At 41.5% G+C, this 72,089-nt stretch overlaps 2 protein-coding genes across 2 annotated transcripts; one reads left to right on the top strand and one right to left on the bottom strand.

Moving 5' to 3' along the window:
* The first annotated feature begins 41,366 nt into the window (after window positions 1–41,366).
* On the top strand, window positions 41,367–49,201 carry ANKRD1 (ankyrin repeat domain 1 (cardiac muscle)). The gene is given in 10 exon segments (XM_009709100.1): window positions 41,367–41,393; window positions 42,996–43,175; window positions 44,996–45,133; window positions 45,221–45,328; window positions 45,996–46,094; window positions 47,231–47,329; window positions 47,474–47,572; window positions 47,738–47,756; window positions 47,759–47,823; window positions 49,091–49,201. Coding segments are annotated over 10 exon segments (945 nt in total).
* A 3,282-nt stretch (window positions 49,202–52,483) lies between these two features.
* On the bottom strand, window positions 52,484–71,183 carry RPP30 (ribonuclease P/MRP 30kDa subunit; the record flags this gene model as incomplete). The annotated part of the gene is made up of 10 exons (XM_009709102.1): window positions 52,484–52,909; window positions 54,872–54,951; window positions 56,811–56,848; window positions 57,272–57,301; window positions 60,846–60,962; window positions 63,091–63,180; window positions 68,767–68,838; window positions 69,388–69,462; window positions 70,175–70,231; window positions 71,128–71,183. Coding segments are annotated over 10 exons (725 nt in total), but the record flags the coding sequence as incomplete, so codon positions are not given.
* Between the last annotated feature and the right edge of the window lie 906 nt (window positions 71,184–72,089).

The raw sequence follows: 72,089 nt of genomic DNA, 5'->3' as shown, positions 1-72,089 counted from the left end.
ACTGGACTTGGAGTAACCCAGAAATAGCAAGGCATTAATGCAGACAAGAATTTTACTGCTGTCACATACAGGGTATTTGTAACTTTCTTATCACATTTGAATTATTATTTTCTCATCTCTAAGTGGCAGTCTGTCTCTTGAACTGCTCCTTTGTATGCTAGATCCAATACAAGCATCAGCATGCATTAATATTTCTATTTTTGCACTGAGCACCAGCTCATAAAATGACAAATACGATAGCACAAAACCAGAATTTAATAGAGGCTGCTGATCAGAATCACATTTTTCTTGGTGAGAAGTGAAAAGATTTTGATGAGATCTAAAAGGAGTAAAGTTCTTTGTCACATGCACCTTTGGGGATTCAGTTAAGCACTGATTGGAATTTGCCCCCTTTTTTTCTTAATATGAGATATTAAATATCTCTGCTCAGGACTCATCTTGTTTTTCTTGCTAGAAGAGAATACATTCTCCAGAGACTTGCTACATTCTCCACCTCCCCACCCCCTCCCTCGTGGTTTTAGCTCAAGTTCACATACAAATAGTTGTCTACCATTATTCTACAATGAAACATTCAGATTTGGCACTTAGGTCTCCTTCAAGATGGGAGGATACAAATCCACACACCCTTTAAAAACAAAAAAAAGCCTCCTTCATTTATACTTTATAGTTTGAACACTTCATAGTGCAAATGCCTTATTTCTAACTCAAGATCCCACTCTGGAAAATTTTTTCCCCACAGCATTTTCCGGTTTCCACTCAGCCATAAGAAGTCAGGATTCAAATCCTTCCTTTACACATTTTTCTTCCTTCATTATACAGCAGCATAGCTCACAGTATAATCTGCATCAGGTGTTCCTCTTGATTCTGCCTTCATAACAAGAGGCATTTTAAGAGACGTGGAAGAAAGTATAGTTTATATTGCTTACTGTAATGGAGCTAAAAGCATGATAGGCAAGAGAGACAGCAACCATGCAAAGCAAGATTTCTGCAGGAATAGATCTTATAAGTATTTAATAATTGGATCCTTTATTTCATTCTAAGTGATCACTAGTAAGGGTATATCATCAAAACTGTTCAGGTATGCAACTGTATTTTGGGATAGCAGAGCCTAACTTCTAATTGTAAGAAATTAATGTTTCAATCAGTTATTTATTTTATTTTAATTCAGAGTCAGAGTAGGTAAGACGACAATATTGATTCCTTTTTAAAACTGAGATTGTCAGGCAGGGCTGACAAACTCTTTAATTAGCAGCGGGGTTGAATCTCTTCAGGAAGATCCACCCACTGAACAAACTCAAATCTAAAAAAATGCACGTCCAATTTAAAGCCTAAATATAGCCCCAAAAGTTACACGTATATAATTATATACATAAAAATTAGAATAAAAAATACATATATACACATATAAAAGGCTAGTTAAAACAGCCTTGCACTTCCTTCTGCCCTTATTTAGCCATCCTTATCAGAAATACTACAAGGAAACAGCTGGTATTTAGCATTATGAACAGCACAACTTTGGATAGCCTGTGTTTGTCTTTAGTTTGTCAATTGCTAAAGAAATTGCACATGAAAAGGCACTTGTTGTGTAACTTGCTCCCCTATTCAGGGGTAGATAACCCTGAATAATGACATAGCAAGAAGCAGGCTGGATTTTACTGTCCCAAATATCTTGCTCAGATTTGGTTCTCACTCCTCCTCACCTTTCAAACAGCCCTTGCCTGTATCAGAGTTCCTACTTCTCCTTTTGGAGGAGACTTCAGGAAGGGACTGTTTTGGCTGGTGTTAGGCAGGCAGTCATATCATCTACTGCAATTCCTTGGAGTTCTGCTTTAGGACATGTTTCTTCCTACTTCTCCTTTTGGAGGAGACTTCAGGAAGGGACTGTTTTGGCTGGTGTTAGGCAGGCAGTCATACCATCTACTGCAAGTCCTAAAGCAGAACTCCAAGCAAATGTTTCTTACTGCAGCAAGAGCTGTAACTTCACCATTTTTCAGAAGGCAAACAGCAAAACTTTTGGACATGTCCCATGCCCAGGACATATACCACTGCCATCTGCAGGAATATCAAGGTGTGATTCGGCCACAGTGCCAGAACTTCTCTCTAAGTACACAGACAGACAGTCACACTGATGCTCCTTACTAAGATTTCAAGTCTGGCACTGGTGGCCCTAATTTCAAGGTAATGCCAGAAAATGTTGTTACCACTCCAGAGACATGCAGTCACAATTACACTAGAGAAGGGTGACCATGGTCAGTTTTAAGAGTCAGCATTCACAAGGCCATTTGCTTGCTAGGTACCTCAGATAATTTCCCGCTGGGTGAGGAAATATCCTCTCTATGGAACAAGGGTAACTGAAGCACTGGAGTAGTGATGTGTTGATATCACACTAGAAGTCTGCTACGAAAGCAGCTTTTCTGAGTCCCAGGGAGTCACCTTATTCCCCAGTAGGACCATTCTCCTTTTCCATCACAACTGGTCACTATGCTGAGTTTCTTTCATGGTCACTTCATGACTTGAAGCTCCTGCTGACTTCAATGGGAGTTAGGTCAATATCAGATGCTTTTCAAAACTAATGTCTGAAATGCACCTCAAAATTTAAAAAAATGTTTTCAAAATAAGGCAAATGAGAACAAAACCATATTGATGTCTATTCCGTGCAGTTAGAAGGTTCATCCATAGAGCCTTGAAGCATACTTCAGTTATGATCTGGCTTGGTTTTGTAGTCGAACACATCCACTAAGCTGAAGACTAGGCTGAATCTTAGTTCTGCTAGCTTTGGGATTTTAGTTACCTTCCCAGAATCTGAAAGTGTCAGGGAAGAAACCCAAACTTTCAACTTTGAATTTTTTTGGGGAACCAGAAAATATTGAACTTGCTGATCGATATTGTTTAAAAAGCTTTTCACTGTTGTCGTGATGAGTAGGAAACAAACTTTCACTGAGACTTAAAGTAGTGGAAGTAAAGCTTTAAGTAATTTCAGGAGTGCATAGACAGTCAAGTCAGACAATTCTTCCTCAGGTTCAAAAGAGAAGAAACTGAAAAAGGCTTTGACTCATCTGTCATTTATGCTGCCCTAATATACATGGACTACAGAACTCCTTCTGAGAGCAAACTCAGACTAAAGAGGAATTCTCAAAGCTCATTATACAGTACTTGCAAATGAGTCAAAGTGCTAAGTCTTTGATTTCTGGAGTTACCAAACACTGGCTCAAATCCCGACCCCCTAGCACACAGCCTGCATAACTAGGACATACACTGAGGAAATCAACAGGAGAGGGTTTTTTTTCCCCGGCTTAAGAGTTCAGGGCAACAACAGAGACACTTTGCACTTAACCATTCAGTAATTGCATCTCTAATAACTCTCAGACAGGTCTTTTCTCCACTGCAATGGCAAGCATGGTTATATATCCATAGTGTTCTACATGTTTCTTTCCCTGGCACTGAGAAGACCCTGTGAGTTACCCTCTAGAATGTATAGTGTGGGTCTCCCTGTGCAATAGACCCAGTGCCTGCATGGTTCCACCTGGGTGTTCAGAGAGATGGTCAGATTTGGGAAGCCATACAACCTATTGCATCTATCTGAAAAAATATTAACATTTCATTGTCTTATTTTTGTCTCTGACTTAAAGAGTCCCCAAACCTTCAGCTCCCTGCTGCAACACTATGTATCAGCCCAATCCCAATGAGCACTTGTTATAACACTGGCCAGGAGGGCAGGAGCATTTCAACAGGAACATATTCTCTAGCCAGGCTGTGGCATGGGCAAGTGCCAGAGCTATGCATCACAGGGCCAGTTAAAAGGCAGTTCTTGTGCATCTTGAATTCTGGGGGTAAACAAGCCAGCTAGCATTGCCATTCCCTTCTTATTACTGTTTAAAGGTGGTGGGGAGGAGAGGGAGAAAAGAAACACTTTCATCTAAAAATGCTTTTCCAAACTGATGTCATCTGAACATAGAGGAGTAAATCCTCTGCTAACATAGACTGACATAAATCAATTGCCTTAAAGCATTCTAGCTGTATTAGATGTGGCCCAGAGCTTCTTCAGTCTTCTTTTGGTCATCAGATAATGCATCATTAGTTACTTTTGGTATCACTAGGACTCTTTCATTTCATTTCCAGGAGGCAAAAACTGATACAGAGTTACACGATTGAACAGGCATCCTCCATGTGATTTACTTTGTGATCACTGAGCACTCCATTTATGAGCTCTGTCTTTTTATTAGCTTTTTCAGATTGAGCTGCAATAAAACTCAATAGCAGAGTCAAATTTTATAATTATGCAATTGAAATCGGGAGGGAAACCTTCCAGTCTCAACAGGAAACAGTAAGGTAATAGCTTTGGTGTTTTTCTTCAGATGTACCTCAACTACATGGTTCTTGTATTTGGGTTTGATTATTTTTTTGCTAGCTAAATAGACCCATACTGTGTGGACTGTTTACAGAGTGCTGGTAACATCATCAAGGCTGTGTCTGATCACTGTGCTGGGAGCATACTAGATGGAAAGGGGTTTTTGCATCTCAAAACGCCACAGAGGAACTGGCAACTTACAGCCCAAGGGGGCAGAAATCATCCTTTTAGTAAAGCTCTGCAGTGGGTTCTGTAGTCACCACATGGGATATCCCCCACCAGGGGTTTCCAAGAGGAGAGGAAGAAAGAAGGAGAGCACGAGCACCAGCAAGCATATTGTCAGTAGGGTTTAAGAATGCAGTCTCTCCTGCTTTGTGGAGGAAGAATGGTCTAGATTCCTTGTGATCCTTTCTATCTCAGTAGTTTTTTGGGGGGTTTCTTTTTTTGGGGTGAGGGGGTGTTTGTGGGGGTTTTTTGTTTGTTTTTTTTTAGTTTGTTTTGTTTTTCTTTTTAATGGATAAGGCCTAATTTATTCCATTAATCCACAGCTGAGAAACTGCAGGCTCCTCAAAGGTATATCACAATTCATTTTGTGGTGGTTTTCTGGATTAGTAATTACATGTAGAAGAAAAACAAGCCTCATGAATTATACATAGTTATTGGTTTGGTTTCAAAGCTCTTGACATTGAGGGTATAAGTAATCTAATTAGTCTTTTGTACAACAAACCTTTCCTTTCTTCTAAGGAGGACAGTGCATTTTAATTATCATTGTGTTACCAAACAAGGCCACAAATTAAATAAAACCTGATGCAGTTGGTTGGCAATGTTAACACAGTATTTCCATTTAACATAAGCATATTAATGGTTAAGTTTAGGGAACATATTCCGCATGCTCCTTCACAATTTCTTCCTTCTCTTCCACAGCCAGAGCAATGAAACAAAGTGCCTTTCTGTTGAGCAGGGCAGTAAGCTTCCAGGAGACCTTGTGTACTTGCAGGATGTCATTACAAACTTGTCTCCAAAAGACCTTTCTTCTGTAATTCCCTAGAGGGAAAGTAGTCATGATGTGTCAAGCTGATCCTCATGATACTAGTCATCTGTCTCTCCTGCCTGTGAAGAAGGATATATACCACCAGACACTATTGTGGTCACAAAAAGAAGTCGATAACATCTCACTGACCTTCGAGAATAGTTCTTGCATCCTTTTATGAGACAAGTGGTTCACTATAGTAGTTGGTCTCCAGGTTTTTCTTCCTTTAAATATACAGCAGAACAAAAAAATACCCTCCCCTTGTCCTCACAGTTAACACTTTCAGGGCATCTCTTGTTTTTCTCTGAGGTCATACTTATTAATAGTCTAAAAATACACATTTTGTTTCTGCTGCCTACAGCAGAGAATGCATCTTGTGTCATACTCAGCCTTGGAACTCCTTTGTGTCCCACCAGGTACAAAGCAACTTCAATTTTGTTCCCTACTGCTAAGTAGAAAGGAAAATAGATTGGTTGGCAATCATTTATAACACAACTCTCTAATAAGAGGAGCCCAGGGACTATTATTTCATAAAATTAGGGAGCTGTGAAGTTAAGGGCTGGTCTAGCAAGAGATAAGATTTGTATTATGGGTTTACAACTAAGCAATGGGTTTCAAAGCCTCTTGCTCAGAGTCCTGAATTTTAAAAGACTTTATGCAGTTTGGCACAGTTCAGAGTGCTTGGGAAAACTTGCATTTCAGGTGCTTTCAATCTAAATGAGCAAAGGAGACAGAGTCAAAGCTGAAGGAAGGAGCAATGTTTTGGGTTTGGTATATCAGGAAGACTGTGGGGGCAGGACAGACTCCTAGGTGGACAAGGGCAGGCAGGGAAGATCATAGCTTAACATGCAACTGGATATGCTTTGAGCAGGTAACCTAAGGACAGAGCTGATGATATAGTCAGAGTTTAAATTACCCAGAACAGTGGAGTTAAGTTATTTTCTTTGAGTCTATCCATGCTGCTTTGCAACAGTTCCATATGGCAGCTTAGCACTCACCCTCCCTGTAACATCAATGGTAAGCTGCTGCCGAGGGGTATTTCATATAATACTGAGTGTATTTTAGAACTTTGAAAAATAAATCCAAACAAACAGGAAACCGTCATGCAAAGCTTTTCATTTTGGGCTTTTTAGAACAGAAGATCTGTTCAAAAGTTTCCTTTCTGTTTTACCCATTTTTTTAATAAGTGCTAAAATATTCTGATGTGATAATATAATTCATAGTATTCCTGACTAAAATTCTGTGTCAGCCCAACTTGTGATTTTAATCTTCCTCCTGAATAGGCAAGGCTAAAATTTAAGTATTTTAATTAATCTAAGTCAAATACTCCACCATCTACAATTCAACACTGAAAGAAATCTGTAGTTTTCTCACATTATCTTATTTCGCAGTAATTATCAGAATACAGGAAGAATTATTGAATCACTCAGTTTAAAAATTTGGCAGCCACACCACTGGATGCATAAAGCCTTGATGTTAAATAAAAGTTAGTAGTGATTAAAGCAGACAACCCTTTTGCCACTAAAAGCTATGTTTGCATGAACTCTCACACACATACTTTTCTGTTGTCCTAAAAGCACTGTAAGAAGAGTGCTGTAGGAGGCACATAACAAGAGGGCTGGGAGTGCTTTACGGGTTGCACAGATATACAAGCTGGGGACTAAGGCTGTGCACTTCCACGAGATATCAAACACTATTGTGCCACTGTATAAAAACTGGAAGAAACTATGACTTGGATCCCTGTGCATGAAAACTTCAAGGAACCAACATTTGACCTGAACCTGGGCCACATCTCCATCCAGAATCAGAGCAAAAAATCCAGAATAGGGCTTAATATGCTTGATCCCTGCTGTCCACCAGATCCAGAATGGATGCACATTCAAACCACAAAGGAATCTGATTTATTTGACTAGCATGTCTTTGGGCAGTCATCCTAACACACTAGCAGAAAGGAGATGGTTTGCATTTCTGACCTCTCTCATCTTCCAGGGCCCCACAGACATTGGAAAGCTGGTTCTGGACCACAGTCGGCACATCAATGCTGCACGCAACTATTGTGTTTATTTTCCCTCATCTAATCTGCAGCTCTTGTTCAGCTTTCCTACACAACAGAATGGCTTGATCTGCTACAGCAAAGGGCATAAATGGGTATAGAGAGGGCAGGGAGATGTGCTCTCCTGCCCTTAGCAGAACAGTACTGTCGGCCTTCGTTGCCCACTGGAAGTTTCAAACAAGCATTTCTATCCCTGCCATTCTGCCCTGCAGGGTTGAGGAGAGATGGTTTTGCCAGTGTTTACAGGGAGCTCCTCATCCCTGGAATCCTTCCTTCAAGCGTCCCTTTTGCTTTAGCAGCAACACAAAGCTGAAAGCTATTTGGCATCTGGATGTCACTGCCATTGCCCCCATGCAGTGGTTGATGCCCATCATCCTGGGAGGCCTGGCTGCTCATCTCCCCCACCAGCACCTATCTGCATGCCTGGAGAGGCAATTCCACCTCCTTGTAGCAGGGACCAGCTTTATCCTTTGGACCTGGGCAGTACCTGGTGTCACCAGACCCCAGGCAGCAACACCAGCTTCGGGAATGGTAATGCCAGCCCCGAAAGAAATCAGTCTCACATGGACCAGGCTCTTAACATGCAGAAAAAGAGTTATCTAAATCTTTAATCAAGCAGGGGTCACTGGAGGCTGTTTAAATTTGTCATCCTTTGGACAAAGATTTCAATGCCCAACCTGTTCAAAGGCCACAAGACCAAAAGACCAAATTCTGACTGGAGTTCTGCAACTGAAGTTGGAGTTGAAGTTAAGTACACTTCAGTAAATATTTTGTTGAAAAAGTCCTTCCTTGAAGAGGAAATATGTAGAGAAAGCTTTCATGAATTCAGTTCATATTTAGCATGTAATGGTGACCAAAGAGGAAAAAAATGGGAAAGTCAAAACGCTTTGATATTCAGCTGACATTAGTTTAGAAAGTTGCCAAACGGATGCTAAAACAAAGCAAGCTTTCTGCTTTTGAGTCAAGTGAAACAGTCACGGGTAAGGAGATCACTTCCTTATTTTACTGAAAGAAAAAATCCAAAAGAATTTGACTTTGAGTCAACCTAACATTTTACTTCGATATTCCAGCTTAGCCACTGATCCAAAAGCCCCTGCTTATTTAGGTGGCTCTAATTGCAACCCACTCCCTTAGCCTGTTTCTAGAAGCAGAGCTCTGAGTAGGTTTTTGTTGATGCTCAAAGGAGAATGTTTCATAGGCTCAATTATAGGAGAAACTGCATCAGTTAAAGAAAAAAAACCCCACCTCTACGTGCAATTTGAGAATGTAAATTTAAGTTATCCTTTAAGTCATCCTAGTTATAGATCCTATTTCAGCTACACGGGCCTTCAGGAGACCAGGTATTCTTCCACTGCCAATGACATTTGTAGAGTAGAATAACGATTAAATGTTTGAATAATCATTTATCAACAACAGATGAACTTTCCAAGTAGAGTTGGCACCTTTTTTCGCACAAAAGGTTATTTTTCTGTAATTGGTGAAAAGGGAGGTAAATCATTGTTTCCACAACCCAAATTTTATTGGCAGGAACAATATTTTTCAAGGAATTGTACGAAATCCCATATAGTTGAAAGCTGTCCTTTCAGAATTAAGATGCTAATTTAATTAAACTCCAAAATTTATTGGTTTGTCTGAATTTTACCCTGCTACCCTAATGAAGTCTATTTGTATAAACCACATACTTGTTCAAATGTAAGGCTACAAGAACAATTTTGGAGTAGCAAAAGCTACCTAACATTAAAAAGAAGTTTGAAGACCCAGAGAATTTATCAGTCACCATGAGAAGAAATGATGTTGGTGCTGTCATGCATTACTGAGGTTTTTTACTACAAATTAAATTGGGATGAGGGGTAATTATTCTGCCTTCAGAAAACAAAGAAGATGCTTTTTAAAGCATCTGATTCAGATCCTATTCTCACTCCAACTTGTAGGACTAGCAAGCATTTGACAATAACTCAATAATCCTACATAGATGAGACACCTGTTGAATTGGTAATTTTATTGCATCTTCTATGTCTTCTGCCCCTAATCCTGTTGCATTTTTTTGCTGCCAGCAGTAAACAGATACACTAATTAGCACCAATAAAAAAGTTTACCTTTGACTGTTGATCCAACAGCAACTAAGTGTACTGACTACATGACAATTTTCAGACAAATAAATACAACCCTTGGAATGGATAAATTAACTCCATTTCTATTTCTACCTCTTACAAAATATTTTTATTGTGCATCTAGTGCTGGATTGTGTGGATGAATAAAAGAAATCTGACTTTGAAAAAAAGAGGAAATGCTTACAAGGCTCAGATCTAAAAGAAAACTAGAGCAACCATTACTGAAGTTTCCTATCTAAATCTTCCCCCCTCCTACCACAGAAATTCACTGCACACACACTTGTGCCTTGTGGCTCTTGTATTTTCAGCTATATCAGCTGGTACTTGGAAGATCAAACCTGTTATTTTGAGGTGGCAGCCGCCTTGATTTCTGCTGAAGTTAGCATGGTTTGAATCCATTCCCTTTGCCTCTGCAGCCTTTGGCTTTCAGGGGTGAGGAGGAGGAAGGGGATGTTAGTTGGGCTGCTGTAAATTGATTTAAGAAGTTACCTGAAGCATTGCTGTTCTCTCCTTTTCACTTTTTTGCCTCAGGTTCAAACATGATATAAAAGAATAGAAGACACATGACAACACAAGCTATATTTTGTATTAGATACTACCAGCAGATGAACTTGCAGCTGTCACGAACAAGTAACACTTAGCATCATCTTTCCCAATGAAACTACTCATGATTACAGTTTTAGTATTTGTTTTCTGAAATATTTATTTAAGAGTCACTGTTTTGGTGATCATTCCTGGCATTAAGCACAAATGCAAGGATAGCTGCAGAAAAACAAGACCAATGTAGACCTGAATTTACATAGTAGTGAGTTTTAGAAGTGAAATGACTGGTCACAGAACCCTGCTTTGCATCTTCCCTCTCACTTCAGTTTCAGAGGGTGTCAACACAAGCCTGCAATGCCATGATGTAATTTAGAATGAGTTTACAGCCATGTTATTTTTAGGGAATTGCTGTTGGGTATTAAGTGAAGTTCCCCACTCCAGCCAGTACTGGTTGCTTTATTTAAGGGAAGGGGCTGCTGTGAGCTTCAGTGTGCTGTCCCACTTGCACACCTCCAACTGCTATTCTCTGTTTTATGCCCTCCAACTTGTTTATAAATTTGAGATCTACCTAATTTTTCTGAACTGCTCAATAAGAAATTTACATACTGGTCACAATGGGTGCAGGGGAAAGAATCTTGGAATGAAAATACGGAGTGAAACATGGAAGTGCCATTGGAGGACACTAAGCTTTTTTTTTTGTAAGGACAGCATGGGAAAAGCAGCAACTATTTTTTTGCTAGCATAAGGACTGTCTCCTTCAAGTAGATACAGATGCTATGCATGAACTTTTGTCTTACATGGAACTGGAAGAGAGACTCTGCATCTTTACTGTCAGCATGGGCCATGACCCTGCAAACATGTAAGGACTCATACTCCCAGAGCAGCCAGAGCTAAGCAAGCTACAGTCCTTCTGTGACAAACTGGCACTCCTATGGCTCCACTTTCCTGCTTTATCGTTCCATGACTAAGTGCCTGGCACAAATCAGCAGATTTTTTTTTTTTCCTGGCAGCCTTTCTTTATATTACAACCATCATAGGCAAAAGGCAGAGTAAACTCTGCCTTCTCAGCAGCCCAGTAACTAGAATTCAGGGGACACAGTGATAACACAATCCTGTTGCTTGCTTGGAGTCCAATGTTGCCTGCAAGTAGCCGCATTATTATTATTTTGAGACTGTTGCAATGACTGTCCTTTGTGCACTGGAAGACAATTACTTCCCTTGCTGAAGGGTAAGCCCTTTCCTCTCATCCTTTTGCACATTGCCAAACAACTACATAAGAACAGTACGCAACAGAGATCAGCAGCACAAATCCACTAGAACAAGTTTACACCTACAATTTTATGCTTTACTTGTTGTTGACTTACTGGAAGAACTGACTGCTAAGACAATGTACAGATCGCCATAATAAAATGTAGTTATTTATTTGTATTACTTTAATACCTGAAAGCCTCAGCCAAGAATTCCTGTTGCAGTGCCTAAGGCCTTATTTGAGGGACTAACCCAGCTAAGTGTTATTCCTTAGCAAAGGCAGATATGGTCATTATGTGCAGCAGGTTCACGTGAGTGTAAATTCAACAGTCTGGGACTATATATGGCTGTAGATGCGTTAATGGATTGGCGCAACAGAGGATTGTGAGATTGCACAGGAAAAAAGTGTTTACAGGGAAGCAAAGGGCAGAGTCCAGGGAGTCATCACAGCAGTGAAATGAGATTTAATTACTTTGCCAAAGCATGCATTTTAGGTGGTTCCTTAGCTTATGCTCCCATTTCTCCACTAACACATTTAATAAGGAATGAGGTAGATGTATGGTGCAATCATGGCAGGAGATGATGTAAAAAATATTCCATTTTCAGGGCTATGTCAAACTTAATTTTTAGTTGCTTCCATTTTCTTTTCATTTCCCACTGATCACCTTTGTTCTTGCCTGCTCGTGTCTGCAAGTTCTTACAGTATCTTAAAGTGGAACTTCTGCCTATCACTCATTATCTTTCTGTTCATTTATTCAGGGTTCCGATGGAAGAAGGGCTCAAAACAGAAAAAGTCTTTTCAGTTTTAGTTTATGGAAGGAATATGCCCAGCTGGGAATATCTCACTTTCCTAAGAAGGAAACACATTAGAGTACACCACCTCAGCAGACAGCCAAGCGTGCATCAGCAGAATAAACTACCTTCCTCATTATCTGTACTTGCTGGAATCTTGTATCAATGTTTAAACAAAGAATGAATGCCAAATATCACATGTCAATAACATGAAATGCTTTACTTTTCTTGTCTTATCTCTTTAGAATTATTTTTAGTTGATAGAAGTACTTCCAATTGTTCATATTTTTGTATTTTATGTTTATTGCAATACTTTTCCTTGGCAGCAAAGCAACTGTTGTTTGCACAGAAAGACAAAGCTATTAGAAGCAATATATCCACATGAGCATTTGTCTAGGTATTCGTATGGCCCCTGGCTACAGGTATGGGTTGTTATACAATAGGATTTAGTAATCTGCAAAGAGATTTAACAACTGCTAACTAGAAGCTCCCTAAGCAAGCCGCCACACATGACAAATCAAATATACAACTCAAAAATAGAAACTCAGTATAAGGTTAATAGAGTTGTGGGGAGGAGGGGTGGGGTGGGGGCGGAAGATTCCTCTGTTTTGTTATATAAAATCCCTGAACAGCCAAGGGACAGGGGAAACTGCTTGATAAATGGGCATAAAATTTCTACCCTGGAATAATTCAGTGACTCAAGAACTCACCTGAGACATCACATACCCAGGTTCACCACCTTTACCATGTCCTATTCTGAAAAGAGCTTTGAACCTGTTTCTCTTTGGCCAGGGAAAATGTCCTATTCAGTAGCTATTTGCTGCTCAGCTCTCATATTCTGGTAGTGGCAAGAATTTAAGGAAGAGCAAGTTTCCATGAAAAGATGAGGTGAGTCTGTTTTACTGAATCAATATTTTAGTACGGAAGGCCAATGTAAAAAAAAATCCTTATTAATTCTACTCCCAATGACACTACGGGACTTTGGAGCCAGGGTATACAGAGGGAGGCTCTGCTTTCCAGGCATCCTGCAGCAGCCTGAGGCTGGCACTGCAGCCCCCTCTGGCAGGAGGGGGTCTCTGCTTTGCAGAAAGCCCCTGTGAGAGTGTGGCCAAGTGGCTTTGGGGTCCAGCTTAGAGACAGTGTCAGGAGCAAGCCCAAAGAAAACTTCTCAGGAAGATCTAAACAGAAAAACAGTATGAAAACAAGACAAGTAATAAGAATCCATCCTAGTGGATATATAAGATCTGAGAGACTGCAGAAGAAAAAAAGTACTAGTTCTTTATTTCCAGGTAATAGACCCAGGTTATTTGAGATTCTGCGATTTGGATTTAGGTTCGAGAGAAACAGGGATGGAGAGAAGATAACATTAAGACTCTGAATTGTAGCAGAGCAAGGATTGAAAATGGATGAATAGCTGGGTGGCTGGTATACGGAATTTGCTGTAGGCAGAGAGGAAAATGGAAAGCAATCAAAGTGAAATTGCCACATGTGCAACAGTAGAACCTAAAGCATGAGCAACAGAGGCACAAGGAGTAGAATAAGCTTATGTTGGGTGGACTTGGAGTTATTGGAAATTGGAAAACTAGAGTCTTCAGGGAAGGCTTAGCTTCAGGATTTTAAAGTGAGAACAGAAGAAAATAAGAAATTATTTGGAATAGGAGAGAAACTGCAGCACCTTCTCTTTTATATTAAAAAAAAGCAAGGAGTGGGAAAAGCCAAGGAGTAACACTTGTACGTTTACATTAATGATAAAGTTCTCTTAAAGAAGACCATCAAAACAGGATAAGAGCAGCCTGCAGATCATTTTCTGTAAAGATCTTAAGACCTGACATGACCTCTCACTCTGTGCTTTGAGTTAAAGGTGGTTCCCAAGCTATCGCCTGCCTTGAATTGGGCATTTTGATAGCTCCATGTCATTACCATAAAAACTACTTTTCACTTGATCTGAAAACTAACAGGACTGGTTTTTACTGCAACAGGAAAAACTGAGATTGGTTTTGCAGTGCCTCAAATGTTGGCAGCAAGAAGTTTTGTCCCATCTTACTCAGGGGCCAGCAACTTGGGACAAGCATATAAAAGTTTTTATCATCACTCTGATGAGTGTCACAATTTTAATACCACAGCTTATTCACATGATAATAACAAGGGAGCCTTATTACAAGATCACCAGTTACTGTTGGACTCAAAGAGGGGGGGTCCATAATCCACACAGTAGTGCACACTTGAAGCCTGATGTTGGCTGCTGTATACTCAGCAATGATTAAACTCCACTGAGTTGAAGGAGTCAGGCTGTCACATCAGTACAGCCTGCTGCAAAAGCATGGGCTGAAGCTAAAGCAATGAGATTTGTCCAGGTGGATATTGACTATTAAGCTGAGAAAACATAACCTGGAGTCATGAGACATATGTAAACTTAAGCTAATCATTACTGTATTCTCAGTCAGCCACAGAAAGACTGTAGGCATCCAGACCAAAACAATGCCACAAGAAGGATTGCACCATGGCAAAGTGAGCTCTCAGAGCACTAAGTAGCTATGCATCATGCTTGTATTTCCCATCATAACTCTGAACATCTCCTTTTCCATGTTCTTTATATGGCAAGTATAAATGCACAAATTTGGTCCATTACTTTTCTTGTATCAGAGACATCTCGTAATTTAAAAACATGTTCTCCTAGAATAAGTTGCCAGAATGTTTTCCACATTGCAAATTCTTGTATCCTCTAAGCTCTGAAGCCTGCCTCTTGAAAATGAGAAAAATTCCCAGGAAGGTTTGTCCCAAGACAGATATGAGCATGGAAAGTTTCAGCCCAAGCAGTTGCTTATAGTTTTCTTAAAATTAAAGTACCACCTTATAACTGCCATTTCCCCATTAATCCTTTGTGGGCCAATTTGCACAAGTTCAATACTTTCTTACTATGTATGCACCATCCACAGAGAGCACCTCTATGCCATTCCCATTTCTCCTACCTATCACATCTGGTCTATGTCAGGTTATCAAAACCCCTGTAATATCATGAGATTAAAGAACAAAAGGAACAAGTTGAGTTGTTCTGACTAAAGAAATAGGGACAGGCCAAATCTGCAATGAAGACTCTAAGGTAAATATTTTAATAGCCAGTTCACTGTTTCAAATTATTCATCCTTAAGAAGATGAATCACTAGGTCTTACAAACAAGCTTAAGGGAACCTGAAAACCCAGTTTTTCATCATGAGTAGCAAGATGACTTCTCTGATAGCTACTGCGCCCCCTCTCTTCTCCCTGCCCCACCTCCCCATTTTAGACACCTGCTCACCATAGTCTTCCCAGGTAAGTTTTCTCCTCTCACCACACTCAAACCTCATTTTAAAAAGCATTGCCGAGTGCTTTCTTTCAGGCAACACCATCAGATAGCGAACCACATTGCTCATCCCAAGGTAATGCTTGGAGGTATGCTTTGTACAGCAGACACCCTTGACCCAGATCCTCTCCATGGCCATCCAAGAAGATCAAGATGTCCCTGAGAAATCTCATTTGACTTCCAAGAACAATTTCAGAGCTGGATCAACTGTTATATTCTTTTTTTATTGAATTCCTAAGAGGACTGAAGCAGGCTGCTTAATGCCCTAGTAACCAAAGCACATTGATCCATGGAAATCTCCAGCGCTGCTCTGTCTAGGTTCTTACATCCAGCTTATCAGCTGAGCACCTTCCAGCCTGGTATTAGAAAACACAGCTAAGGTCTGTCACATGCTGTTTGTTCCCATTTGCCCCCCAGGCATTGGCAGTACAGTGCCTTGTTTTAGTAGTTTTTGGGGGGTGTGTGTGTGTGTGTCCCCTCCCCGAGAACATACAAACTGCTATATGTTTGTGTTATAGGTTGGAGGATGTGTGCCTTGTTCTTGGGACTTTTGTTGAAAGCTGCAGTGATCTCTAGCTTGCAGAAGAACATGTTTCACTGTCTTGGAGACTGTTCCAGGAAAGATTAATCTCTTTTGCAAACTTGCACCTGAAAATGCACTTACTGACCATGGGAGACCTGGAGGCTTGGCTGACAACTCACCAGTGTAGAGGAGTAGGCAATAGGTTAACAGAAATCCCTGTCCAGTACTACTGTCACTAAAGGCAGTACAGGCACAGCTGCGCTGTGGCAAGACACAGGAGCTACCTCTGTGCCAGCTCTGCTGGTGCCTCCAGTGCTGTGGGATGGTGTAGATACACAGAGACAGGTGAGCTTCACAACAGAAGCAACATCCATGCAGGGCAGTGCCCAGATCAGCCAGTCTGCTGCTTGCAGCCCTCCTAACAGCTCCACTGCTTTTGGAGTCCAGGGGAATGGTCATGCTGCACAGAGCTGCCCCATGTGAAGTCCAGAGTATATTCAGCAGTAGCTGAGCGCGTGTGTGTGCATAGTTAGCTACACACTCTATTGCATGAAGCAGGCATACCCTTTGAGAACAAAATAAGAGTATCTGCATCTGTTCCCATCACAAAACATGACCTCCATTCAATTTCTGAAACACTCACAAAGGAGGAACTACTAGGAGTTTTGCATGTTAAAAGTAAGGGTCTGCAGAAGCTTATAGAAGCATCACTATCTAAAGTGTGGGCGCAGCAAGAGCATCACTCTTGCCCACAGCGAGCTGGTGTTGGAGAGGTCTCACTTGCTATGCAGTGCATTGGGATATTTTGTTCACAATGAGGGGCTCATTTAATAGGGTTGTTGCTGTACCAGATGACAAGGTTGAATAACTTCTCATCCCCAGAGCTTGCTAACTAAGCTCTGTTTAGTTTAGTGCTGCTCTGGGAAAACCTGAGCCGTTTTCTTCAGCAGGCTATTAAAAGAAATTCTTCTCCCTCTTTCAGTGCTGGTTGGGATACAGGGCCCTCCTGCCCATGCTCTTCTCTCCTGAGAAGCTCTGCAGACAGCAGAGGCAGAGTTTCAACTTTTCTGCCCTGAGAAGCTAACACCAGCAGACCTCACCCACACCCCAGTACTGAGAAACAAGCATTTTCAGCAGAACAGCTAAATTCCTCTTTCCTCCTCAACTCCTCAGCTTTCAGCATCTTTTTCTTGCATTGAGCTAATAACAAAGTTTTCACTTGCCAAAGTATTTTCAAGTTAAACCGAGCTGGTTCTCCCCCTCCCAAAGCCATCCGTGACATCTTTCTACTTCACACAGCAGCACCACAGGGCATCAGCTCAACTCTGCTCTTCTAAGATACCCTTTAAGGCCTCTTCCTGCAGATGATTGAATCTGAACTCCAGATGTCCCCAGGCACAACCTACAGTGGCAGATAATTATACTACCAAGCAATACTGTATGGGTTTGGGTATGGACCTGCAGGTTTTCCTGGCCTAAAGCCAAAGCTGTGTAGGGCCTGTCAAAGATGAAAGCAGAGCCTTATGTACTCAGTGGTCAAAGCTGAGGATGGATTCGGAGACTGTTTAAAAAGTAAAAATTCAGTTTCTGATGAGGAAACAAAAAGAGGAATACCACTACCACGTTGCCATGGAATGAGTATGCCGAGTAGGGCACAGACCACTAAGAATCAGTCCCATAACCCCTCAGCTACCCCTTTTCAGAAGTGAGATCACCAACGCACTCTCTACAAGCCTCCAAGATGTACAACCAGTTGCTGCACCAATAGATGCTCCCTCCCCCAGAGCCTCTAGGCAAATTTACTTAACAGATAAAAGCAAAACAGATCCCCTTCCCTCTCTTCTCCTCCTGGCTATTACATTTCATGTGGAGCCACAGAAGTGTCTCTGACCTCTCTTGACCTCCAGATCCTGAAAGCAGGTGATGACTTTGATGAAGCTCCACCAAGACCCCAGAACTGCAGCTGAGCTTCCTACCAAAGGAGCTACCAAAGCTGCTACACATGATGCAAGTTTCTGTGTAGGCCAGTGGTTTGCCTTAAGGAAGTCAGACCCCAAAGGACTGCAGTCAGGCAGAAAGATGGCTCATTTCAGAGGGCCACGCTGGTCTGTCAAGCCAGCTTCCTCAGAGCAGAGTACATCAGCTGATGTGAACTTCTGCCAGTCTGCACAAGGAAAAAAACAAAACAAACCCAGAGCAGCATTTGTTGCCCTCCTCTGCAGGGGAAGCACACCCCTGCCGAGATTTCTTACCTCTCATCATTCACAAGGAACCCTGAACAGTTGCATTATTTCTGCAGCTTGTCACATTCATTTCTCCCCCACCATCCCTCCACCTTGCACTCTCACCGTTATGGAAGCACTGGACTTGCTTGCCTATCTCATAAGTGCTTCCAGTTCAATCTCCTACTCATTTTGCTCTGTCTACTCCAGTGCCTTGTAAATAAATGGCTTTTCGCCTGCTTGTTTTAGGTAAGCAGATCACCAGATCATTTTCATGGAAGCTCCTACAGATATGCCGTGTTTGGAGAAGTTGATAGGGAAGTAACTGAATGAAAATGGGATGAGTGGGTCTCTATTTCCTGATGTAACAGAGTTTAATATCCCACTCTGCTACAGAGATTTCCATTGCAAGACCTCAAAGCAGTGATTTTTGACTTAGAAACAACTGTGAGAGGTTAGAACTCAGTTAAGGTAACAGAGCCTCATCTTACCATTTCTGCCACAGCCTCACCATGTGGCATCTGGCAAGACTCTGAACTTTTTCTTGTTTGCTTGTTCAGCTCCGCCTTACACGAACCTCCCCAGAAAGATGGCAGAGAGTGGTAGCATAAGCAGCAGAGGATGCTTTCTTTTCACAGTGCATGTTTAGCATGATCCTTAGAGCAGTAAATACAGACTCTCCTCCTCACATTTACTTCAGGAGCCAATACTTGATCAATCCATGGCTGTATTTAATGTGTGTTTTTCCTCTAACAAAACAACTCTAAAGCCATCTACCACTTGTTACCAGTGTTGCCAAGCTGAGTCACTTTTATTACTATCTTAAAGGGTAGGTGGAAGATCATGTGGATCTTTACTGTTTCAATAAAAGGAATTTTATTACAAGCTGCTGTTGCCTTTTTGTTCTCTGTTCAGCATATGTGGCAATGCCATCTGATGTCTCCACAACTAATTTATTCATTTCTGGAAAAGCGGTATTTTATTTTATAGTCTTGACACAGACACATTGCATTTCCATGAAGAAAACAGATGCATGGGATGAAACAAAACAGCTTCCAGCACTGGTCTTCTAAAGTAATTAATTTTAATTGGAACTTGCTTCCACAGAGCTGCCTTCAGAGATGCCAGCAAGAAGAGATCTCCATCCTGTTTCCTCAGCAATGTTTGCTGGGAGAATACCAAAACATGGGGCCACAACTTCTGTATCAGACCTACCAGGAGAGCTGGCATCTGAGCAGAGCAGATGTAGCTGGTGGGACACGAGAGTAAAAGAAAAGAATTTGTACTTTCTTCACAGAGAAGGAAGAGTGGGAAGGCACTCATGTCTCACTTCGAGACCCCCTGCAGCCAGCGTGAAACTTGTTGCTTACACCTATCTAGCCCTGGCTGTCATCCCACCCTGGTTCAGACTCAGCCTCCTTTGCTTTGTAACAGATCAGCCTGGAATAAGTAACCCTATGAACAAGGACACCCTCAGATGGGTCACACTGTATTAGACATTACATGTCTCTGTACGACCAAGCCATATACAGAAGAGAGAACAGAAGATGATGAAAGGAGAAGGAGGAAAGATTCCTGCAGAGGGAGATGGCATCGAACTCCTAATGGTTCTTTCCCAATTCTCTTCAGAGTGAAATGTATCCCTCAGTACAATGCTTGCATTAGCGCATGCAGTATTCCAGCTCATCTTTTGCCTTTTTTTAATTCAAGTTACAGGTAAGTACATGCTTACAGGTCAATAACCCGATCCCAGACTAAGGCAGCCTGTGTTAGCGCTGGATTTGGCCACATCACACCTGCCAAGGTGCCCTCAGAGCCATGCTCCTCACATGTTGGCATCAAAGGGGTGAGGATGCCTGGGGCAGACAGGCAGTCTAGACTCTCCTGCCCTGGGCACATGCAACACTGCCAAGGCTATACTAAGACTGTTTAATCCTATTAAAGTATAAGCTGGGAGTACCTGATACCCATTAAAAGAAAATAGCTTGCTTTGTTCTCAAGATCTAAACCCCATAGCAGCAGACGCTGTGGGATAACCCACCATTCTTGATCTCTACAGGCAGGGTTTGCCATCCCCAGTTTCACTGCCTGAAGAAATCCCACAACCCCCCTCTTCGCTCCCATATGAAGACACTGGTCTAGGATCCCTGCTCAGCATAAGTGCCAGAGCTAGAGCACATGTATTTCCAAAGGGGATTTGCAAATATGAGGGCCCAGCTAGTCCTCCAGCTGCTGCTTTACAGGCAGACCTCTGCACACAGAGCCCATACAGAGCCAACAGCCAGTTGTCACTGTCCCCACACTAGCTTTCTAACTATTAAAGCAGCAAACAGACAAAAATGGGCATATCATCTTTCACCCTCCATGCTGGATGTTCCCAAATTGCACTGTTGAAAGTTCCAGGATGCAACCTTCAGGTTGGGGAGAAAGGGGAAAAAAAAATATTGGCTGGTTGTGCAAGTCAGTGAATAAATCTGGTCAGGAACAGTAATCATCTATCAAAAGGTGGGAAAAATGTCTAGGAAGATGGGCTGTGCAAACTTATCCAGATTTCTTTGTGTGCAGAAGGTGCAGGAATTCCATAGCACACAGAGTTCTTCTGGAGCATCCAGTTCAAGCATGGGATTCAAGATTTCCAATGGTTTTGGCTGTCCCCAGTGTTAATAAGTTTAACAGATGACATCAAACATCTGAAACACGAAGAAATTCTCCCCTTCCAAAACTACTTATTTTTAAGATGCTTGTGCTGCAGTGCAGCACACCAAGTTGATTAGGTATCACCTAACTAAGGGAGATATGAAATCAGCATTGTTACTTTTACTTGTTCCACCTGTAATGAGTTGAAGCAATTCCTCCCACTCTCATGCCACTCAGAAAAACGCAGCTGTGTGTATCCAGGTAACCACTGCCAGCACCACAGAGCTTGCTGCAGATATGCGCCCAGGGACACATCTCCTTGGAGCTCATGAAAGGCCAAGAAGGAAGGGGCCAACCTTCCTGAAGTGGTAACACACCTGAACCTACAGGGGCCAACACACTTGTCTGCCCATCTTCCCCAGAGAAACCTAGTGAGGATGTCCAGATACTGGACTGCTTTGTGTATCCATGGAGCTATGCAACAACAACAACAAAACAGAAAGAGAAGCAGGAGGACAACAGCAGCAAGGGGAAGACAGACTTAGGCATATAACAACAATTAAATGTTTTTCATTTCTTCATGCATGTTTCCTGTCCTGTTTCTCTGCATCCCCAAGTACTAGAGCATCACTTCCTTGTCTTCTGACAGAAAAAAGCCTGCCCCCCAGCAATAACCATAAAACCTGTTATTTAAAGAGACTACCAGCTGATTTGGCTTCCCTCCCCCCCTCAATCAACTGAGCTGTCATTCTTCCCTCCCCCTCGACTCTTGCCTCAGGTAACTCCCCTTTAGATCTTCACTAAGAGTATTAATTCACTGCATTACTGAAGAATCACCACAGATCTTTCCACACTGTCTGCATCCACTAACAGTTTATGTAAAGCAGAAGTCCCCCATTCTCTATACCCAGGAATTTGTTTTAAAAAAGTGGTGTTGTCTAAACCAAACCTTGAATATAATTTTTTTTGCCACAAAAAAATAGCATTACACAACACTTCCTCCACATAGCCAATTGTGTTTTTTTCAGAGCCTGTGTAGTCAGTTATTTCTTAAGAAGGTGTTTTTTATGCTTTCTGAGGCAGTATTCATACTATCCCACATATCCTTGCTGTTGCTATGGAAATCATTCCTCCGTAAGCCGATGTGCAAATGCAGGTCTCATTGCCGAGTACAGAGGCTAAAGGTGTGCATGAGTCAAACTATTTGCTGCAAAGGAATAATGCACAGCATCGCTGCTGCTGGGGGACAGGGGGGAAAGAACAATTAGTGCCTGTAACAACAGCATCTGTAACAAGGAGCCCTGGAAAGAGTTAGCAGAGTATTAGCAACACTAGACAGGCACAGGAAGGCTCTGGCAGAGAGCTGCAGCCCAGCACCATTTAGTCATCCAGCTCACCAGCTCTGGCTGCCACTGAAGTGACAGGATTCAGGCACAGGAGGTACAAAGCACCATTCACAGCATTTTTAAACATTTGAGGGGGAAAGTAAGTCACAAAGCACCATCGTAGGTACAAGGCAGGCAGTATCCTGCCCTGTCTGTAGAGCTGTAGCCACTCACAAAGGTCAATAATGAAATTAGGCTTTTGATAAGGACCTGCTGTTGGCTACAGAGAGCCAGAGACTACAGAGCTGCCTGGAGAGCCATCCGACTGGTGAAGCAGCAAGACCAAAAGGGAAAAACACTTACAAAAATCAAGCTCCATCTCATCTGCCATGTTTGGCAACTCTTCTAAACACATTTTCACGCTCCTTGAGACCTATGAATAAGTACTAAGGTGGATATTGGAGCCCTCCCAGTCAAAACACAGCTTGATGCCAGCAGGCACTTTTCAACAGCAACCTCTGCCCTCTCACAATGTAACAGAAAGAGAGGAACCTGCTGCCTCCAGGACTTGGCAACCCTTTACCACCACCAGTGGAGATGAAGCCCTTGGAGCAGAGGCCACGTGCAGCCAGCTGCATGGCTCCTCCACGCCCCACTCCAGCCAGACACGAGCACATCTCTGTGTATGGGAGATTGTGTGAACGTTTCAGCTTTCAGAGCCAACGAGAACATCCCACACACATTTCTTTCCCCCTCCCCTGGAATACTTGGTAGTACTTTTCATAAACCTATTTCAGCAAGCAGTATGTCTCAGGGCAGCTCCCATGCCTTGGTGGTTTCCTAGTTCAAGGTCCTACATCCTTTCTGTAGCCTGAGGGGGAACTGGGATCAGGGAGGTAACAAGGGGTATGAAGAGCTCAGATTTATGGTAGATTTTTAAGAAAAGAAGGTTAGGTTTTTTTGACAAATATTAGAGTAGCCATCTGCGGGTTCAGGTTTTTTTTTTTTTTTCTTCAAATGGGGAACTAGAGGTCTGTAGCAGAGAAAGGCAAAAAGCAAGCATGGGATTTTTTTCTCCAGTCCACTGAAAGAACTGCTCCTGCAGAAGACTGGCAAATGGTCCATCACACAAACTGAAGGTTTCTATTCCCATCTTGTCCCCTTTCTCACTGCTTTACAAGAAAAGCAGGTGTCATACCCATCCTCTCTTCTTAGTTATCTTCTGTCCTAGACACTACAGAACTCCTAAAAGCGTAGCAGATAGCTTAGAGTTACAGAGTCACAGAAGTTAATGAAGATTTTACCTAACTTTTTTTTTTTGTCAGTCACCCTGGGGAAAGGCAGTTAGTTGAAGAACAGATTCCAAATACCCAAACAAAATATGAACAACTACACAACATCTCAGATCACACAGGCAATAATTGCAAAGCACAGCTCCTTTGAGGCACCATTATACATGACAATTAAACACAAACAGTAAACAGGCTACAGCATATTACTATAAACAAAGCAAACAGGTCACACTTAACATAGCCCAAAATAAAGGTAGCACTTACTTCAGTTCAAGGCTAGAAAGGAGGCTGCTACCACCCAAAACTGCTCCAGTTCAGCTTGCTTTCCCATGTGGGGCTGGTCTGGTCTCCTCTCCTCTCTTATTAGCTACCTGCCAGGAGGTCAGCTGGTCACTGGTCCTTACTAGAAACACCTGCCAGTTCAGCACAGCTTGTTAGCAGAGTGCAGGGATGGCTGGGATTTAAAACAGAATACATTTAATGATTCTTTATAAAGTTTGTTGTAATTCTAACTATCCATGAACTGTAATGGGCATTTTTATGTTATCTTTCTGCTTAAAACCAGCTGCATTCAGACTTGATCAATAGCATCCTAGTATTCTAATAAACTGTTACACCATTTTATGAGAATACAATAACATGCAAATAGCAGTGTTACCAATTTCTTTAAGAAGATATGGTATGAATGTGAATAAATTACATTAAATCATGCTGTCATAGAGAAGTATCTTGTGATTTATAAGTACCTACCTTATGTAAATTAATACCACACAATTCTGCAGCCCTGTGGATAGATGTCTTTTGTGTTGTGGTATGAACACACATACTATGCCTCAAAAGCTTCCAAACATGTGGGTGGGAATTGGAGAATACAAATGACATAAGAAACTACAGGGTTTTATTTCAGGAACAGCTTAGTATGCTAGAATATAGTATCAGAGATTAGAGGGTATAAATTAGAGATTCACTTTCACTGTCTTGTTAGAAAGGGTGTAAAAGAAACAGTGAAGGAATAGTAGAAGAATAGCAAAAAGCAATGTATACATTTGCGTTTATTATAATTAATCAGAATTCCTTTTATTTTTAGTATAATGGCATTCATGATTAATCATACTGTGAGTGTAAATTTAAGAAATGTAATCATGAATGGATTTGGTATGATCTGTTTATGACATTCATAAGTGCAGACACAATGCCACCATCAGAGGGACTAGGAAGAATTCTTTTCATGTACATGAAAGCCAAAACCTCAAATCTTCTATAAATTTAAACTCTGAACAAGTTTCTGAATTTGCTAATCCATTTGGGTTATTTCTTACTTCCCAGCTGCAACATTTCATGTAAACTGCTTGTTTCTTGGCCTCCAGTTCAGAAGGTCAGTTTGAGCTAAAACACTCCTTAAAAATATTTGATAGTCTTCTGTAAAAGGTGTAAGTGAATTTAGAAATCCAGACCTATCAAGTGATAGATTGCCTTCAATAGTTTTCTAAGATAATTTCTTCAACAACGGAAACCCACACTAAAGCCAAGTCAAACTCAGAGATAAGATTCTTGCAAACGTTAAGAAATCTTACACTTTGCAGGGATTGCTTCATTATGAAATGAAAGATTAAATTAGTACATGAAGAGAGGATGCACATCAGAAAGAGGGGAAGAGGCACTACTGACTCAAAGTTGTGCTAACTTTCAGTTTTCCCTTGGGACAGACACTAATTTTCTGCTTTCCATCAGAAAAAGTTCTTTCAGCTATGGCAAAATTACTCAAAAAGGAGTTTTACTTCTCACCTCTTAATAAGAATTGTATCTTAATTTATGTGTGTGACCACAAAAGGAGACACAAAATACACCTGTCAGTGCCAAGTCCTAGAATTAAACTGCAGGGAAGAAGGAGGACTTGTCAGCATTTGAGAAGCAGGATCCTGTACCTCACCCTCCGTATGGGGTACACGCTAAGATATCAAAATCTCTTGGCTCCGATTAACTCCCACAGGAGTCTAGTGGCTCGGCACCAGGCAAGTGGTCTCAGTGCATTTCAGGATGCATTTCCCTACTTAATAACAAACATTGCAGTGCCTCTTTGTACTGATTCTATACACATAAATACACTCTAGTAAATCTCATCATTGACATATCAGACCAAAATTGGTGCTGTCTTGGCTGAACATTATGCAACTTGGCTTCACTTGAGCAGCAACACACCCTGACATACAGATATAGGAAGGATATTTTCATCCGACTAGACTGTTAGTGAAACCAAATGCTATTCAGCTTTCCCCGCCACTCCCCTTTGTTGCTAGATTTATTTTGTGAGAACATTTGTCCTGTAAACAAGGAAGAAATCATGTGGTTGTTCTTATAATTTTAAAAATAATCCCAGAACCTTTTAAAGGTTGATAGCGTTTAATGCAATGTGTCCTGTCCTTTCACACGAGCAGAACTGGGCTCTAGTGTTTCTTTCTGTTACAAAGCAGAGAAAGCAAGTGATGTTTCCTTCTCTTCTGTATAAACCTTTGGCCCTGAGTTCAAATCTGTGTCTATCAAATCTAGATTTAGAGTTGGAGAAAGACAGACAATCATATAAGATTATCAGATGCACCATTTCTACTGATTTGGAGAGGCAATACGCAACCTACCATTTCAAGAGGAAACCTCCCAGTTATTTGGCTGCAGAACATCAGCAAATCTCAGCCAAGTTGTTGCTGTGCACACAATGGAGCTGTTCCAAATATTTTCACTAAGGAGTCCAGCATATCCAGGATGTGTCTGAACATGACACATGATCAGGTCAACTGTGTCCCCCACCTGTGTTTGGATTGAAGTGACCTGAAGGTGCTGGAGCCCACATGGTTCTGGTGCAGTGTGTGTCCCTAACAGGTTTGATGCATGGGATACCTTGCACTTTCTGGTCACTGGCCTGCAGTGGCACCCCTCCACAGTGTAGTAGTTCCTCTGTGTGCTTTACAGCTCATCAGGCTGTTTGTGGCATCTCATTGTATCTTAACAAAACTATTTCTAACAAAAAGCAGATTTTCATAAGATTGCAAAATTTTGGGGGTTGGAAAATTGGTTGATTCATGGAAATATTCTTTCAGATTAGTTCTACAGTGTAAATCAGTAGAAAGGCATGTTCTTCCCAGAAGACTGATTCAGGATTACTTGAAGAAAGGCATTTCAGAGCAGTCCAGCAGAAACTTCACTTTGGTCAGCAGCAGCTTAGCTCCCTTCATTCATCAACAGAATAAATCCCCCTTGTGTTTTCTCCTGATGATACCAAACATCGGCACAAAAGGCATGCTGCCTTAGGAAGCACAGACTTGCAGGGACTCTGGAACTGGAGGTGCATGTCCCTTGTCCTGCTGTAACCTGATTTAAATGCAAGTCAAAGACAGGGCTACTACAGTTACACTTCCTCTCTTGCAGTGAAACACAGTGGCAGCTACCTGGTTCTGGTATATCCATAGCGTTAGAAAACAGTAACTGGATACAAAGAAGGCGTCAGCAAGGGTCAGAATTTACTGCTCAGTAACAGCATTCCTGGTCTAGGAGTATGGCTCCAGATGATGTTAGGATGACAGCTCAGTATCCCAGCCACAGCAGGGAATACACAATTGTCCCTATGTGACATGAAAGGTGACACTGTCCACAGCACACAATTTTAGCCATTAGACATTTGTTATGAATACCTAGCAGCTGCAGCTGGGAATAGTTTCTAGTGTGAAGGGCTTGCATTCCCTGTACAGACAGAGTAGAAGGGAGAGTTAGCAGCTGCTGAGGTTATTAGTCCTCAGCCAAAACTCTGTAAGCTTCTAACCCCACAGGTTTTCCCTGGACTTAGTGGCTCCATGAACGTGCAGCTGCAGAGGCTACAGAGGTGGTGTTGCACTTGCTGTGATGGGGAAGTGTGTTCCCAGCTTCGTGTTCAGCTCCTCCGAGTAGCTGGGTTTGTCCTCTTCTGACTGATGCTTCTAACAGTCACTTGACTCCTCTTTCTCACTTGTGACTATTACAACTAATAAATACCTCAGGTAATTTTTTTAAAAGATACTATTAGCAGCTATTCCCTTTCATTCCTCATGCTCAAGCCATCTTAATGAGGTACGAAGTATGCTGAGCTTGAAGAGTTCACTACATTAGTTGAGCCTAGCAATAATCTCAGACAACTGTCCTTCCAAGCTGGGAGGAGGTGATTGTGGAAACTCATCTATGCTTAGACCAAGCAGGACTTGGTGAATTTTTCAGAGAAGCTGTTTCCATTTCTCTCCTGTGAGCAGAACTGGTATTAATAACTTGTTCCTGACAGCTGGGAAGTCTTGTGGTTGAGTTTTTGTGTTTAGTTGACTTTGGACAAATGTCCTGAAAGAGAGGTGAAAAGCCTTGACAGAGAGACAAGCTGTGCACTTCAACATGGTGATGTTTGTGGTCATTTTATTGCATCTAGCAATGCCTTCCATAGGGATGCTCTGCTTTGTGTGATGGTTCTTCATGAGCCATCTCACTGGCTGACAGCACACAGCCAGCAGGACATAAGAGACATAAGTTTGCTGTGTGCTGGTCAAAAAGAGGGTAAAATGGTTGGTTGTCATCTTAAGTGAACTGGGGCAACCAAGGTGAGGTCCAGCATAACTATGGCACAACCTTCTGCGAAGATACTGAAGGTAGCACCTATTTTGTGGTTACTGGGTTTTCAAAAGGCATTGTAGACTAATTTATGATTTGGGGATTTTTACTGTTAACTGATGGTGCTCTTACGTAGCAATGGAATAGCTCAAGGACTTCTTCTGTTAGTATCACCTCTGTTTTGGACATATTGGCTTCAGGCAGTTGGTTTTTAGCCAGTTTAGAGTCAGAGCTGATTATGGGGGAAGCTTCAAAGTCATCTATGACATCTCAGGAGACTATGGGTTTTAGGTCGTAGCCTTCAACGCATATAAGTTATGAACTGAAGGGCTTACTACCTGGAAAGAGAAATAGAGAGAATATACTGAAATACAGATAATCCAGAGAAAACTTAGCAGTTCATTCAAAAAACTTTGAATGAAATGCTGGAAGCACGACAATTTAAAATGAGTTGAAATGTCCAATCAAGTAGATTCGTAAACTCTGGGTTTGAAGTAACTTTTAAAGATGTTTTTGACTACTCTGACAAGTAAAGAATTATAGCTCCTTCTAACGGGTCTAAAGCCATTAGACATTCAGTATCTATAGCACAATAATGCAAAATAAAACACAGGTTATGCCTGGGCTAACACTTCTCTCTGCAGTGAATAGTTCATTAGGTCTTGTTATGTTTCAATAACCTATATCCCATTAATTAACTTACATTTTACAGACTCTATACATAGATTGAATTTATGTAATTTCTGCTTGTGGCTATTTCTGTCAAGATGGAATTGGCAGACCCTTACGCTGTGATTAGCATTCTGTATTTCAAATGTCTGTCAGCAGGTGGTCAAAACCATCAGCTCATAAAGGGACCAGTCTGCCTCTGTTACTGCCTCTTGCACAAGGACATGACTTGTGATTTGCAACACAAAACTAATGATAACTATAGAAACAAAGCAGAGTGGGTTTTCCCTACCTAACTTTCTCAGCTAGTGGCAAGCATGTATGTCCTATCCTTATGTGTTCTCCAGGTCTCTCTGGGTACGGTTACACTGCCCACTTGGTGCAGCAAGCATGGGAAGGGCTGGGGTACAATTTGCTGCAACGTGTTAGGGTTCTGGGGCTGTATGACCACATCATGCCTTTACCAGTAACGAGGCTGCCTGTCTTAAGCTCACAGTGTGCACAGCTAGTGTGGTGGCTGCTGGAGGACCCTGCATCCACGTGGGTGTGAGCCGGTCTCCAGGACACCCCGGTGTGTGACTTGACTCTGATCCCATCAAGGGCAAGGGAGGGACTGCAGGACTCCAAGTATAGATGCAGGGGAAAATTACCAAAAAGAATCCCTTCAGCACAATAAATAACTCATGTAAACAAACCCTAAGAGAGGCATGTGGTGATCTGTCTGAAAGCATGCTTGTGAAGGAAGACTACAAAGAATTAAGAACTGGCACGTGACAGAACAACAAAATTCTAGCAGGAATTGTTAAAAAATGAAGCATCTCTCAAAATAGACTTTATTTCTTAGCAATTTTGGGGATAATATGAGTCCAGACTTGAGTTTAGTCTGGAAGTAAACATATGATCATTTAATGTGAACAGTGATTGTTTTCAGATCAAAAGTCAATAGAACATATCATAAGCTTGTATTAGTCCCCAGTTTTCTGTCAAGAAATGCTATGATCACTGAAGTAACTGCTTTAAAGAAAATGCATGCCTAAGAGAAAGTACTCATTAAGCTATTCATTGGGGTTTTTTTCAATACAAGATTTTTCTGCTGAGGTTGGATCTTCCATCCACTATCTCACTTTATTTTCTCAAGCTCTATTCTCTTGCCAGCTGTCTCCCATATTACCTACTTTCGTATGTATGGAAAAGTCAACTGGTCATGCTCACTGTATGGCCTGGTTCTTCCTCAAACAAGTGTCTGTTGAAAGAGTAGGATGAGGATGTGGAGTGGCACTTGGCCTTTAAATCTGAAAAGGCATTCTCTAACACAAAGTAAATGAGAAGTGATCTTTCTGCAAGACTTGAAGTACACCTCTTCCTCGGGCTCTTAAACTGCTAATGGGACCTGAAGCCACATATAAGTGCCTTCCACAGAGAAGCCACCTGAGTGCAAAGGAGGTGAACAAGGTGAGTCACCTCTTGTCACATGTTCCAGCCTTGACCAAGCCTCTGCTCTCTAGCACTGAAACAAGAACAATCATGTGAGATAAAAGTGTGAAAGATGAAACAGAAGTTCAAATGCTACTTTTTTACACATTGGTCCACCTAACACTGGTGTCTGTGAGATAGCTATGCCCATCATGACTATGTTAACATGGTGCAGTAATTTAGCTTAGTCATAGAATTGCTTGAATGTTTATCTGTTCAGTTATGTATTTGTAGCTTCATACTTTAAAAAAAAAAACTATAGACACCACATGGACTAATTCCACCCAACTGCAACTTTGTTATGAACATGGAGGTGCACTCGGGCCAAGAACCGACAAGTTACCTGATTCTGCTTCCAAGTTGGCATCTAACTCCTTCATGATTTCTGATGGCTAAGCAATTGCTACAATCCACTATGCTTGGTTTTATTTTCAGTAAGAAATGGATACATTAGTCTCTGAATGTATTAGATACCGTTTTCAGAAGCGTACTTTTCACTGGAGTACTTCTGTGCCAAGTCAATGGCTTTGGGACAGTCCATCAATGTAAAATGCCTTACGTGTGTAAGGAAGATCAGCACTTCACTGCAATTACAGAATGACTATAGGATTGATTCAGAAGTGCCCAGGCCATTTACCTTGGCATTTACAGGTGGCAGAGGTTACACCATTTTCCAACTCTTAGTCTGAGGTTCAAAACTTTCCCTTTTAATCTTTTTCTTTTTTTTTATAAAAATGTCATCTAGATGTCAATGAAGCCCTATCACTCTGTGAAACCTGCTGCCACATGTCCCTGCCATTATTCTTAGACAATATCAAGCAAGAAAATGTTTATCTTTTCCCCACATTCTGAAAGGTCCATTAATATAGACAACTGAGATCTTCCTGAGTAGCAAATAATCATATTAATCGATGAACATGCAAAACAAAATACAAAGAAAACATACACTTGAAGGGACTATTCATGTGTATTTGAGTGCCTGTAACTCCAACAGAGACAAATGGGAGATGCACATACAAACAAAAGGGAGAATACATTCACCATGCTGGATGGAAAAAGGACAGCCTGGAACAGTGTGGAATGCATACAGGGATTTAAAGCAGGATTACAGATGCCTGTGGCAACTGCTCTCAATAAATTATAGTTAGATCAAAGAAAAATAGAATGCTTTGATAAAAGATTAACAAGTGCCATTCTCAAATGTACAGTTGTAATTAAAAAAAAAAATTACATTTTAACCCCTTACCCACAGTATTATGTTTTTTTTTCTAGTTTTATTTATGAATGACTTCTGGCACCCATGGATAAAGGCAGCTTTTTCAATGTCTTTATTCTGTTACAACCAGCCACCAAATAAACACACAATCATTATTTTTATGCATGCACCAAGAGTTCTGATACAGGACATGGGCTTGGGTGTGGTAAGTTCAATTTTAGAAAGACTAGGTGACATGCTGCAGCAAAACAGTAAAGTGATAATCAGACAGAATGGCTGCTTTCCTTGAGTTGCTAGCTAAGTTTTTACCAACTTGTAATGAAGAACAGAAAAGCAAATGGGATTTGCTTTCATCTGTTTTCTAGAACCGTTTCTTGCTCTTGAACATAATGAGTGCATGCACACTGCTGCTTATGCAGCTCAGTAAAAAAAAGTAGCTCTTTGAAAGGTCAGTGGGAAATCCAGCAATAAAGTGATAAGTTATTAAAAATGTGAATATCCTTCCATCATTTTATAAGAAATGTGAAAGTTGCTGCTTTTTTTTTTGTTAACTTACAGCTAGCATGGAGAGATGCATTCTGACTATTCCCTTTCAGCATCAGAAAAGCGGGCAACCCAACACACATTCTTCAGTGGCTCTGGGACCACAGAAGTATTTGCAGGTGCTTGATGCTAACTTCAGAGCAGAAAGGGTAGGACTTCTCCAAATCTGAGCATTTTAATGCTGCAGTTGTCTATAAATTCTGTCTTTGGGAAAATCACCTTCACATGACTATTCCTCATTTCTGAAAAAAATGTTCAGACAGTAAAAGTAAAATCTGGCACTGCAACCTTATGAATTCACACCCAGGAACTGCTTCATCTACACTTTTTTCATCTGAAGGTAAAATCTACCATTTTCTCCCACTAGTTCTTGGTTGTGCAAATCGTAAGTGGAAAGTCCTCTGCACTTGCAAAGTGCATTTAGTAGTTGACTTGACTTTCCCAGTTAACTGGCACTGACAGGTCTAATATTTTACTTGGAATTAATAAATTTGGTTCAACAGGCTGGAAGTCTGCCTCATACCTATATGTGTTCCTGTGAATGATACTGTAATGCCTTGAGAACTCATTCTACCAAACATTCATTTCTGATGAGAAGATACTTTTGTCCTCTCATCAACAATTTATGGTTGATATAGAATGTGGTGCTCTTCCTCCCTTAAAAATCCCTAGTGAAAGCACCATCATTTCCAACCTCATCAGCACTAAGCTATACAGTTTTCCATGAAATCTGAGGCATTAAGCTGAGGGAATCATGGATGCATTCTTGTGGGATTCATTTCTTCTAGTTTTACTAGAGGTGGTATCACAAATTCAGTGTTTGAAGTCCCCGTGTTTGTGCTTCTGAGATAGAGGCTGCATATGGCAATAGCCCTTGAAAATTAAATTACCATTGTAGGATGTAGAATACAGCAATAGTTTTCTTATTGCTGGGTAGATGTCCAAAGCACATGTCAGTGCTTTATTTTGGCACTTTTTGGAATATATTTTTCCTCTTGTTGCTGATTTATTGATTGACTGACTTTTGATCAAAGCAACAATTCTTTTATCTTCCATCTGTGCAGGTCTCTAGGTCATCTAGTAGGGATTTCCAATAGGAGGTGACAAATGTCATATACCTCTCAAGTAAATATTTTTTCTCCCTCAAAAGAAGGAAAAGATTTCTCCTGATATCTATGATCAAACACTAAAAGAGGAAACCCCAGTAGGAAATTGCTAGTATAACCACAAATTCATCTGTACCTGGCTACAAACTCAGCAGTTTGGCATGCTGAGCCAGCATGTGCAAACGTAAGAGTTGTGACTCTGACAGATAGGCTCAAGAACATTGAAAAGGAAAGGAAAAAGTTTTTCTATACCTCTTTGGGCTGGATATCAAAGTTGTTGTCAGTCTGAGATGTCCTATATGTCCTTGCTTCGGGAAAGCCAGGAGCCCAGTGGAATTTAGACAGACAAGCAATGTTTCAATATTTCTCTTCCACTTTCTGCCAAAACTAAGAATTGCAGATAGAATTTACAAAGAAAACAAAATAACGGATGGAAACATCACTGAATGTATTTATTTCTGTGGTCACCTAGTAAGAACCCTTGGCCATCTGACAAGCTGGGCATAGATAAATGAGAATGCCCTTCAGTACAATTATTTGCTACTCAAGTTTCTTGACTTTTTTCTTGTACCCATCAGAAAAAGGAAAGTATGTGTCTGTTTTTACATTTCTTCACCATGAAATTCAGTGTTTCATTTGGATTAATGCTGTCCTGTATCCTCCCCCTCGATGCCCTGGGGGGAGAAAAAAGAAGGCTCTCCCTGGTGTTTGTATCATGTTGTAGTAAGAACAGCCTACCCCTCACTGGCTTTTAGACCACACAGGTGGTCTAAAAAGACATGAAAAAAAAAAAAAGCAAATATCATAGAAAATGTCTTACAGGGTACGTGATTTAGATATGGGCAGAATATGGGCTTAGCACAGCCTCAGCAAGAACTGGCTAGTCACAGCCTAGTCACCTTTCTAGCTCCTTAATTTGGGTAACAACAGATTTTTGTGGGAAAAGGCCTACCCCATGGTCTCCTTATCCACCTGGCTCTGGTATGAAAATGCCTTTGCTGAAAGAAAATAGCTATGGGGGAAATTTTTGGTATTTTCTCTTGTGCAATAACAACTTACTAAAAATAGTGCCTGCAGATGAATACATTGCAGTTTGCAGGCCCAGAGAAACCAATTTAGATCACTCACTCTTCCTTCCTCATTTTTCATGCATTCCCTACATTTTCTCCTGAAATAAAACGGAACACAGAAATCCCATACCAAAGTGTCGTAATGGACTCCTGTAAAATTTCTCTGTGTTACAGACAGGCACAAGGTTTTTTCCAAGTTCACCATCTGACATAAATTTGCTTCTGATTATGACACTTTAGAGGAAAAGGTGGGTTTGGTGGGGTTTTTTTTCTTTGTTTTTGTTTCGTTGGTTTTTAATAACTCTTTTCTCTAAAATTAAACTTAAATTGCATTTTTAGTATATGCACTGTACCTGTAACAAATTGATAAAAAAGAGAAAATTTATTTTTCCATCTGTGTTTGCAGTCACAGAAATACTTACCCTCTAGCCCCAAGAAGATGACCAGCATAATACGATGTGATGTAATATAATTCCAAAGTTGCATCAATGCTTTTCCACCCTCACTGGTATTATGTCAATCAAAGGAGATATTTGTTAAAAATAGCTTGGATACAAATCCAATAATATCTCACAGCGAATGAAACCTCATCTCATGAAAGGGGGGGAAAAAGCTTTTCAGCAAATTTAATGTGAAGCAGTTTTATGTATTTACATTTTAACTGCAATATGTTAAAAGGAAAAAAAAAAAACCAAACATAAAAAGGTTGGTTTTTTTCCAGATAATAGCAATTTTCAAAATCTCTTCAACATGTTTCTAAAATTATAGAGGATATGGCTTCAATAAATGAGAGAGAGGCTGCTATGCCCGAGTGCACGTATTACACCAGTGTTGTGACATACTATTGCTTTGCTAAGAGATTACAAAATCAATGTTCTGTGAAAACATTCTCATATTTTTAAACAAAATCCATTCGATTCTTTCTCACCTTGATTCCCTGAGCTCCTTCTTATTCACAAGATGCAGGAACCTCCCTGAGGTAGAGCGTCTGCTTGGGCTGCATCCAAAGATCTCACAAGCCAGCCTCGGTGCCAGTAAAGCAAAGAAGCTCTTTTTTGTTTTCCCTTAGCTCCCAAGATATCTCGACTGGCTGAAAATGATGAAAGAGAACAACAGGCAGGCTGGCCTGACTCGGTTCCGGGAAAACAGGGGGAAGGGTTAACCAAAGCTTTATCAAGAAAGAATCAGACATGTTACATACAACAAATGCCAATCCATGTGGCTGGATGCAAAGCAGATCTTTTTAAACAAGTCTCTTTCCACAGGATGAAAGGTCTGGTTGAGAGTAGCATTCATGTTAATGCAGTTTACTTGGGTCCCGCCAAAGCATTTCATTTCATGGCATACGTTGGTCTGATTAAAAAGCATGCATTATATGGAATTAAAAGGATGCACTTTGGAAGAACTAAAAGCTGGCTCACTGACAGATCGCAAAGTGGTGAGAGTAGCAAGTGGAACTATTTCCAGCAGATTCCCACAAGGATCAGTTCCTGGTACAACATCGTTTAGTATTTTCATCACGTGCCCAAACAATGATGTAAAATCAGTCCCAAGATGGTCGGGGGCTGGAGCACTTACCGTGTAAGAAACGGCTGGGTGAACTGGACTTGCTCAGACTGGAGAAAACAAGGTTTCAGGTAAACTCAGAGCAGCCTACAAGGAGGTTACAAAGAAACCAGAGCCATGCTCTTTACAGAGTTTTCTGGGAAAAGAATGAGAAAACATGATTATAAATTGAAACAGGGAAAGTTTCAAGTGTATATAAGGAAAAAATATCCGTATGAGGATACTCAGGCATTGAATCAGGATGGCCTGGGGGTTATGAAATCTCTGTCCTTGGAGGTTTTCAAGATCCGACTGGATGAAGCCCTGAGCAACCCTACCTGAATTCAGTTTTGACCTTGTTTTGAGCAGAAACTTGGACTAGATGACGTCCCAAGGTCCTCCCTGTTATCGCATGTTAACACTGTAATTTGGTTGATTCTGCCTGGAGAGCAATTTGGGAATCCTGTTAGATAACTACTTCAACATGTGTTGTAATATAACGCTACAGGGAAAAGCAACAGTTGGATGTTATTTGGCCACTGCTGGTAAGCCGCCCACACAAAACTTGCCACCTTTGCAGAGTGGAATTCACAAAACTGAAGAAGCCAGTTGCAAGTGACCATCGCTCCTTCATGAACAGCCCAGAAAGTCTGGTACTGTTGCCCAACAGAGCCCTCCTGTGTCTCTTGAGCTGCTACTTTTGCTACTTAAGTGGAGTGGAGGACAGCTAGGACTTGGATTTTTTCTGCATAAACAAGGAACGGTCCTGTGCAGCACTTCAGCAGCATTTCAGAGGGATGTTTATATCACCCAAAACTATAGCATCCCCTTACATTTACACAGCAAAAAGGCATTGTGCTACTGGGATGAGAGGGAGCACTTAGGAACTTTCAGGCAAAGGTATAGCAAGATTCAATAACTGGAGGTTTTAAGCTAGACAATGTAAAATTCAAAAATGTCACAGCTTCCCTGGAGTGAAGCTGAATTCTCCCTTGCTGCCAGTCATGGCTTTATGGCAGAGCAGTTGGCCAGTGTAGGTACCTGTTGGATCATGGCTTAAGTGACCAGGATTTGCAGGCATGCTCTCACTGTAAGGATAACTTCTTCAGCAGTTCTCAAGTACTTTTCCTTTCCTGACTGACTTGGGGTTGTTCTGGAGTATTTATGAATGGCAGAAATCTTTTAGACAACTCCACACTGATACAGAAAAGTCTTTTTGCAGCAGCTGAGGGAATATTGTACTTCCTTGACCACACAAATGTAGTCAGAGGTTACATGAACAGAGCATCAGCACAGGTGTGCTGGAGCAGCAGGACCTTGACCTATATTGCTGACTAGGAAGGCCAAGTAGCCAACAGATAAACCCATTTGACCACAGATAATAACCCTTCTGGTGTGTTTTGCTGCACTTGCTTGTTAACTGAGACCCATTAAGGTGAACTAGCCAGATTCACATGTTGTACAAATGCCATCATGATTAAGCTCATGGCCTCTGATAAATTCAAATCTCTTGGTTCTAAACAGAAATAACAATATCTTTTTTCCTATTATGTGAAATCCCCAACCCTAATGCTATTTCAGGAGGGTTTTTTTAAGCCCTACAGTAAGTGATGCAACTATTGACTCATTGCTGGTTTGGGTTTTGACACCAGAGGACTGTGCTAGCCAGAGCAGCAACCTGCCAGACTATGACTTCTTTGTTTCTTTGATAACAACTGGTCTGAAGAAATGGAATTATAGCCTCATCCTTTAATTTAATACCTTTATACTTAAAACTAACTTCATATTCCTAGGTGAAATATCTGGGTTTGGTGGTCCCGCCCCCTCAAGGAGACACTATGTTTCTCTGTGGCAGTTTTATACACAAAAATATACATTGATAAGAAGTCTCCAAGTTGTTTTAAACAGATGATGCAGCAATTCCCTGATCACTTTAGAAAAAGCAGACAGATATAAATATATCACTATGTTGAAAAAGTTAGAGCATGAGTAGTATAATTTGCATATTATAGTTAACTCATACCCAAAGAGCTTTTTGACAATAAATATCAAAGAGAATATGTTAGATAAATAAAAGCATTTCCTGCCTTTTATGGAAAAAACCAGCTAAAAAAGAGGAGGAAACAAATATAGTTCTTGCAATATACTATTATTTACTGCTCTGTTGTATGTGGATACATGTAAGGCATGGTGGATGCTCACCCATACTGAGAAGTAAACAAGCCGTTACACACCAACAGATCACTAATCCAGGAGGAGTAAGCTATGGGTTACTGCTTCTTATGTGTACCTTGGGTATGAATTTATCCTTGACTGCACAGACATGGAACAGTTTTCTGGATTAATATCCTCTTAGGTGCATAACCACTCCCCAGCAACGGGGTTTTTTCATACCTTTACTTATTTAGCAGTAGGAAAAGGACAGAGACAGCCAGGCACAATGGCATTCCAAAGGGCAACATCTTCGCAACATCTTCACCATGAGGGTGGTGAGGCACTGGAAGAAGTTGCCCGGAGAAGCTGTGGATGCCCCATCCCTGGAAGTTTTCAAGGCCAGGCTGCATGGGGCTTTGAGCAACCTGGTCTAGTGGAAGGTGTCCCTGCCCATGGCAGGGGGGTTGGAACGAGATGATCTTTAAGGTCCCTTCCAACCAAACCATTCTATGATTCTATGACCGTCAGATGCAAGGACAGAGCCAAGGGCAGAGTACTGGAAAATGTAAGATATCTGAGTACAGCAGTGACGGCACTGAAAACATGATGCTAATACAGTTCACAAGAGGTGGCAATATCATCTGTATCACACATCATGTTTTCACTCTACCATTAACCTCTTTAAATCATTAATTACAAAAAATCTTTATGCTATTCAGACAACTTCTCTTTTGATAGCAGGTAACAGGGTGTGCCATATAGTTTTCTTTCTGTTATGCTGAGCCTACTGCCCTTTTGTGTTTTTCTCTGGGAAGTTTTTTGTGACAATATCTGGTTGCCTTACACCTTGCAGATCATTGCTCTGCCCTTATCCTTTAGCAGCGTGGCAAGAGTTTTTCAGATTCCCATTACACATCTCCCACTGACCATCTGCTATTACCACCTTAATGAGAAATCACTTGTTGAAAGGTGATTAAGTGGTTACTGTCCAGCACAAGGTTGTAAGCTCATTATACTACTTCTCCCCCCCCCTTATTAAGCAATAGCAGTAAGCCAGGAGTCTTAGCTGATATGAATCAGTGCCTTTCTACTATTTCAATAGGGTTACCTTAGTTTACATGACATTTAGCCTAAAAGCATTTACCATTAGGTTAATTTAGATTCCAGCCTTCTGTTAAAGTGGGTTTCTGTGTGTCACCCTTTTCACACAGAAACTCAGGATAATCAAGGAAGATTCTTTTCTATTTTTTATTGTTCTTTTAGTCATCAGGGATGGGATGTTTTAAAGATAATTACTAAATTATATCTAAATAAGCTGGATTTTTTTTGGTAGCACTCATGATGTAAGAAGTGGGTTTGTGCTTCCCTTCAGAGCACTGAGGTTTCCTGTAAAGCTACTCTGGCTCTGGATTTATGTACCATTTGCAGAGGAAGGTCTATGCACTTAAACCTTCCAGTTTAGGTTTTGCTGAGTCAGTTTTATATATCAGGCTGTTTAAAACAAAGGAAAGTAAAAAAAGGGAAAATTAAAGGCTGCTTTAAAAAATGGAAAGAAAAAAAAAAAAAAAAAGGAAAAGTAAGCTTCAAATACAATGGGGCCAGAGGTAGTTTGCACCTTCTTAAACAGTTTTTGTTCTTAAAGCAAACCTCTATGTTTCTCTTCCTGCATCAGGTCTCTGCTGTGGTCTGTTTCCACTAAACCAGAAGCAGTCTTCACAGCTGTCCTGTTAGGGCTGTGGATTTCAAGACAATCTCCAAATAAGCGTCACAGAACAAAACAGACCAAGGTAAGCTGTTACAGCACATCTGTAAACAAGAAAAAGCCGATCCGAGCTGCCTCTTATCATAGAGACACATAGCAGGAATACAAAACTGCTGTGAAAAAAAAGCCCAGCAGTGTGATTCAGGACATACCATTCGGGGGGAATGATAGCCTCACTGTACTTAGGTTTGAAAAAAAATGTTCTGAAAGGTTCTGTTGCTGCCACATACTCTATTTTAGTTCCGGGGCTCATCCTCTAATGTCATATATATTCTGAGTAGGAAAGGAACCACCTGATGTTCAGCTTCATTTCAGGGAAAGGGAGGGCATAGGTATGATGGGCAGTAGAAGACAAGTTTGGATGTACTCAGATTACTGGGAGATAGTTCAGAGGAGAGACACCTTGAAAGGTCAGTGTCAGGAATGCAGCATGCTAATGATGCTAATGATATAAACAACACCTAAGATAGTTAGGTCTTGATTTGCTGAAGCACTTTATGTACATGTTGTACTTGAAGCACCTGAGCAGTTGTATTCATTTCAGCCAGGTGACCTGGATGCCTGGATAAGCCAGGCTTATACCTCACCAGACAGGAGCTCCAAGCACTGCAGAATCACAGAACTGATTTTTCTTGGCATTTATCCACACTTCTAAAATGCAAAGATTAGTGCATCTTCCTTTTATAAAATTGCCTTCTGCTGGTTTTCATTCTTCTGCTTCCAGGCTACTCTGATTCATGGCATAAGAAAAGCTTTGGCAAACGACTCAATAACTCCTTTTCCCAAAAACACACACATCATCTGTATATATTTGTCTCTATCCCATCTTATCTCCAAAAATGAACAAATCACTTCTGTGCCCCTATTCTCTCAATCCAAAAGCAAAATATTGCCTGAGAAAACAGTTTTACTTTTTTTTTTTTGGCATAATAGGACATAATTTATTATTCTGCTTATGATCACTGACAAAGTCCCAGAAAAATGCAAAGCTTGCTGTTTTGAGATCTTACACTGATTGTAACTTATCGTGTCATAGGCCCTTTTAGCACCAGAGACATCATTCTGGCTTGGTAATCCCTTCAGAGAATTCCTTCCAACAAATATAGAAGACTGCCATCATGATGAGAAAAATCCTTTCCCCTAAAACTGTTTATCATCCAAGAATAAACAGCAATGAAAAGAATGGTTTTCCAAGACTTAAGGGGTCATAATCCATTTATCAGGAAGATATTACTACAAGTATTGTACATAAGCCACTTACCTTTTCCAGTGTCTTACAGTCATTTGAATGTCAGTTGAAAAAAAAAAATTAAAAAAAAAAAAAGTTGAAGTTATAATGCTATATCAACAGACAGCTGTCCTAGTGGGCACTGGGAACACAGAATGACTCGCATTGCTGAGCCATGCAGTCATTGCCAAAGGAACGATGAGCTCACATTTCATTCCGATTCACATACTCGGTGTGGTTAGACTGTGAGGCTCACCCTTCCCCGCCCAACTGACGCCCCCCTCCCTGCCTCAGACACCAGATCTGGCTCGTTAACATGTCTGGAATGAACGCGAGCCTACCTCTCAGCTGGCAAGCCCGAGGGGCATACTTGGATTCCCAGGTTGGAAGATTATCTCATTCAAGCACAGTTCACCCAAAGATATATAAGCAAAGGTACCGTGGTGGTCCCTGCAGAGCTGGCCTGAGCACTTGGGAGTTTCAGCCATACAGGAGTACAACCTTCAAACACCAGCAAATATGATGATGATGAAAGTAGAAGAGCTGGTACGTACAACCTTCTTTCATCTATTCATAATTACTTATCTTTCTAGACTGTTGTTGTACCAGGCAGAGAGAGACAACCTTTGTGGATCATTGAGGTGATTTAGCAGGTTACCAGCACTGCTGTGCTCTAGGTGCAAACCCTATATATACTATATGCTATCCTATTATATTCTCACTTTAACTTTTCCTTGGGAAGGGGTCTCACCACTGACACAACTACATAGCTGTTTGGATTTTGCATCAGAACATAGCTCACCAGGAAGAAGAGACTGGCCAAAATTTAGCAATGTATTTTCCTTTGACCTTGATTTACTTTTTTTTTTTTTTAGAAGCTATTGAGTTTACAATCATACTGAGTAATTCCAATCTAGTAAGGGACTGAGAGGAGGTATCAATGCAGGGAAACAAAAGTATTTTCTAATACTAAACAAACAGTTCAGTAATAGTATTATTTTCTAATAATAAACTCACAGTTCTTACACCCACTGCTGTTCATGGTGTAACAAGCCTTTGAAAAATAATGTCTAAACGAGACCACAAGTAATGGGACATTCTGCTGCAGGGTTCAGACTAAGAATGACTGATTTGATCAATAAACTGGGAAAATAGGTATGATCCAGTAAAACATTAGAACATGTTTTTTTTCCCAGATGGCTATGTTAAGATGTAGCTGCCATACAGCGTAACTAGTTAATGCTGTCTTAAATTCTGTGGCAAGGCCCTGACAGTTTCTCTAGTGTTAAACTCTGTAACAAACACAATTTTACAATGTGATTGAATAGAGAGGTAGTCTAAGCCACATGAATTTACTGAACCATTCTCAAAATATACAACAGCCTCTACTAAGTTTAACAAATTCTCTCTTTGTACATACTTGAGCATCAGGAATATTTCTGAAAGCTATTGAAAGCTGTGCTGCTGCACAGCACCACATAGCTTCTGCGCGGGAACTACCTTCTGCTATTTTGCTGAGTGCTATAAATGGGGACTTTGGTACTGACAACGATGGGTAAAACCAGCCTTGAAATTACTCAGCAACCCAATTTAACTGCATTGGATGTGTTTCAATAAAACTGTAAGGTCCCAAGGGACAAAGCCTCTCCTCCCACTCTACCTGCTCAGTTCTCCTGCTCAACACTCACTGGATGCTGGTGGCTGGTTGGGGTGGTTCTTTCCACCACGGCCTTTTACAGCCTTCTGATGAGTCTGGCACATGCTGGCGAGCCAACAAAAAAGGATGCTCTTCCCAGCTCTCTGGCTTTTGTCAGTACAGAAGAACCTCAGCCCCAGCCAGGCAGGTAGTTAAACTGTGAGTTGGCCTCATGGACCTTGATCCAAGTCCTGAAGATGCCAAGGGGGGGGTTGCTGAGTGGATGTTGGAGATCTGCCTGCAGGCGAGACTGCTCTAGCCATTCGCACACACAGCTAATCCCGGCACAGGCTGAATGAGGTCTGCACTGTCTGTCACACACTCCCAGAGCCATAGAGCAGGACAGGAGTGACATGCAATTAGCCCCTAGGTAATCCATGTTCCCCGGTGGGGGCTGGGGGGGGGCTACTGCAGTCATGAAACTGCTGCTTATATCACGTTTGCTTTTACAGGTGACTGGGAAGAAAGCGGACACTAAAGAGACTGGCAGCTTCCTCCCTGAGGACTTCAAAAATGGAGAGTATGAAGCTGCTGTAAGATTAGAGAAGCAAGAGGACCTAAAGACAGTCTCTGAACACTCACTGACCCGAGGTGATCTGGCTTTTGAGAAGGAGAAAAAACTAGAAGCAGAGGTAGGCTCTTGGGGTTTGTGTTTGGCTTTTTATCATCCTCTGTGCACCTTCTGCTGCAGCCCTTGAAGCTTTGCCTCTTTCTAAGTTAGAAATATGTGCACGGTGAGCTAGGTAAACCCTTAGGCTATCACCACCAAAGGAGGTTGGTCTAAAGTCCATTGAAGGCCATGGAGATCTGCTGACTCCTGTAGCCTATGGATGAAGGCAGTAATGCTGTGAAGCAGAACCAAAACTCCCGCTATAGTGTCTGATTAAAACCCTGGGGACTCCCTGCTGCCCAGAGTCACTTGCTGTCAGTAAGGGGGGGGGGAGCAATCATAGCCAGTAAGACACCTTCAGCTTGCACACCTAATGACTGCCACCAAAAATAACTAACCCAAGAAAGATGTAAGAGTGCATTTCTGAAGCCAGAAGCCTTATCTTACCATGAAAATGTTCTTTCTACAAAAACACTGCATTATGCTTACTAGTACATTTGGGAAAAACAATTACAAATGAAAGTGATACTGATCTACAGAAAAGTACCATTTTGCATTCCTGGAGCATGACAATTCTCTCTATATCTCTAAGAACTGATGCTTTTTTCCCCCAAAGTACAGTAGTTGTAACATCTTAAATTCTTTGGTGAATAAGCAACCAACTGGCCTATAAATTTAAAGTGATTTGGGAATGAAAAAGTTTAACTAGCAGGGGGCATGAGACTGTTCTGAAAAAAGAAGGGTGGGAAAGTGAGCCTCAGAAATATTAAAATAAACACTACCGACCTTCACCTTCAACAGAGATAATTATTTGCTACAGAGGTTTTTTGAGTTCCTCCAAAACAGGGTCCAAAGAACTTTTTGGGTTTCCAGTTGATCCACAGTCCACTGAGCCAACACAATTATTTTCCATTAAGTCAATGGTCTACAGATCAAACCCTAAATGCAGAGAACAATAAAAAGAAGAGGTGGAAATAACTTGAATAAGAACTCAATTGAAAAAAATGTATACCATATGACAGGGTCTCACCAGTCTATTTACCCTTAATGATACCATGGGACAGAATCTGTCATCTGTGTTCATGCTGAGTTACCCCTTGTTTGTGAATTCCCCTTCAGAAGTCAAGGACACCTCACGGTACCTGGGATCTCAGTTCAGGCAACACATTTGCCCCTGATGCTAGCAGTGCCCCATACTGACTTCATGCAGGGATGCTTTTTAGAAGCAAACTTGAAGAAGCCTTAAACATTTATTGAACTGCCCCTCCAAGGATACTGAGGATGTTCTTTGTAGCTTACCAAAATGTAACACTTCCTAACTGAAATGCTAAGATCAGTATAAACCTTGCTCTTCACTTAAGGGTATATTTTTCATCAAAGAGGATTAAGTTAGAATAAACCAGAGTCTGCATCATAAAAGTTGTTGAAGAAAAAATGCTTGGTGGAAGTCAGATAAAACTGAAGGGACTTCCCAGCTCTCATAAGCTGCACATGAGGTTTCTTAAATTGTTGGGTCAGAAGGGACTGCAGTGCTGCTCTGACTCCTGGCCTGACACGGACCAAAAATTCATGCTATCTAGCCTACAACATATGGCTGAAGCAGCATCTAGGAAGAGGCCCAATGGTGTATGAAAAACTATAGATGATGCAGAATTTCTCACACACTTAGTAACTTATTCTAATGGTCAATTAACCCTAGCTGTAAAAAAAAGACAACTTATTTCAAAGTTCATCCAGTCTTAACTGAATTAAGCTGAACAGTATCACACATTGTCCTGCCACCATGAAAGGGAGAGGTGCTCACACTCAGCTCAACTTGCTGGCTTCCCCAATTTGTTTCAGCTGAAGAAGAAGAAACTAGAGGAGAGGTCAAAACTTGAAAACTTAGAGGATCTTGAAAAAATTATTCAGCTGAAAAAGAAGAAAAAATGCAAGAAAGTGAAAGCGCCTGTTTTAAAGGAACCTGAACCAGAAGTTATTGTAAGTTACTTCAAAGTACCTTCTGGGAAAGCATTGATGGGGTTCTGCGCCACACACATTTATGCCCTGTGTATTTCTTTCCATCAGACAGGACCAGTGGATATACCCACATTCTTTAGAGCTGCACTGGAGAATAAGTTGCCAGTAATTGAAAAATACCTGTCAGACAAAGGGGATCCAAATGTCTGTGATGAGGTACAATCTTACTTCTTACTGCAAAGCCTGCTATGGAAGAGAGGTTATTACAGAGCAAAAGTAACTTTTACCACTAGGTTTTGTAGCTTCCCCACTTATGAGGAGAAAAAAGGGTGGGGGGAAGTAAATAAATGCTGGAAGTTTTGTATATCAAGTTTTCTAGTGATAAAGGGGCCACTGGGACCCTTCAAAGCAATACTACCTCAAAAGAATCTTTATATTTAAAAGAAAGCTGATGGTGCCCAGGAGACCCTGGTTTTCTGTAACAGGTGATCTTCCAATGCTACAGATGAAGAGACAAGAAATTTGTCTGCAGAACGACAAAAAAAAGTGATGCTGCCTGCCCTCATACTCCATAATGCATAAGCTGCATTTGCAAAACGCAGCGTAGCATGTTGGATGGGGTAACTTAACAGGCATCATTTTAAATTTGAATGCCATACTGCAGATATTTCTCACACCCTTTAAAATGCTGGGTAGGCAGCTCTCAGCTATCAGGATGCTATTAAAATTTAGCAGATTTCAGGTCTCAAATGTATTAGCTCTTGAAAATGAGTAAGTATAAAGTACGTATTTGCCATTATCCTAGGGAGGAGGGGAGAAAAGTTTTAAAGATATCTCTTGGAGCCATATTTAATATCTGACTTTGCACTGTTTTAATTACCAGTACAAACGCACTGCATTGCACAGGGCATGCTCTGAAGGACATCTAGAGGTGGTGAAAAGGTTGGTGGAAGCCGGAGCCCAGCTTGAACAGAAAGACATGGTATGCACATCAACTCACATTTCTTCCAAAAAAATGCTAATTGTTTTATAAGTGCCAAGAGAAGCACTTATAGAAGTGCTTCTTATAGAAGAGGAGCATTCAAAGGCCTTACAATGTCTTGTAAGTTTATCCTTAAAATAAGACTGTTGAGAAGAGAATTCAGGAGAGGGTGTCTGCCTCCCTTTGCCAAAATGGTTGCTGGAAAACACAGGAAGTGGAGGAACACATTGGCCAGTAGACTGCTACAAACAACAAAGCCTAATGTAGGGTAAGAGAGCTGAGGTCAGGCTACCACTTCAGCCTGCTAGCAGGTGGTGGAGATACCACTGTCCCACGCATGCATCCACGGCTCACGCAAGGTGCACACTCTCCACCGGGATTTCAAGGCTGCGCTTGGGGGAGACCCCTGCTCCTCCGAAACGCTAGCCACGAGGGTGGCCAAGGACCAACAGCTTCTGCAGCTGTTTTTTTGCTTCTCTGCTCCTCGCTCTTTGTCCTTTGCTGAACAGTTGGAACTGGCCAGGCTTGCTGCCCCTCACTTAACCCAGCAGTGCTCATGGAAAGCATAAGAAACAGGAGGAATGACAGGCAGAGTGAGATCTTCACAGGACATTCCACCCCTCCCGGCACAGCTGAGGGCAGAGAAACTGCATCTTGTAGAGGAAAAGGGTTCTAATTCACTTTGTGGACCTGCATAAGTTTGGGTGGTTTTTTTTAAAAAGAGAACTATTCTTTCCCTTGAGCTTCATTTTCTAAGCATTTTAGAAACCAAAAGGCATCAAATAAAAAATACTAACTACCACATAGCAGCTACATACCTGGCTAAAGATAACTTTTAAGTTCACAGAAGAGACAAAACACATCATCCTCTCTCACAGCAGTGTGGCCAAGATCTCTGTCATTAAGAGCAATATGCAGCAAGTGTGAAGAGTGAGAAACTCACAGTACTAAAAAAATTAGGGCAAAATAAGAAAAGCTGTTACTAGAAACAACTCAGTGATCACAGTGAAGTGCTTTACGTTAAATTGCTTGAAAATGATTTTGGATTAATTTAGAAATTCGATCAAAATGGTTTGATTGTTTTTTTAAATATAATGATGAATTAAATTACTTTCCATTTGTTTTTCCTGCTACAGCTTGAATCTACAGCCCTGCACTGGGCGTGCCGGGGGGGGAACCTGGATGTTCTGAAATTCTTAATGGACGAAGGGATAAATAGAAATGCAAGAGACAAGGTATGTGCTTCTGGGACTCTGCAGCTTTTTAAACTGGAGATGAAAAGCTGACCCTTACTCCAAGTAGATCATTTTTGGCAGCCGTTCTTGAAGCGGTCTTTAGCTATTCCATGCCACTGACTGCTTCCTCCTCCCACCGCTCAGTTGCTCAGCACCCCTTTGCACGTGGCTGTGAGAACGGGTCAGTACGACTGCGGGGAGCACCTCATCGCCTGTGAAGCAGATCTCAATGCCAGAGACAGGGTAAGTACCAACAACTTCTTACCTGTCAGCTATCAGGTGGCATCAAGCTGCTGTCTGCCTCGATAGTTCCACTTGCCTGTAAAAATCCCCAGCTAGGCAGTTGGGGCTGGGCCACGGTGCTAGACCAGCAGGACTGACGCTGTGGTCCATGTCTTGTGCCTCTAGGAAGGAGACACACCAATGCATGTAACCGCTACAAAATGATCAGGCTTCTGATTCTGTATGGAGCAGATCTAACTGTAAAGAACTGTGTAAGTAATAGCAAAAAAATACAGTAATTCAAAATGCTTTAGCGTAAGTTTACCTTCAGAGCAGTTTCATAGGTTTCAATGCCAGGAGAGACTATTGTGAACAGACTTAATTAGATCACTTCAGAGTTAATTAAAGCAGAGCTGACACAGGGAAAGTATAACTTGCGTGAGGTCAGGGAAAAGAGGAAAAACCCGTACCTCTTCTAAAACCAGAACCCATCAGCTGCAACTTAAAACAACATCACCTCTTTCTACAATTTATTTTAATTACACATATCATATATTGAAAAGACAGGATATACAGACACTTGCTCTCTGCACAACTCCTGGGCTTCAACCACCATTGAGAGACTGAAGATCTTAGCTTGTTAAAGAGAAATTTTTCTGTTAAGCCCACAGCTGATGGCGAGCCCCAGCACAACATCTGAATGTCCGGCTGTTAACCTGACCATTGGGCAAGAAATCCCCATGGCTCAGCAGAGCTTCAGTTTAAGAAGATCCACACCTGACTCTTTGCTCATAGCCACCGCAGCAGCAGTGTTGCTGGAGCTCTGTGACCACTTGTTAAAATATAGCACATCATGGACCCTTTCTCCCAAACACAAATCAAGCAGCAGTGAGATGGACGGTGGGTTTTACCAATGCCAGTCAATGTTTTTCATTGGCAATCAATCAAAACTTAAGGAGGCAAGGAAGAAACTAGTCACTGCAGCACTTTTACACTCCTTACTCTCTGCCCACACCCCCTGAAGCAGGGCCACTCCTGGCATTATACTTCATCAGGGTATGAAAACAATGACAAGTATGGCCCCAAAGACCAAAGACTTGCTCTCTCAGGCTTCATCTGCACACAAAAGTTGCTCCTGTTTAAATGTGGTTCATAACCTAATTAAACCAGTACAAACTCTTATCTGAATTCTCAATTAAACAGAAGAGTATCTTATTGAGGTTTCATCTAAATGTGTTTCTAATCAGTTTAAACTACATCAAAAGAAACACCTACATGCTCTGCTAGTCACAGTATTTGCTAATATGGCTTAGACCCACTGAAACCCAGGGAGATTTCATCACAAGTCTGACCAAGACTGGGACTACATCTGTAGAGCAAAAGGACTCTGATCTCAGGGAGGCAAGAGTAAGTCTGACTGTGTGTGTGCAGAAGGGCCTCACATCAGGCAGATGCACTGTACAAATATTTAGGGAATAAGAAAGGACTCTGTAATCACTGGCTGAAAATAAATCTTGCTGCTTCTGCTTTTTTACCTAGCAAGGGAAAACCCCTATGGATCTTGTTCTTCAGTGGCAGAACGGCACCAAAGAGATATTCAACAGCCTGAAAGACAATTCTTATAAGAGCGTCCATCTAGGCAAGTTCTGAAGAGAGAAACAAGACAGCTCTCTTTTTGCTGCTTTTAAATGCTTCATATGAACCTAGAGGAAAATAGCCCTGAACATAGTATTTGTATTGAAAATATTTATGGTACTGGATTATTTGAGGAATCTTCACTGAAAACTGCGAAACAAATGTGCAAAGAAAATATTTTAAAAGGCAGGTTGAGTGTTAAAATTCCACTGGTTCTAAAATGGCTTTATTTATTACTATTTATTATTTATTTATTTAAGAAGTAATTTTTAATTATTCTCAGCATTATTGTAGCTTTTTTTAATAGAGCTTTACATCCTAATGCAATCTTTGCCAGCAACTCAAATCCTTTTGTCTTAGATGGCAGTATTTCCAATTACATTAGCAACTTCCCCTCAAGCCTTCCAATAGCTCTGAATAGTGAATACTGGCAACTGTTGCCTTGTCTCTGCCAAATTCTCACTATTAAAATAATATGTTAATTAAGTGGTGATACATGGAAGAGCAATGGAAGAAGGTGTACTGAAGTGCCAAGTGGATTTAAAGAAGTAGTTGAGTAATGGGGTTTATACAGGGTTTGGCAATCGTGGTTGATAACGAGCTCGAGGACAGACCTCCAAACATCACATCACTGGACTGTGGGATTCAGACGCAATGTTATGAAGGTGAGAGGAGACAGCATCAGGAATGTGAATTTTTTTTAAGCTAGACTACTACAAAGTCTGATGGTTGAAGAATGCAAAAACAGATTATGTATATTTGTAAATTTGTACTGCTTTTTCTGTACATTTTGTACTGATCTATTTCAGATTAAATAAACAGAGTGGTTATTTTTATTTGCTGGAGTGGATTATGGAGTGGCAAGCATGCACAGGGTAATTCTCTTTAAAGACAGTTCAGATTTTGGCCTCTAAAATTCTTAAAAACTCAAGAAAAAGCCTCAGCTGCCTAGGGCAGCGAGCCCTTGAACTACCTCCCTGCCACTGTTAGACAAATGCCATCTCTTTCTTAAATGTAAATACATACACAAAAGCAGAAAGACAGTACTTGAGTAGCTAGTAAAACAAAGTTACAGTTTTATTACCGAGTTTGATTTAAAAACCTCAGTTTCTCAGCAAGTCAGTACTTACTATGGGGAGTACATGACACAGCTTAAGCTATCCAAGCCAGGGGAGATGCTGAGTCCTGCTACAACAGGCAGGCACCTCTCCCTTTGCTTCAGCAGAAACAGCACCATCTTTACAGTGCTGCCAGCAGGGGCGTCAATGTCTGATTTCATTGGGACATTTCACTCTGCATGCAGTTACAATCCTAACACCCCACGGCAAGGCCTCCCAACCAAATATGCCACAGGCTCCCACATACCTTCAACAACCCATGCCAGTTGGCTTCTAGCCAGCAGGCTTCACAGGCTGGCCTATGCAATGTCCTGGGCAAGGAGGTGGGATCAGGAGTGGGCAGCGATGAATAGTTGTTACTGGAGCACTGATTTTGGAGACTAAGTGGATTTACAGAAACCCCATAGAGGAGCAAGGAGAAGAAACGCCTAGTCTGTCTGCAGCCAGCTATCCTAGACTGAGGCCAACAGCTTTAGACAGATGAGACTTTGCTCACACAAGCACCATAACTCACGAGTGTCACCTTGCCAGACGTAGGCTTTATTTGTGAACACACTCTTCTCCATAAAACTTCCAGCACACCTCCACTCACTGCCCTACTCTGCAAGCCACTACACTACATGTTTCTGCACAATTACCCGGACACTGGAACCACACCTTGCAGGAAACAGAAATGACATCAGCACTGGCTAACTCTGTTTGTTTATCATCCTGAGAAGCAGTCCAATTGTTCAGGCACCAAAGTGGCCAGAACAATGCGCTTAAGGAAACGGAGGGAGAAGAAACCTTTCAATCAGTTCCTGATGCACTGCATCTACTTAAAGGGCAAAGATGCAGACCACAAATTTTTTACATCAAGTCAAACAAGTAGCAAGAAGAATCTCTCGCATTCAAGAGCCTTTCTCTATATGCTAGTTACCAAACAACTTCTGTCATGCTCAAGGTAGGTTATTCTCTGGCCAAGGCAAGATAATGTGTCATTCAGAAAATTGCACCAAACACATCTTCCTTCTTCTCTGGTTACAGCATCATTTTGGAGGCAAGTCAGTAAATGATAAACCACTGTATGTGTGTATGTATTACACCCTAATATCTATAATAGAACAGAATCAAATCACAAAGTCAATAAGTAAAATAATAACATAAAGGAAAAATATTTCATTATTTGTTGAATGAAGCAAAAGCTGTTGTGACTTACAGCAGCATTATATAGAACTGTCAGGCTACTGAGAACTTCATCTATTCTGCTCAATCCAGTTACTAAGAGCTCAGAGATGACCCACTGCAAGATTTCTGCAATATTTTATATGCTGTAACTTCCACTTCTCAATTTGTTGTCAGATGCAAATAGAGAACTGGAATATTCATAGTAAAGCTGTACTCAAGAGTATCTTGAGTACAGTAGCTTACATAATTTTTATATTGGTTTAATCAAAAGAAAACTTCAGTCAACATTTGGAAGAGCTCTGAAAATGCTCTGCTGACTATAAATCTGTTAAGATTGCTTTTTTGGCAGCCAGATTAGGTTTACTGAGGCATTAACAGGAAGGAAAATGGAAAGGCAGAAGGCAGCAAAATGAACACTCTCATAGACAACACTGCCAGACCAGGACATAAAGAAGGAAATGATGCAGTAAAAATGATGTGACGTGGAAACTGCTCAGGCCTAGGTGAGACAGCTGTTATGCTGTGACTGCAACATACCATGCTGAGCACACATTCAGTGTAACCTTGGGCTTCCTTCCCATTTGCAGTAACCATCTCATGTTACTGTTTAGTTTTAAGAGTTGCAGGACAGGGATGGCCGTTGGGATGTGTGTCTGGCAGGTCAGGTCAGTCAGTCCTACTGTAACACAATCCCAGACATATCCTAGCAAGTGACAGATCCTGGGGTCTTCTTTACAGCCATTGATCACGAAACAGAATGGGAAGCAGATTTTTTCCTTTTTTTTTTTTTTTTTTTTTTTTTTTTTGAAAGGGAAGCCTTTTTTTTCCTTTTTTTTTTTTTTTTTTTTTTTTCTTTTTCCACTGCACTATTATTCTTCACAGGCCACTGAGGGTAAACTTCATCTACCGGCTTGCTGTTGTAAGGTTTAGTACAGAAATGTTTAAAACTTGAGAAACCGTAAGAGCTAGACTTCAAAGACATGTGTTCTTAGAAACATTTTTAATAAAAAAGGAATGCACTTGTACAACTGAAACTTTCCATGTTAGAAATGTTGCATTGAGTTTGCACTAACTCCAGAAGACCTATGACAGGGTGGAGAGACAGTCTCCTGACCTTGGCCAGAATCCCAGCATGACCTTTCAGATGTGGTGAACTACCATTCAGCAGTCTCACGCCCACGGCTTTCCTCACTTGAAGACCAGAAGAATAATTCTTCTCCAGGCTAAATAAAGTAGTAAGGGAGGAACTGGGCTGGCTGGAGGGTGGGGGAAGACTCAACACTGGGTAAAGATGGGATGGAGGCTCCTGTTGACAATTGGTTCAGCCCTCAAGCTTGAGTCTTAGCTTTTTTGCAGGCTGGCAATGTTGTTTCTTCCTCCTCAACCTTGCGAGGCTTCTTCACCGTGTACACTACCCCACAGGCACTCCTCCGAGTTTCTGGAACACACGAGCAGAAGCTGCAGTACCTCAAATAAAATAACACTAATGCATTTAATGCATACTCATTTCAGGTGTCCATACCCCAAAGCAGTTCAACATGTTTAACAGCCAGCCAGTCAGCACACACAGCAGGTAAGCAACCTGCATGGGCAGGAGCTGGGGATATGCTGCATTACAGAGTGGGGAAACTAAAGGGGGAAATCTGATGGTGGGTGTAGAATTACAGCAAACGTAAGGGAAAACTGAGGTCTGCAGGGGTTGAGGGGCTGCAGACACACAAAACCATAGGAAATTAGGCTTAATCAGTTCAAGAGTCACAGAAGGACACATTCTTGAAGCATTGTCAAAAGCATTTCTGAACAAAACACAATGTTCTTAAAAATAAAGTATCCACATACCCCAGGATTCTTAAACAGGCTATGCTGGCACAGCTATATTGGCAGAGGCTTCCCTATACATACCAAGCAAGTGGCTTTATGGTATTCAAGAATATTTGATTTACAGAACCCTCAGCATTACCATAAATTACTACTGTGTGATGTTACCAAACTCCTCACATGTTTGCCAAACAACCTTGTGAGCCCAACCTAATTTCATAACTACCAGTGGGAGGCTTCTCTGCAAAATTTGAGGTAAAAGAGATACCTTAACAATACTCTGTTAGCAAAGAGGCTCTGGAAGAATCTTGCCAAAGTATATTGTGTTATTCTGGGCTAGTATTCTTTGGGGGACAGGGAAATGACATCTGCTATTTAGTTTCACATACAAGATAGATGATAGTCTTGAGAAATTCCACACAAACTTGACAAAAATTCTTCCAACACACTGTCTCTAGGTAGATAACTAGCAGGTTGGAGCCTACCTGCTGTGAATTACAGCAGGTTCAAGCCCCTCCTCTACTGAAACAAGAGATACAAACCAAATCCTACTGTGCATTTGAAACTTAGAGCAACTCAAGCTGTTGAGAAGGTAACAAGAAATCATACCTGCCCAGCAAACCTTGTCAGAGGAAGAAATTAAAGAGCTGGATGTGACTAGTCAGTCACAAAGTTAAACTGCCATCAGAATAAACAACAAAAATCAAGAAACACTAAGAACCAATAAACAAGCACGTGAAAGGGAGGGTAGAGATGGAGAAATTTGCGCTACAATGGAAAGCAAGGGTCTAAATTGATTGCTGGAGCACAAACTGTGGCATCTCTTTGCTGCATTGACACCAGGACACAAAATACAACTGGAAAACTTCTGATTTCCAGTGCAGCGGATTACAAGCTAAATTTCCATTTTCTTAATATTAAAAATGGGCAAGTAAAAGAGAGCTACGGTGAGCTGCCTCTGTTGAGAGTATAAGGAATCAAGTTTTGTTTCACCCAAACACTTCAAGCCATCGGACACTAGACGAAACATTTTTTTCTAAGCAGAGAGCACTCAGGGTATTTGATTTTGCATCATTTGAAATGGTCTGCACTGAAAAATGAGTCAGAAATAGACCACATAATAAAGCATCAGAAAGGGACATGGCAAAGGTTGCTTCTGTACTCATGCAGCAAGAGGGTAAATGCAACACATGCATCCTGATTTTCTTGAAGTCAATCACGTAGTTTCTGCTGGTGTCAATGAACAACATTGAACCTCTTCTGAAACAAGGGATAGTTTTACTACGAAGCACAATGGGCTGTGTTTTGGCTAAACAGTTTATGACTTGCTAATGTGGTTAACCAAGTACTCCAGTACAGAGAGCACCACTATTTCAGACGCTGATTTGCTAACATGGCAACAAGGGAAAATAAAACATCCTTGCCATACAAGCTCCTCTTGATGCATTGGACAAGAGAGCTAAAACCCCAAGCTGACTTGCTCTATAAGGTCTCAGAACTTTTGGAAAATATGCATTAACATGAACTTAGTTTAACAAATGCACATGTTACTTACACAAGCTTGCATGCGCTTTTCACTTACCTCCATGAAGCATGGTGGCTCTGCAGTTGGTAGACACAGCTGCCTTGGCTTCGCTTTCTGACAGGCCAAACAGCAAACCTCTGTCACCTTTGTTCAGGATCAAAATGCACAGAAAGGAACAAACAGAATAATGAAGTCTGTTTGCACGATAGTTTGCTTACTCTACAAATAACTGGGAATTAGCAAAGCCATAACTCAAAGTGACATTTTGCATAAGGTTACCCAGAGGTAGGGAACTGAGGCACCCAATTCTCCTGGTTGCAGTTCCCCAGCAGCCCTCCTGGAAAGCTCCTGGCAACATTGCTTTTTTCCAGACAAGAAGCTGTCCTTTTCAAAAGGAAAGTCTATCAATACAGGAACATTTTTATATGCATAATCAAGCAAAAACTTACCCCATTGAAAATTTCAGTTCTGGGGAAAGGGCACTATCTGATACAAAAGCATTATGCTGAAAAGTTCCCAGCCACCTTGAGCAGGGATGACACCAGATTAAGTATGTTAATTTGGGTTGAGCCTGACTGCTCTTTTTAAGAGGGAAGGAAACCTTGCACATAAAATCCTTCCAGGCTGCACACCCTCCCACACGGTTCTCATGACTCAGAGCACGCTCCTCCCCTTCAAGGGACAGTCCAGATATTCGCTTGTGGGACAGGGAGGGGGGGGAGTAGTAAAAATGCATCTGAATTCCTAAAAGAAGAGGAGAAAAGACATTCTCCCTGATTTCTAGAACACAACCACTTATTTAACAGCACATATGTAACTAAGGACTGGCAAATTCAGAACAGAAGTAACCAGCACTCAGATAGGTACTTTTTCATTCTTAATATAAACACGATTTTATAGCTTCTTCTACCAAAGATGTGGCACCTTGGACATCATAAGTAATAATTTCTGGTTCACAGTGTCCATAGATTTTTATGTTTTTTATTTATTTCTCCACTTACACCCACACAGTATCAATGCATCCCAAGCACAAATCCAGGCTGGGTGGATAATGGATCGAGAGCAGCCCTGAGGAGGACTTAGGGGTGTTGGTTGACGAGAAGCTCGACATGACCCAGCAACGTGCACTTGCAGCCCAGAAACCCTACCATATCCTGGGGTGCCTCACAAGCAGCATGACCAGCAGGTGGAGGGAGGGGATTCTCCCCCTCTACTCCACTCTCATGAGATCCCACCTGCAGTACTACCTTCAGCTCTAGGGCGCCCAACACAAGAAGGACATGGACCTGTTGGAGCGAGTCCAGAGGAGGCCACGAAGATGATCAGAGGGCTGGAGCACCTCTGCTGTGAGGACAGGCTGAGAGAATTGCGGTTGTTCAGTTTGCAGAAGAAAAGGCTCTGGGGAGACCTTAGAGCAGCCTTCCAGTACCTAAAAGGGGCCTACAAGAAAACTGGAGAGGGACTTTTAAAAAGGGTGTGTAGTGATAGGACAAGGGGCAATGGTTTTAAACCGGAAGAGGGAAGATTTAGATTAGATATTAGGAAGAAATTCTTCCATGTGAGCGTGGTGAGGCACTGGAACAAGTTGCCCAGAAAAGTTGTGGATGCCCCATCCCTGGAAGTGTTCAAGGCCAGGTTGGATGGGGCTTTGAGCAACCAGGTCTGGTGGAAGGTGTCCCTGCTCATGGCAGGGGGGTTGGAACAAGATGATCTCTAAGGTCCTTTCAAACCAAACTATTCTACTATTCTCCATCACAACAAAACATACCTGTAACTGAACAGAGACATTACTATTTACAGTGACTGCTCATGCCACCCCAGGACCAAGATCTCTTGCTCCCTCCCCACCCACTTATAGCCCTGATTCACTGAACTGGTCACCAACAAGGATTGCTGTGTAAAGTTCAAGGACTGTAAAGGACAGTAGTATTTCACAACCACTTTGAACTTTCACATGTTACTATTAACTGCCGTCTTTGACTTGGAAAAAGGATACAGATTAGCCACATCGTAAGGACCTCGTAGTTCTAAAGGCTAAAACAAAACAAAAGAAGGTTGGATATGTGCATGCACTCTCTCGCAAGCTGACAGAGTGCGAGCAGGCAGGACAGGGCTATCAGGAAGGCAAGATTAAATGCTACATAATAGCAAGGTGCTGAAGATGCACTAGGAAATCAAGCAAATACTATTATTTTGGAAAACAGAGTCCCCATCTGGGAGAAAACCGTGATGGAAAATACCATAGCAGCAAAAAAACCCCACCCAACTAAACAAAAAAACCCCCAAAGCCCACAATACAATTCTTTGATAAAACAGACTGATTAAAAAAAAACCACAAGATGGTATCATATTTAAAATTACAATTTTTATATGTTTAATATATAATTAAAGCTGTATTTTCAGCCATAGATAAATCCTCAAATTGTTCTGACTTCAAAAAAAATATCTGGGACTTACCCTTTCAGCTGCACTAGATATAACAATGTTCTGGAAAACAAAAGAGAACAAACGTTCATGTCAGCATCAAGAAATGAGAAAAAAAATTCAGCAAGCAGCAAAGACTTTATGAGCATTAGCTAAATTCAGGCTCAGACCACAATTAAGCATCAGAGTATCTGACGCCCTCAGATATTCTTCTACCACACCCTGCAGTGAACTCTAGCAGGGTGTGGATCTTAATTTGGAGACATGAATAAACACAGGTTATCTCCCTGTCCCCTACAGAGAGAGGGGCACAGGGACAAGCCCTCCCTTGCCGTTACAAACCTCTCACAGATAGATGTTGAGTTGAATAAGGACCACACCTTTTAGAGGGATAGGCTAATCAATATAAATGTCAGTCATGACATTAAGCAAGTACCTATCAGCCTGTATGTCTCATAGTGGACTTTAAAAGGACCTTAAGGGTAAAGCAGAAATGCAGAGTTGCACACACTGTGTTAAGAAGTGTCCCCTCTATTTACACTAGCTGAAAGAGGACCCACACAAATGACAATTCAGCCTGAGCTGTAACAGAAATGGACTTAGGAGTCCAGGATCCCCCAGAAGCAGCTTACAGATAGTGCCTTTAGACAGTTTGGTGCTCCCAAATTTTCAGTCTACTCTCTGTGTTGCAGTCCAACTCAATCCTAACCTCAGCATTCATGCTGGCTTTAAACTCACACTGGATGAAGAAACCCATCTGCAGCTAGGCAGCAGCTGCCAATTCATGCCATACGCTTACTTCCCTCAACACTGGCACCCTCATGAAAATCACCAGGCAGAGAAACATCCTTCTCCCTTCTCTCCCAAAGGGTTTCTGCAGAGTAAGTACGTGACTGCTCAGGGGCTGGCAGATACCACAGCTCAGCTTCCAGCATGCTCTCCTAATGTTAAACCTCCAAGGATGCTCACCCAGGGGAAGACTGTTTTGCACAGGTGGAAACTTTGTAGCAGCAAAAAATTCCTTGCACCTTTTATTATACTGAATAAAAGGCTTTGGGAATTCCTGCTTGAGTGGGTGAGAATGAGAATTGTACTGAGGCAGTGAAAGACTTTAACTCTCTGACGTCAGTACCACCAACACATCACACCACCTCCGGTTACAAGGTGGGGCTTTTAATCCCTTCCCCTGCTTTGCTTGTCCTGCCATCTCCCCAGCACAAACAACAGAGCAGACACTGGAAGAAAATGCTCTGTGCACAGCTGGAACGCAACACATAGAAGAGCTATTTGCGTGGAAATGACTGCATGTTCACACTGTGCTCAAAGTTTCCCTGTGCTGAGGGGGAAAGGATGGGACAGACAACTCTGCCTTAGCATAAGGAAAGCCAGAAGCAGAAGCAATACATACATCAAAGTGACTTTACAGCACACATCATGATGGAGCCCAGGACACTTCTTTCTGCATAGTTCACCTTTAAAATGACTGCACTATGGATCCCAAGGGTGCTTTTGAGCTTTAGTGGTGCTGACTGGAAGGGTTTGATGGGAAAATTCAAGACTCCTGCTCTGAGCTGTAGCAATCAACGCCTGTCTCCCAGGCTCAGAGAAGCTCCCAGAGCAGCTGTGCAGACCATCTTGAATCAGCATTGGGATCACGGTTCATTGCTGTGCATTGGAGACATGGTCTGCCTGGTTCAAAGGCAACCGTCTTCCAGTTAGGGATGGGTAAGACGGGAGAAGGAGACAAGAGCAGACAAGAAAAGCACTGCTAGCAAGTGAAGGAGAGGCAGGCAAAGGCAAATCCAAGGGAAGGGCTAGAGGGAAGCACTCAAAGGCAAAACATTATCTCCCCAGGTAAAGGAGGCAGCAGCTGTTCAGTACACTGCTCCAGGCACAGTACCCACACTCAGTTACCAAAACACAGGAGGTGAGGGACTGTGGCTATGCACACCTTCTGTCTGGCAAGGCAGGCAAGTCCCTCCCTCATTCCCTGCACATTTTAACATTTTTTAAGGACTCTGCTCAGTGCGAGCTCTGAGGACACTAGTAAATTTCTGGAAGTTTCTCTGCCCTACTACAACAGAGGAGGAACAAAAGGATGCAAAAGCTGCTACAGGGTCAGCAACTATAGGATACAGAAGGCAAGAGCTGCGTGCCAGGTGCCCATGCAAGCATCTTATGGACCAGCCATCCCATGTCCTGTTAAAAAAAGGCCTTTACGTAACTGATGGAGATAAACTGTCGGTGATGGATGATAACCATCTCTGCTGGCCCACCAGGTACTGAGTCTGGAGGCAAAAAATAAAGACAAGCTATCAGTCCTCTCCCAGCTCTTCCAGTGCCTAACAACAACATGTCATGCCTAGCCCCAGCTGATTTACCTTCCAGGCACAGATGATGCACTAGATTGACAGATGCAGAAAGAAAGGGCACTGTGCACAGACTGAGTGCCTGAATGTCTCACTTGCTCTGTTTGTGACACCAACTCAACTGGTGCTCTCCAAATTAACAACCGCATGAGCAGCACATCTGTAACTGCACAGATGAAAGAGGAGCACTGGCAAAAAAGAATCCCAAAGGAAAGGGGTTTTGTGTGTATGTACCTCATCTCCAAGTCAGTATTTTGTGCAATTAACTCCCAGAGCTGGGCTTCTCAGGAAAGGCCAAGCAAACACTCACTTTCTTCCATAGCACCAAGGTAATTAATCCCTTTGACCACTCTGCTGTCCTATAAAATTGGCTGTCATGCCCGAGGGGAACTGAGGTAACAACAGATCTGCTTTTTGGCCTTCTAAGCTGTATATCCCACTTCAGACTAGATTTGCAGGGTAATGCCAATTTTGGCTTCTCTGGACTAGCTAAGTGTGGTAAAGGCTGTTTCCAATAATGGTAGTTGGAGCTACAATCTCTTTTAACTTGGATATGTATTATGATATGCTTACCTCTTAAAAAAAAAATGGCCTGAGAGGACCCAGCATGACAGGCAGTTTAGCCTGGGAGGAGGTAAGGTATGAAAGCAATGGATTACAGGCGTCTCAGCTGCAAGCGTTACTTCTTCCTTGGGTTTCAGTAGCAGGGAAGAATGCATTTGATCTGACTGCAGCAAAGCCCTGGCTGATAGCCAGCTAGCTGTTGGGTCTGTTTTGTACGCTAGGAATTTACTAACTGTTTAAAAAAAACAAGATTTCTACTTTTTTCTTATTATTTTCTACCCCCCATATTCAAGGTATACTATCAAAAAAGAGCTCTTGGTCAATAAGAAATATGAAACAGGGGATTTAAGAGATGCATGGATTTCAGTTCTAGTGCAAACCTTAGATCTCTGGCACTTTTTTTTCCCCCTTTTGTTTTGGATATTGCATACCATAATAACAGACAGGTTGTTCTGAAAAAAAGAATCTAACGGCCTGACAACTTAAGCAAGCATGCAGTGGTCCATGGCTGGAAGCACCTGGAGCTAGAATAATGTGTCCTTGTATTAGTAGGCAAAGATTCAGTCACAGCTTCAGAAATCCCAGCATCAAACTAATTTAAAATGGCTCAGTTTGTACAACTCCAGAAGAATTTGAACTGAATTAAGTAGCTTGTGTTCACTTTGAGAGCTTACCTTTCCTTTGCAGATCTGCATCAGGCTGATCGCATTTGAAATTGTGTATCTTCTCATTGTGGAGTCTTTGATGGCAGGCGTGTAAAGAAGTTCAAAGTAAATGCCTCGATCTATTGCCTTCACATGAAAGACAGTGATCAAAAATCAAAAGGAGAGAAGCATAACAATCTAACAACTGGTGTCTATTATTGATGTAGCTTATTCTCAGTTTAACTGTGTTATATATGAAAAAAATCAAGGTGGAATTGTTCCAGCAAGAGCATAGCATAGCATGAAAGGGGCAGGGGGTAAGGTTTCACTGTACACCAGATCTGTGTACTTGAATCTTGGGATGACAAATAAATGAGGTTTAACAAACAAAGAAATACCAGCCACTTATTAGCTGTAATTGGCTTTCCACTACCACAGAGTTGAGGAGACAGGTAACCACTGCTGGTCAGAAACAAGTCTTGAAATTTTGAGGACTCTCCTCGTCTATCCCCACAGCCTGCTGTAAGGACAACCACTGCTTCCAATAGTACCCACACCTTCCAGATGAAGAATTTTTCCTTGCATAAAAGCACCAACGAGGACCCTTCCCTCCCGTCTCACGGCATACTCTGTTATTTGTGACAATGTTAAATAAAAGTGAGTCACAAGAGAGGTTCCAAATAATAATACTGATTATACTTTCAGCTGCTTTAAAATCCTTTGCTATCTGTCCAAGTACCTCACCAAAAGCCTACTATTCTTGTTTTTGCAAACACACAGAGAAAGGTTAAGCAACTTGCTACAGGACACAGTGAGTTAGCAATAAAGACGCAATTCAAAGCTAGGAGTTCTTTGTTCCATGGCCTATACTACATTTGCCTGAAATGTTACTCTATGCTTTACACTCATATTATTAAAAAATGCTGCAATCTTAATACTATAAGATGGTCCAGTAACTGAATACAGATGGAATTAATCCAGCTGCCATCCATGCATGACCTCTGCATGCAAGCACAACAGAAGCTATGTACGTATCAAATGTTTTACACAGAACTGGTCTGAGATCTGCAAACAAGAAGAGAAGCCTGAATTTATCAAAACCAAGGCAGGTGATGACAATGCACCAATTTCCAGTCAAGCAGATTTTTAACCTCATCCCCACCACTTCAGTTGCCTGCCAATCTGTCTCTCTGGCATCACAACCACCAAAACTGACTGCCCCAGGACGCACAAACCCAGACAGACTGCCTTGAAGCTGGGAAGTAGCTTATAAGGAAAATGTCTCCAAACACAGGGCTCCAAGAGCCACCCAGCTCCTCACTTGGGTCAGCTGCTGGAGTTTTAGGCAGCTAGGGTACTTTCAAACAACATTTTATACAAAGTTGTTATTCCAAGTGGAACGTTAAAATTCCCAGGCTATAGTAAATTCCAAATTATTACTTTCGTTTTGTTTCAGGATTAATCCTAGTTCATTTTTAATTTTTATTCTAGGTCAAACTTTCTGTACAAGAGGAATTAGGATTTCTAGCCAATTCCAAATTTAAATTTTTAAGCACTAAGGACTGCATCAGCCAAGAATGCCCATGTGGAATGAACCTTGACATATACCTAAAGAGTAAAAAACTAGTTCACCTAAAAGCGTGTTGCAATTAAGCTTACTGGCAAACCATGCACAGTAGGCAGAACTGTATTAATAAAATATTTGATCCATGCTGATAGTCATGATCCATGCTGAAGCTGATGTCCCACAGCAGATATTTAGCAATTCCACATTTGGTTCATTTGCCAAGACATTCCTTTGTCTAAGTAGGGATTCAATACAGTTGTCCTCCAAATAACTGGCATGACATCCTTTTCCCAAATTTACACTGTCATTCACATTTTCCTGTCTTTTAAATCACAGGGCTGTTTATCTATTCTGACACAGCTGTACCACTTCTGGTTTGGGAAGTAGCTTTGTCAGCAAACACACCACATCTCACTGCTTAGCATAGTAGTGGCCTTAAGGCTCTGTTTCCATTCCTTGGGAACACCACTTCTGCCTTCTTAAGTGGGGGACAGGAAAGAGAAAAAGAAAGAACATACATCACTGTGTATTAAATGCTGCAGTGGAGGCTTTGAAGTGAAGGACATCTGAAACAACACTATACATTATGCAAGAAAAGAAAAGAACCAATGGGATGGGAATGGTGGGATGGAAATGCTAGGGAATTCAACTCAGACTGACATAAATGCACAATTTAACAGCAAGAAAACAATTTAGATATAAATTTACCATATTCACAGGGGGCCTTCGGAAGTAGAATGGCAGTTTTTCTGTTACATTTATGCATACCAGATCCACATCCAGAGTTGTGCAAGCAATCTACAGCAAAGAAACAGGAACAGATTATTAGATATGCCAAAAAATGCATAAGCAACTTTAGGTGCACTAATGTCTCCTTAATTTCTTAATGCAATAAATGTCTCTCCAGGGTGAGTTCAGTTTTAAAATGAAGAGGTACTATGCCTTGTAGGTATACCAATAAATCAGCAGGGCTACACATGCACAGCTTGAGCATTTCAGGCTTAAAACCCAAGCCTTCTCTCACTTACAGAACTACTTTTCCAATAAAATAATGACCAATCCAAAGGCAAGAATTATTGCTTTGTTTTTATCTGATGTAGGACATGCAGAAGCAATGCTGGTTTTTGGCAAAAGAATTCAGAGCTAACGAGGGACAACCTCTGTTTACAAAGGGAACAGCCCAGGAACTGCCCCTTACTCCATCACTCTCTAATTCCAGTGTAGCAACTGTTTGTTTTCAGGATCAATTATTTTTACCAGAAGCAACTAACAAAAGACTGAAAGAAAAGCAAAATGTCAGCCAGTGACTGGTGGTGTCTCACGCCCAGTACCGGAGGCCGATGGACAGGGCCTCACTTTCCTGGCTGGGTGTGGAACATGGAGCCCTTCCTGCAAACCACGTCTCTGGAGAGTCTGAAGATGGCACCGAAGTTTATAGTTTAAAAGCTTAGCTTTGAACTCACACCACAATTTACAGCCTGTATTAAAAGACAGAAGGAATGAACAAAGGGCAGAGAACCTCCACACTGACATACAGAGAAAATCAAGTGCACATAAAAGGGAGCCCCTGATTTACATATAAGCTCATGCCTGCAAGATATGTAGGAATTATATATGCCTACCCTGTAAAGATGATTACACAGGGCCAGATTAATGTCTGTAAGCAGCATTGTAACAAAGAAGATAAAATAGGTTGAAGAACTTGAAAAGGAATTTTCTACACATAGGGGAACTCTCTACATTCAGAAACCTGCCAGCAACTGCTCCAAATACACCTGGGCCAGGCGCCAACCATTCATCCCTCCTCGCACCAGCACGAAAGCGGTGGGGGTTGCAGGGATTTCCAGGGCTGGGCTGCTCTAACGCTGGGCAGGCTGCTGCTTTGCAAACTAGTCTTCTACCAGTTTGTTCACGCGAAATTTGGATGGAGATGAGAGCACAGGCCCAGCTTTAGGAATGTTTCTTAGCTGCTGACTGCACTCCCTCCTAGACAGGAGTGCCACAGCACACATGGCAATTCAAAGATCCAGCAAACCACAAGGTTTTTGATGTTAAAAAGTCCCTACCAGGCCATTCAGACTGAACTTTATCTTCATGCCCTACTTTTACCAACTCTGTTAGGCAGGACACAGTTGGAATTGATGGCATCAAATTAGATTTGCACATGTAAGTTTAGCCCTACTACTTTTCTTATGTGGAGTACAAACTACCACCTAGACAAGGTGATTTACGTGAACGTGCACAGAGCAAATAGCTCTGAATCATGTCCTAGAAAAGATATCAGTGAGGCCACAGGAAATTCAGGAAGAGAGAAAGCCGAAAATGAAGGAAAGCAAGAATACACATCAGAAACATGCAAGTTGCTCTATGTGATAAGAAAACAAGCCTTCCTGAATCAGCTCCAGAAACACTGGAAAACTATTTTCCATTTTGCAAATTAAGCTCAGTGGGAAAGGGAGTGACCTAAATGCCAGGATATCTACAGGATTCCAGTGACAAGAACATTTCAGAAAATACCACCAAGGAAAAACAAAATTAAGAGTCATACTTCCCCATAAGAAGGAATTCCTGCACAGCATGGAAAGTTGGAGAGAAGATTTCTCCAAACACTCCAATGTTCAGCCTAGCTTTGGCTCCTAGACAAGTCACACACAGAGGCAAATTAAGGTTACTCTGTCTGCTGAGAGGATATGAAGTGCAAAAACTTCATACAGAAAACGATATGCAGCAGTTGCACAGCCCAGCGTCTGCCCGGCCTCACTGCAGGCAAGAGCCCCATCTGCTGGGAAACTCCAGACAGCCATAAATAAATAAATTTGCCGCTGCTTGGATGGCCTGAAGAAAGCCTTGGCAAACATTTTAGGAATAAACATCGAAATCTGGCTTTGCACTACATCCTCAGACTTATACAAGCAAGGTTTTTAGATACTGGTGATCTGCTAATTGCTTACAAACTGCAGGCAGAACTAACTAATATCATTAAAACAGTCAGAAATCTTAAAAAGCAAATTTTTTGGAAAGCAACAGGCACAGACCTTATTACTGGCATTTTTTTTTTTGCAGCCCAAAACAATCCTCTTGAGAGACTTTAAGAAGCAGCATGTTCTACAATTATTTTGGCAAACATAACTCTTCAAACCCCTGAGGATATAAATTATTTGGAGATTTTGAGCACAGCTTTCACTACATATCACTGCCACAATCAGTCACAGAAAAGCTTCCCTGGCTTGTGACAAGAGGGCACAGACTGATTTTGGGCCATGCAAAAATTAGAGCATATCTCCAATGGTCATGAAAAATCCTGTTCTATGGAGAATAAACCAAGTGCCATATTGTTGGTGAGAAACATGATGCTCTTGAGGTAATGTTGAACTACCAACAGCTAATTCTAAAATATAAAGTTAATCTGTGGTGCAAGAGCCACCCTAGAAGGCTTCATCCTTAACAGTGAAAGATCCATGAGTCATAAGAGCCAGAGATATATGCTGAAACTTCATCGTAACATCACTTGCACCAGACTCTCTGTCGACACCTCCACAAAATTAAGACAGCTCTCCACAGAAAGTTAGAAAACCTAAAATCTTTAAACAAAAGACAAACATACAAACCTGCCCTGAATGCGAACATGTAAGGATGAAGTCTTTCCCCTCATGCAGTTTGCAAGAAACATGCTTGGGTTCCCTCCCCAGCTCAAAGTGCTGCCAGCATGGAAGCAAAGACGACAGTCTCATTAAGAGTCCTGCTTGCTTCCTTCCTAACACTGTCCAGCACCTGCAAGAGTGTCAGCTTAAAGAGTCGCTACGTGCGTTAGCCTGCCCAAAGCACAGCTGTTCTCTTTGTGCTGGCACAACTATCCACGTGGCTGAATGCTGAATCAGAGTGGGAAAGCAGATCTGTCTGCAAAATAAACTTGGCAAAAACTCTGGTTACTTTTCAGCCAAAAGCATGTTCCTCAAACCAAACTGCCATGCAGCTAAGCAAGCAGCTTCACCAGCAGAGCAGACAGGGACCCGCAGAAAGGAGTGGCTGTTTATGCCAGCTTAAACACTGCCACAGCTGGATGTCCAACTGCAGCAGAATTCACAACACAACACAGCTAAAAATAAAAAATACCCACCCTTAAATGAGAAAGCGCCCTTTCCCCCCAAAACAACACAGCATGCCCCTGCTGATCACCTGGTTTCAGGTGCTTGTTTAAACACCTGATAAACTGATCACGCTCACTTGAGAAGTGAGATTTTATATTGCTGCCAGAGACCAAAAGAAAGAGGTGGAGAGTGGCCCTGCAAAGTATTTTACAACTATTCTCCTCTCTCACACCTCCAAGAGTCCTAAAATCTTACAAGGGAAATAAAAGCTGTCAGAAATGAGTTTCATCAAGCTGTAACTGTTATAATTAATGCTTGAATTATTCTGCTGAAAGATTCTTTACAATTCACCTTCTTCTACAGCCTTTTGCTTTGTACTTTAACTTGAAAACTCAAGTTTTCAAAAAGGAGGGGAAATAATTTAGAAAAACAAAACAGAAACATATAATTTTTATGTGTCAAAACAGGTATTCAGCAGTACTAGAAAGTAGCTTTAATTTATTTAAAAACCAAAAACTACAGACTCAGTTTTATACGGACAAGATCTCTTGGAAAGTAAATTCTGGAACTCCTCCAAAGAGACTAATGTTTGCTTTTGGTGTCCCTGTGCCTTCTTCACACTGCTTTAAACTGCATGCCTGCTTGCTGCCTGCCAAGGCTAACAGAGACAGGACAGTTCCACCTACTCTTCCAGTTCAGTGTTAATGCTATTATTTATGGGTTTGCAACAGGTCAGATGTCACAATTTTGGGTTTTGTAAGAAAAAAATTCTGACAAAAAGGTAACTTGCTTCCAGATGCTCCATTCAATTACACCACTCACATCAGCTGCTACGAAGTATTTGAGAACAATCTAATTAAAAATATAGTGAGACAGAGATAACAAACACTTATCACCCAACACACCAAGCTGAGATCACTCTGCCTCAGATGGTGTTTTAAAACTAGCTGGAAGACAACATGACACTTGGTGCTGTCAGTAACTGCTGAAGAATTACTGCACATCACTGTATTTAGGCATCACCTCTAAATAATAAATGTCTTCTTCAATCACACACCAGAAATGGACCGAACCAGTTCATGGTCAAACACACTTGCAACACCTTGTTTTTCTAAAATTACAGAAGTGACAGAGTATTGGGGGTTCTGTTCAAAATATTTGTATTTCTATTAACATAAACCAACGTGAGAAACAACAGCATTGGGCTAAGGTCACAAATCAGTCCTAACTAAGGTTTAGAAAGTGATTCACACCAATTATTTTATCCCACTAGCACGCTTGGAGCCCTACCACTGCTACAAAAGTGAGCATCTGTTCGGTAACACTGATACAGCAAAACCTTCAAAGATTCACAAATTTTGTGGAGGCAGCTTTCAGTTGCAGGTTTGCTCTGAACAGCCAGGATAAAATCCAAGTGAGAAAATGACCGCCTACCCTTCAAGTATTTCACCCGAGGCTGCTCTACTTTCATACAGCTTGAATGGTTTCCTCAGCAGGCAAAGTAACAAATATATCATGAAGTCACAGAAGTGAAGCTTCTCTCACTCAATTTGAGCATTCAAAACACTCAAAATAAGAAAAAGCAGAAATCTCAGTCTGGCAATGGAGCACGGGCCATTATGTTTAATCAGTCATGTTTACTTTTGGAAATTTAATTTTATTTGTTCATAAGATGCTATGACAACTGGGACTAGCTCTGTCTCGTAAGCTCTTGCTCCTCTTTTGATTTAAAATAATGCAATAAAAGGAAAAATTAAAGAAAAAGAGATTAGCTATTAATTTGAATGAACTCCCAAGAGAAGACCTAAAACTAAAAGGAAGAAGGTAACTCTCAGAACCACGTCAGTTCTGCTTTAAAATATTCCCACTTTCTCTGGCATTTCAGAGACCAGGAACAAGTAATGCTAATAGAAGACAGCAAATGTGTTTTGGGGAAGCTGTAAGAGTTTGAGAAGTTAAAGTTCAAGATAGAAGTTTCCTACACGCTGACAGCATATATATATTAGAAAAAAAGAAGGTTGTTTTCTCTCCTCATAGCGCAGGGGCATACAAGTCCATTCATCAGGTAAATGTTTCAGACTTTAACCAGTCACCTCAAGGCCTTGCAGCCTCCTGCAATCCCTCCCAATCCTCTCACTCTGTCAACTGACCAGGTAGCCTACGTTGCTTCATTAGCCCCATGACATGCAGGCCTGTATAAAATGGGAAATAAAATCAAAACAAAGCATGTACTCAAACTAGCCCAAGGCACTAAAAGTTATTGAATGAGCTTTACCAACCAGATAATTGTACTTACATGGAACAGCTTCTCAGTCTTCGGAAATACTGCTATGATGTCATAAAACCTTATATTTGCAGATGTTGATCGCTACAATAGGAGGAAACAATTATTACCCTGAATTCTGGCAGACGCCAAAGCTACGCACAATGATTACAACCAAAATAATGAGAAGAAAATCCCCTTTTCACTTTCAAGTACTAAACCAAAGCCAATAATCACCCAATTACATAGTAGGTCTCTGCTGTGAACCATACTGTGAAGTCATTCATCCTCATTTTGAGGCTTGTCCCACCCACCTAGTAAGGCACTTATACCTTTTGCTTTGATCATGTAGCGCTAAAACATAAACACACAGGGCTTGCTCATGGTCTTCTAGTTTTGGCACTGAAGTCCAGAAATCAAAGACAAGAATTGAGGAACAGAACTGTTGTCCCATATTGACAAATGATCAACAGAAGCCATATCCAGTCTTGTAAGTCTGCATCTCTTCATCATCACATTATTTGCTAAAGACGCAATCTGAGAAATCACTGCTGAGTGTCCTATAAAATCCATTAAGTTCTCCCCATACAATTTCCAAAGTTTCATTCATTCAGGAAACAAAAACTGGAAAAGTAACATATTAAATATACTTACCAAGAGGTTACAGTGGGAAGGATCAGAAACAACAAGTGTTAGCCGGGTTAAGACTTTAATTCTTTTAGACGTCCCCTACAAAAAAAAAGAAATAATACAAAAGACTTAAAAAACTCCAAAGCAAAAATTTGTCATGACTTTTACCCTGTCCACTACAAAAAGAAAATGGCGCCTTGCTCATATTCTTGCCTGTGCTAATGTTCTAAAGTCTGTAGTTAGCTACACTTCCCTATTTTATATTGATCTCCTTGACATTACACCTGCCCTTTACAAAGAATGATTTATTGTGTTTCTCTGAGGAAGGGTCAATTGAAAGGAGAAAGAAAGAACAAAAAAATGTAAAATCATGGAGAAAAACCAAGTATGTTTTAATACTGCTATGGTTCCCCAGGCAGGCTATAACTGCAAGCAAAAGCAGTTCCTGAATTAACATATGTCAATGATTTGACATACAGACTTGGTTCATTATATCCAAATCTTGCTCCATCAAAACCAGGAAGTTATTTCCAAAACTCAAATTTCAAGAATTATACTGTAATTATTCAAGTACAAGAAGATGCAAAATTCACACAAAGCAATTTTTTAATTAATTTATAAAACAATGACTAGAGCCTACTCTAATGCGAGTGTATCCTTCTTCCAATGCTAGGAGTTTTAACAATCAAGCAATGGACAAATTTCTCTTTTTTGATTAACATGTAATACTCAAAATCACATATGCAAACACACCAAGGTAAAAAATGTAACTCAGAATAATAATGCATACATAGAACGTAACTAGACATACTTGTACAATAGGCAAAGATGGAAACAACTCTGAAGGAGATACTGGCTTGACAATTTCCTTAAAAGAGAACAAAACAAAGTTATTCAAAATGTCATGGGTTAAGTTTACAAAATAAACAAAAGCTGTGTTCCAATCCCCAAAAGAAATTTGCAATGCTTACAAAACTATTTCCCAGGGACAACACACAGACCACATTAAGACAAGAAGCATGACCAGCAGGTCGAGGAAGGTGATTCTCCCCCTCTACTCGACTCTTGTTAGACCCCACCTGCAGTACTGCCTTCAGCTCTGGGGCCCCCAACACAAGAAGGACACAGACCTGTTGGAGCGAGTCCAGAGGAGGCCACGAAGATGATCAGAGGGCTGGAGCACCTCTGCTGTGAGGACAGGCTGAGAGAGTTGGCGTTGTTCAGCCTGGAGAAGAGAAGGCTCCAGGCAGACCTTCAAGCAGCCTTCCAGTACTTAAAGGGGGCTTATAAGATGGGGACAAACTTTTTAGCAAGGCCTGTTGTGACAGGACAAGGGGTAATGGTTTTAAACTAAAGGAAGGCAGATTCAGACTAGATATAAGAAAGACATTTTTCACACTGAGGGTGGTGAAACACTGGAAGAGGTTGCCCTGAGAGGTGGTAGATGTCCCGTCCCTGGAAACATTCAAGAACAGGCTGGATGGGGCTCTGAGCAACCTGATCTAGTTGAAGATGTCCTGCTCATAGCAGGGGGGTTGGACTTTAAAGGTTCCTTGCAATCCAAAGTATTCTATGATTCTATACTAAGTTAACTCCAGGGCAATTATACAGAGTTATAAAATGGGATTTCTGCCACAAATGTAGACATTTGTACTTGCATGGAGGTCTGCATTCTGCAGATAAAGCTATTTGGGAACATGTAATAGGGAATGTAGGTTTACAGGAGAAAACACACTAAGAACAAATAACCCCAACAAAAATTACCTGTTTCTTTTCTTTAAAATCAATGACATGATTAAGAGCAACTGCAGAATATCCCACTGAAAAAGTAAACAAATAGTAAGAATATTTTGTCCAGTAAACTAATGGAAACAAATCCAAACAGAAACCTGTTAAACACTCATCAGTTAAATGTTTCAAAATTAATAATCATGGGCATATTTACCTTTCACATTATTTTTTTCTGAAGATTAATTCACCCAAAAAAGTGCCCTAAAATAAAAAAAAAATCTGTTTGCCTTTTAATACACCCCAACCTTGACAGCACCTACTTGATAGCAGAACTTTATGAACATGAATATTTGGGGTTGGGGTCCCCAAAGATTTTGCCCTAGTTTGGTCCTGTTGATGACTTCCTTTGGGGAAAATGGCTAAGGACATTCAGGATAATTGTTAAAACTGCAGACAATGCAGAGCTGGGAGAGATGCAGCTACAGAAGGCAAGGTGAGCATTCAAAATGATGCTGACAAAATTGACAAAAAGGTCTCATTTAGCAGGGATCAGAGAAAGAAGGTACACTTGGCAAAGCCAAATCACCCCCCAAACACTGGACAGTCAGCACCTGGCTGTACAACAGTTCTGCACAAAAAAGATACAGGCCATAAGAAACCGCGGGTCGAGAAACGTGTCCACATTGGGAAAAATCAACTGTTACACTGGGATAAACAGGCAGAGACAGAGCCTGCAAGACACAACACGGGCTTTCCTCGCTACTCAGCACTGGGAAGACCTCGGTCCTGGTCACTTCACTTGCAGAAAACCGCAAGTTGTGCGGAGAGGAGCAAAGAGAAACGTGACCCGCCAGGGAAGCAGATGGCGAGGTTTACCCTACAGGGAGGGAAAACGCAGCCTACAGAGTCACGCTGTGCTCACACCGGCCCGGCCGAGCTGCCGCCCGCGTTCTGCTGCCCTCCCGGTCGGGCCTAGCCCTCCCCAGCTGAGGCCC

The sequence above is a fragment of the Cariama cristata genome, unplaced genomic scaffold, assembly GCF_000690535.1.
Source record: "Cariama cristata isolate BGI_N322 unplaced genomic scaffold, ASM69053v1 scaffold21091, whole genome shotgun sequence".
Taxonomy (NCBI): Eukaryota; Metazoa; Chordata; class Aves; order Cariamiformes; family Cariamidae; genus Cariama; species Cariama cristata.
This window is presented reverse-complemented; position numbering and strand designations above follow the sequence as displayed.